Raw genomic sequence first — 72,089 nt, forward strand, 5'->3', positions numbered from 1 at the left:
CAATTTCATTGGTCCAAACAGTTTCTGTTCGGGCATAATTACTTCTCTATGGATCAAGTCCAGACCGAACTGCCCGAGTAAAAATGTTGTGGGCGGGGCTAAGTTCGGCTGGCATCCAGGCTAATAAAAATGGAAAGGGGGATCTAAAATGGTGAGTCTTCTAGGCAGGGTCGTTCCGTCCTGCGGACCCGCTTCGCTGCTTAGCAATCAGGTGAGTATCCAGGTATGAATTCCTCTTGAAGGACTGGCAGACACAGAGCTTGCAACGGGAGAAGTTCAGGCTGGGGGGCTTCACTGCAAAGCAGACAGGTGAATACACAGGTACGTAATCCTCTTCCTCAGCGATGACAGACAGAGAACGTACGACTGGAGGATTTTACTGCAAAGCAGTCGGTTAAGCATTCACCTACGTGTCCCTCTTCACAATGGGCAGTCAGATAGTACACTCAAATATCTGTGGAGTACATCAGTGTTAGCCTCTTCCTACGTCGTAGAACATGACAGAAAACTCAGGTAAGTAGTGGACATCCGGCGGGTTTAAGTTCACACTTCACACCACCCTGCAGTGCATCACATCACTTCATCACTGCAAGTCAACACTCAGTGGGAAATACGTATATAAATGGCCGTCGCCCATTTTCTGACCTGGCATTCACGTCAGGGAGTCCCATAGACAAGAGAGAGAGGATGGAGACCGATTGGACTACTCACAGTCTCTCACAAACGATCTTACTGTCCAACGATTTCCTCCTTCCGATTGAGTCGGCGTGCTCTTTCTCCCACTCTCACAATGCCGTGCCCGTTTTGCCAGCCCCACTTCCTCTTCTCCAAAGCTCATGCTTCCTCCGAGATTCACAGCCCCCAAAACCAGCCCCACTTCCTCTTCTCCAAAGCTCACATTTCCTCCGAGATTCACAGCCCCCAAAACCAGCGTGCCTCCTTTGGTGTCTCCTCTCTCCTTTTATCCTACCCTAATGGCAACGGATCCCAACGTGCACAGCTGCCAGCGATTTCCGCTGATCACCCCATTCTCTGGGATTTTTCGCTAGCCCGGAAGCAATATTTTTTTCCCCAGGATGGTAGGGGAAGGTACCGCCTTTTTCGTCTATGATTCCCTAGAAGGGCTCTCCTCCGATTGGTTATTTGATTTGGCCGTGAAACGTCATCTCACGTTCATGGCAGGCCAGGCTGTCGTGTGCGTGCCGTCAGATTTATATTCCACACACACAATTACTAGTATGTTTAACATGCACTGCACACAGCTGGGCAAAATAGTGCCGTTTTATTGTATTGCATACATCTTAAATCAAGGCAATGCATAGGTCTAAATATGCTTATGTCCTCTAACTGTTCAGTACTTGAGAGCCACGGCAAGTTTACGAAACGTAGGCTGGTCAGACTTGTACTCCCAAGTTCACACGTTCGTCACAAAATTACCCCAAACAGCTAAGACTAATCTAAACACGATCTAAACAGGCTATGAAATTGTGAACTTGAAATATAAATCTGAAGACACGCACATATAGCGCTTTTCTTAGTAGGCTATGTTGGATTGACTTCGTTTACTTCTGTTGTAAAGACGATCAAAACAGACTAGCTGACAGCCTGCCATGAACGTGAGCTATATAACCAATCGGAGGAGAGCCCTTCAAGCCAATCATAGACGAAAAAGGCGGTACCTTCCCCTACCATCCTGGGAAAAAAAATATCGCAGCCCGGAACTAGCCCGGTGTTCCGTTGTTATTGGTCCGGCGGGAGGCAATCGCAGCGAACATTAGTTCCGCCTTGAAAGTTCCACCTCGTGACATTTGCATATGAATTTTGAGGCTATAAACACTGAGGTTGCCAATGATATTACACTGAGAGGTACAAACTAAATAAATAAATAAAAAATAATGTTTGTTTTGATCAGAGACTCTGATGATGAAGGGCTTGTAGTTGGAAAGATCAAATTAGTTATTTTTCATCAGGGTTCTTCTGTACATTTTGTTACCCAGGAATATCCGGTTGTGCTGGTTCCTAACATGGGTGTTTACAGTATTACGCTAGCCGAGAGAACGTTCTGTGTAAAACACGAGAATCTGTTAGATTATTACCCATTGCCTGAGTACAGAGTGTGTGGCATGTCTAATTCTTCATCACTCTTTTCTCTTTCAATAGACCAATGTCTGACTGGAGTAATGAGGTAAAAGACATAGTTTTGCGGGCATTGCCTAACCTATCCTCGGATGTTCTGCAACAGATCCTTTGAAAACTTAAGAGCTCTGGGCAAGAAAGCAAAGATGATTTCCAGTATTTTCATCAAGATGACCTTCGAGATCTCTTGCCAGTTATTCATCTTTGAAAGCTTATTCAAGTCTTTAAATCAGTTAATGTAGCAAATACATTTTATGGTTATAAAGTTAATGAGCATTACCTGCCTATAAAAATGTAAATATGTTGTTACAGGCAGTAAGGATTAAAGTACTGTATATATTTCTCAATGTTGTGGTCTCTTAATTTTTTCCAGAGCTGTGTATATATATATATATCGTCGCTGTCCAATGAAAACCACGTATATGTCCATTTTGCCGATTTTGAGATTTTTCGACGGATTGAATGTCCAGGTTCATTTCCGTATACAGTATGCTTTACATATCTAAATGGCCAATGAAAAGTTGTGAAATCATGTCATCTGATTTTCACGTATATCCATTTGGTGTCAAAGCTGTCAACCACGCCGCGTATCTCCCCGCCCTGTGGAAGCATCTCGCCGGTCTCGTGAAGTTTCATCGAAGCTCAGCACTGGATAGCCGAAAGTACAACATTGAAGCTCTCCACAGTTTAGTTCTAATCTAATTCTTGACAGATTAGTTTGCTTGCTAGTATGTAAATAAACTCGGTCTCATTGATAAGATTCAAACTTTTTTTTTCTTAGTCAAACTGATCAAATTATAGCCTGTAATGCTACTGTCATGATTGTCACTAGAACATGCCTCACTCATACTGCCATCACCGCTTGCCAGAGGCTGAGAATGTCCAGCACGTATTCCTCTGTCAATATGAAATGCGTCTTGGCCATTCTAATTAATGATCGGAAGAACGCGTATCGACCACCGTTACTGTAAAATATGCACGTATGTCCATTTAAACTCAATTTTGGTCAAATGTGGATTATATCATTACACTGGCAAGAATATGGTTACATGTAAAGATGCCGTACCAAGTATGACAACGCTACATTCAACTGCTTTTGAAATACGGTGTTTTTTTCACTTCCTGAAAAGTAACCGTTTTGGACATACGTGAGTTTCATCGGGCAGCGACAATATATATATATATATATATATATATATATATATATATATATATATATATATATATATATATATTAGACAACATAGTGACACTGTGCATGGTATCATCATCATTAGAATTTGTAAGTAATGTTCATTCTTTGTACTTTTATCAGAAACTGAAATCATTACTCTGGTCTAGACCTACAGGCCATCTCCAGCCCATGTTCACAATACAATCAGTCAAGTTCATCCTCTCCTCTTTCAAGTCCAACACATCGCTCTCAGTGTCTTGCAGTCTGCCAAAATATTGTCAGACAGTACCCTAACAGCTTTGCAGACCTTGATCCAAACGGTGCTGTAACAGCAGGAGGGTACACATCACTCCTGCAAGTGAAGACACATGTGGAAAATCTTAATCGTGATAGCAGTTTTGCCCATCATAGAACCATGCCAAAGTCTGGACGTAAACGAGGACCCACTGACACTTATGGGTGTGTGAGATTTCAGCCGCAACTCCCACCAGAAGAAACCAAGGAATCCGTAGAGGCAAAACGTCAGCGACTAGAAGACATGTACAGCATGGAAGGAACTGCCGGATATGAGAAAGTAGAAGTACAAAATCTGATGGAAACAAAATTCTGTTTGCAGCGTCAGCTTTTAAATTCCAGACCATCTCCTTCTGTTGAGGAGATAAGGAGCCAGTGGCCTTACCTTTTTAACCAGAGGGCCATCTGTGCTCATTTTCACTTGCTCACTGAAATTGATATACTGCACACTTTAGAGATGTCCATGGAAAAATGTGGAAGGCTATTCTTGAGTACTTCAAAAGCAGACCAAAAGACAAAACCATGAAGGATGTCCTGTCCCAGTCCGACAACCTTGAGATTGCACAACTGGTTATCAAGCTTCTTCTGTCACATTTCAATGAGAGTGAAAGTGGCCTGATGTTACATGCAGATGTGAGTGTTTATTTAAATCTTTATTTCATTTTATCATTTCAGGAAGGGCAGAGACCATAGGTGCGTTCTTCGTACGTCACTAACTCAGTTAGCTGGATTTCATTGTTGACGATTTGGCATGATCTTGGATTGTTTGGTTCTTCGACGCTCATCCTGGAGTTGCTGTCAAGCCCTCCTGTTCTCCACTCATTACCTTTATTAACTGCACCTGTTTGAACTTGTTACTTATATAAAAGACACCTGTCCACACACTCAATCAAACAGACTCCAACCTCTCCACAATGGCCAAGATCAGAGAGCTGTGTAAGGACATCAGGGATAAAATTGTAGACCTGCACAAGGCTGGGATGGGCTACAGGACAATAGGCAAGCAGCTTGGTGAGAAGGCAACAACTGTTGGTGCAATTGTTAGAAAATGGAAGAAGTTCAAGATGACGCTCAATCTCCCTCGGTCTGGGGCACCATGCAAGATCTCACCTTGTGGGGCATCAATGATCATGAGGAAGGTGAGGGATCAGCCCAGAACTACACGGCAGGACCTGGTCAATGACCTGAAGAGAGCTGGGACCACAGTCTCAAAGAAAACCATTAGTAACACACTACGCTGTCATGGATTAAGCCAGCTCAAGCCAGCGCATGTCCAGGCCTGTCTGAAGTTTGCAAATGACCATCTGGATGATCCAGAGGAGGAATGGGAGAAGGTCATGTGGTCTGATGAGACAAAACTAGAGCTTTTTGGTCTAAACTCCACTCGCCGTGTTTGGAGGAAGAAGAAGGATGAGTACAACCCCAAGAACACCATCCCAACCGTGAAGCATGGAAGTGGAAACATCATTCTTTGGGGATGCTTTTCTGCAGAGGGGACAGGACGACTGCCCCGTATTGAGGGGAGGATGGATGGGTCCATGTTTCGCGAATCTTGGCCAACAACCTCCTTCCCTCAGTAAGAGCATTGAAGATGGGTCGTGGCTGGGTCTTCCAGCATGACAACGACCCGAAACACACAGCCGGGGCAACTAAAGAGTGGCTCTGTAAGAAGCATCTAAAGGTCCTGGAGTGGCCTAGCCAGTCTCCACACCTGAACCCAATAGAAAATCTTCGGAGGGAGCTGAAGGTCTGCATTGCCCAGCGACAGCCCTGAAACTTAATGGATCTGGAGAAGGTCTGTATGGAGGAGTGGGCCAAAATCCCTGCTGCAGTGTGTGCAAACCTGGTCAAGAACTACAGGAAACATATGATCGCTGTAATTGCAAACAAAGGTTTCTGTACCAAATATTAAGTTCTGCTTTTCTGAGGTATCAAATACTTATGTCATGCAATAAAATGCAAATTCATTAATTAAAAATCATATAATGTGATTTTCTGGATTTTTGTTTTAGATTCGGTCACTCACAGTCGAAGAGTACCTATGATAGATAGATGGATGGATGGATGGATGGATGGAAAGACCGCCCTAATCCGTCCAAAATGGGGGGGGGTGCATATTCAAGACAAGGGTTGAAGGACTGTCACAATTGAAGTGAAATGTGAAAATAAATTTAAAGTGTTGCAACATTTCAGTAACAGTCATACATGTTCACATGATTTTATAAACTTTTTTTTTCAGCGTTGAGTATTACAACCAATCTCGCACACATCTCTTTTGAGCTAATGATGCAATAACCAATCATATGTGTTGATCTGAAAATTCAGCTTTGTCCCCGTTATGATTGAATCACAGGACCTGATACCAGTTGCCTTGTCAAAAAACTCTTTATTGTCATATGTATCAGGCATAGGAGAGAAACTTGTTGTCTTCGTGCCAGCTGTATGTTTCTCTCTGGGGTTGTGCATTAACAGTGAGCATTATATACCACTGACTAGAGGATTTGCAATTCCTTACAAGGTAAAGAAACATGTTGGTTTGTTTAAAATAGAATGTATACTTCATGCTTACATCAGTTTATATTATAAGCTACTGTTAAATCATTGGAAACATGTGCTACATATACATTAAGGTCCTTCATACAGTCCTTCATATACACACATTCTTGTATGACCAAAATTATCTCCCTGTGTCCTTCTCCCTGCCATATGACAGTAATATGTCATGCAAACTTCAGCTCATGCAGTATATATAACTTCATGCACATGTATGTTCATGTGCACAATATCACATGCACTTAAACTTCACAAATACATTATAGATTCAATTATGAATATAAATAATATTAAAATAACACATTTCTGATCTACAATATGAGTTTAGATTAGCGGTGAAGAAAAAAAACTTGGGAGTTTTTGCCGCTTTCGCACATTGTCCATGCCATGTGCTCAACTCAATCAGTGTGTGATGCAGGACTTTCTGAGGGGGAAATTTCAGTCAGTGTGTGACCCACTCTGAATACTGCGCATGGGAATACGATGCAAGTAAGATATTAATTTATAATCCTTGTGTTTTTTTATGCTTCTACAATAACAATGTCTTTTTTTCTAATGCGTAAAAGGTAATTAACTGATTCATAAACGGTTCTTCTCTGTTCGGCATAGCCTACAAGAACTTTTCCACCCCACACAAAAACGCTTAATGTACTTTTTTATTCAACATTATTACAATATCACGAGTAAAAATGAATCATGTTTTTTTCAGTTACAAGGCAAAAAGTTGCTGTCATGCATGATTCAAGATGATGTATGCATAATCTTTTGTCAATTTCTTACATTTAATCAATAAATTAAATGAGTAACAAGACGAATTCAGTATCAAAATTCATCTTTGCAATGCTGAGGAAATAGATTCAGCATCTGAAATAACATTGTTTAATGCAGCTCACGTGGGATCTAACAATAATTTAATTATTGATTGATAAAATAAATTAATAATGCTTTGTTTTAAACTTAAAACGTTGACTATTTATTTTAAATTCAAAATTGAAACTATACTTGAAATGTGAAATTCAGACCGCCACTAGGTGGCAGCAAGTCACTTTTATTGAGTGAGTCATTAAGATTCAACAGACTCATTCGGCTTGTTCATTCAGGAACTAAGCATAATGTACAGCGAATTATTAAATCATTCATCAACCAATTTGTTCAAACCATGATTGACTCATTAGCGAAACACCGCCATGAGGTGCTCAGAACTGTTCTGTAGCTTTAACACTGCTGTAACACTGCACTACTTTTAGCGCAGACCCGCCACTTTAAACCGCTTTAATCTCACAGCTCGTCGCACTTCCCCGTACTTCTTCTAAGCACGGCTCTCTGGCGTGAAGGAACACTTTAGAGATTGTTCCTGCCTAAAAAAAAAAAACCTGCAGTCTCGCCGTGTTCCGACCACCTTAGTCACAACGAACTAATTGCTAAATCGCATTACGGATTAATCTCCCAAAAATTTGACTAAATGGTCTTTTGCACAAAAGATCCACTTTTACCCAGCTTCATTCAATATTTTGGAGGTCCACTGATCAGAATAACTCAAATAAATCACATCAAATTAAATTCCTTAAAATATAACTATGTCTGACACACATTTATTGGCAACACAACTGGTATTTCAAAATAACAGTTATTTTTAGCAGTTTCAGTCACTGTCTCAACAATATATCATAACTGTTCTGTAGCTTTGTTTGGAGCTATTTCCGCTGATGACATAGAGCAAAAACAGTATTGTGTGTCTAATGTAGGGATGGAACGATTACCGGTTTCACGATAAACCACGATAAAATGTACTGACGGTTAGTAATATCGTTTAAAAATTCATTATCATTAAAACCGCGCGTGATTATCACGATTTTGAAAACTTGCGGTAAATCCTGTCCAGTCAGCGAGCGCGCAACGTTGTTTTTTGAATGAGAAGAAATGTCAGAAGGCAGTGACAGCACTCGGGGGATTGTTCAGACTTCTAAAAGGACCAAATCTGAGGTGTGGTCATACTTTGGCTTTTACAAAAGTCCTGAGGGAAACTTAATCGAATGGTCACCCTGCCTGCAGAACATGCCAGAAGAAAGTCGCTGTAATCGGGGGAAACATGTCAAATCTGTGAACACAAGGCAAGTGGACTTTGACCTAAATACCAAAACTACGTCTGGTATTACTACCACTCACACTAGCCACTTTGGCGGTTGAACTTATTATAGTCTTCTCAAAAATCATCGGTTATAATCGTGTTGCGCATTATAACCAACCACACGATAATCAGAGGCGTTCAGATTAGCCAGAATTTTGTTCAGAGCGCGCTCTCACTGAAATCTGCACTCAAAACTTGCGATGTACGCAGGAGATTCATTCATCACACAGTAATTGACTGTTTTTGTTCTATTTCAGCAGCAAAAATAGTTTCAAACAAACACAGCAGAACCACAGCGCATCTGATATGACTGCCATAAAGTTGGCTTTACATTCGAGATCCGCAAATTTAGGGACTGTCTCTAAAGTTACATACAAGATTGGTACACACGATTCTAACTTCAATAGCATTTGAAGAGAATGACTTGCAGTCATAAAACCAGCTGTAAAGTGTTCATCTAAGTGTCAGTTATGATGCACACCTTTTGGATTTTTGATAATAAAATAAACTGTCAAATCATATGAAAATATGGATATGCATAACACTTTCATCTCATTTGAAGAAAACCGTGATAATATTGATAACCGTGATAATAATTTGGGTCACTATAATCGTGATGTGAAATTTCCATACCGTTTCATCCCTAGTCTAATGTAAGTCACTTAGTAATAAATAAATTGCTGTTTTGTAAGCACATTTGTAATCATGCTGGCTTTTGGAGGAAAAACGTCACTCTTCGTATGTTATTACTTAATAGGAATAGGTTGTTTTTCTTTACCGCTTGTAAAGTCATGACGTCAGGAACTCCATTTCTGGGTCCAAGCCGCGTCTCGTTTCACTTGAGAATACCATCGACGGCGTCTGTGAGCTCTATTTATTCATATTAAACATTTTTAAAAGTTAAACATTTAAAATACTTACAGTCTACACAACAGTCTCTGTGTTCACAGCGTCACAGACATTAATATTGTATCGATTTATAAAAGATAAATCGCTGTCTGGCCATCTAGGATTTTGGTATGGAGATAATGGTTATGATTATTTTTTTTTTTTAGTATTACACCTTATCGTGAGTGTGTGTGTATATTAGCACGGTTTGTTGTTTTCTTGTGGTATGTGATGGAGCGTTTGGACCCGGAAGCACTGCCGCGTGACATCAGACTTAACCGATCATCTGATAAAATCATAATAATGACTAATTAAACAGTAAAACGTATCCATGAAATTGCATGTTGTTGATGTGTGTTGGGGAAAAATTTAATCACAGAAGATTTAATCTTCCAGACCTGTTTTCTCTATTGTGTTTTAAATGAGTCAGATCAATGAGGCCCCACCTGTGGGAGCCCAGACATTGCCCCTTTTATCTTTTATGGCTCTTGGAATTGGAGTTCCTGGCTAGCATCTATGCGTTTGAATAGTTATGCTGATTAGGAGTAGGTGATACTCTGTCTGTTGTTACAGATGAAGGACCATTGTGTTTCTTGCTTTTAATTGCTCAAGGCGAAACCTTCAGTGGGTTTCGCCAGATGTATGGAAAATTACTGAGGGGGTTTGTTAAAACATTGAGGGTATAAAAGTTTGTGCTTTCCTTTGTTTTAGCAGTTCACACTCAAGGCAGCCTCGAATGGCTACACTGACCGTGGCTCTTTCTTGCAAGAAAAATACATCTTTATAAAGACAATTGGAGAATGGTTTGTCTCTTATTAGTGATGTCAATTAATTAATTTTTACCATAACAAATGGTGTCAGAAGTTTGGGATTCCTTGGATGTGCCTTCTGGACCCCGAGAGCAGACAGTGACCGATCATCCTGGACTTAGAGTCACAGCCTTACCGCGAAGGATTGAGGGAGAAGGGCTGACTGCTCTGGGGTGTCCGGAGGGTCCAGACACTGGAATCAGAGAAAACGAATCCGATGGCAACGGGGCGCTTCTGGTAAGAGACAAACTTTTTAAATTCAGGGGGAAATGTTTTATTTTTTATTTTATAGAATTTGGTTAAATTGAAAATTGAATTGATAGGGATAAACCATTAGGCGAGTCTGACTCTGTGGCAAATGCAGCGTGAATTTATGTTTTTTACGAGGTAGAAAAAAGAACTGAAATCACGTGGGCGATTAAATACCTAGATTGGAATAAATAAGACCTAGATTGGTCTGAGAATAAATAAGACCTAGATTGGTCTGGGGACCATAATACCTAGATTGGATTGGTTCCGCCCGCGGTCAGGTAACCAGGGCAAAAAAAAAAAAAAAAAAAAATTCGGGCACTATTGCGAGTGTCCGCCCGGCTGGTCTTGGGTGAAGAGATCAGATCTGTACGGAGACGTCCAACAGATTAATAGCGCGCGCGCGAAAAGCCACAGAATCAGACTGCCAATATGGGGAAATCCCAAAGCAAGCTAGCTGAATACGAGACACCGGTATTTTATCAAATGAGAAATTATATGGCCAGAAATGCATGCAACGTATACGAAGTTCATTAAGTGTCATGATTTGAGTGTCACCGCTGAGTGGCCAGACTGGGACTGTGAAAGAGTCAGTTGAAGGAAAAGGATAAATCGATGGGTTGTTGTGAGAAATGTGAGCAGACACTGAAATGCTGGGTGTGAGAGGCAATGACTGTGGAGAAATTAAACGAAGAAATTAAAATGTTGTCTCATCACGCAGAAGCCACAGCTGTTTAAAGATCGCCGGTGAGTATGAACTTTGACTAAATTTTAGCTAACAATTTGAGTGATATGATCAGTAATTTGATTAGACGGGATAAAGATTTTGAGAAGAAAGAGAGCAAATGCTGTAAGCAGCTCCGCTCTGAAGCCCTGACTTCAAAGAAATTTGCTGAACTGATGAAGGAAATGGGCAGAAATGTTTTTATTGTAATTAGAAAGTTGATCAGCAACTTGACTGGCTACAAACAAAAGAGAGAACAAGAAAATTCAAATTTCTAGATGTTTGTGCTTATTCATTAAATTATAAAATAGGTGAGGTATCATACTCAAAGGGAAAATCCCAGAAGTGACTGAGATATAAAATTGAGTAACTAAAAATGATGTTGGTGAAAAGAAGAGTAGAAAGAGTGGCAAATCAGGCCACCAGACTAAATTCTGTAAACGAAACTCAGTAAAAAGAATAAAACAGAGATTTACACTCTAAGAAAATGAGAAAATAATAAGCTTAATTAATAAAGTCTTTAGTAATTACTTTTGAAGGACTTGAGATAATTTTAATATGAGGTTAAAATTAAAGATAAAGATGATAAAACATGTTGCAAAAATATATAAATCCTGATTAACCGAGTTTTTAAATGAAAAAGATATAATAAATATGTTCTTGCTCTTCTCACCTTTGCAAAACTCTGATAATGATGATTTGACTGAATATTGGGTTGTTGAAATATCTATAGGTGTTAAAATGTTGAAAACCCTAGAAGCTGATGTTTTGTTTTCAAAAGATAAGCTTGTGCTGAGCTAATAAACAATTTGTTATCTCAATCCGGCCACCACGTGGCCTAACTTGAGTAACAGAGACTCAATCTGAGTGGAAATTTAGTTTCTAAATTCATTATGGGGGCGAAAGACAAATATAAAGTTATGATCATTTGAAAATTTGATTTCTGTCTAAAGATAGAGTTAAAAGGAAAATGTCTGATGTTTATTTGAAAACAAAGTCAGATCTTACACTGAGCTAGTGTGAAGAGTGAAACGTTTATGAAAATGCAGTGTACCAGCCCTGAAGGCCTCAGAGTCTCTCTCTCATCCCAGACCAGCTCAAAGCTGATATCTGAGCCTGTGCCACAGATGATAGAAGATATTGATGAGTAAAAGCACAGGGCATCATGTGAACATAATAGACAGTTATTTGTTAAGATATAAAAAAGGTGCCATCAAGAGGGCAATAAGACAGGTTTTAAAAAATACAGACTTTTAATGTACTGAAATTTTGATCAATGTATGATACGACCAGTAACTTCTGTCTACTCTTAGCCTTCACCATGTACAGAATTGATGGCCTTAGTCACAGATGTAGCATAACATTAAATGGAATGGAGAGTTGTTTTGGCTAAATTCACTGAGTGTAATCCACGCACTGTTAGGTTGCGTCTTTGAAGAAGTATGATGGATTTTAGTGATTAAGTTGTGTTATAATTAACCGGTCTCCATATTTTTAATAATTTGAAAGCAGACTAGATGGCTCTGGGTGACTCTTGAATGCACTTTCCAAAAGGCTCCAGAAAATATCTGATCCCGTTGAGGGTCAAAGATCTCAAACGATGACCAAATGAGCACGAGGTGGTTTCCCAAAGACGGGTAAGACTTCCTACGGCCTGACAGGTAGCAACCCAAGCCAGGGAAATCACTATAAGTCATCTGGGACCTGAAGTTTAAAGAGAAGGTCTAAATAACAAAGAAATCTAAACTAAAGAGACCTTGAAACAATAAGTTACACTATGAAATTTCTAAACTTTGTGAAGGATTAATGATTTAAGGGTTAATGAATTTAACATTATAGTTAAAGTCTTAAAAGATTATCTGGGTGAGAGAGAGAGAGAGAGAGAGAGAGAGAGAGAGAGGCTGGAAACAGGGATTGTACTCTATCTGTTATTGCTCAGTTAAAGCTGAGACTACACAAAAACAATGATATCAGAACAAAACAACCCAGCTGACTTTTCTAAAAATAAATAACTAATGAACAGACATATTTGAAACTGGTTAAGAGACCATGTAAAAGCACATTTTGAGAATGAGCAGTTCATATTTATGTGTCCTGATTGAGTGTAGTGTGTCAATAACCTCTGGAATTAGTGTCTTTATCATTACAGATGGGTTAAGTTAAACAAAAACAAAAAAACTTTAGAGGAAGTTGATTATTCTGAGTGAATCTGATGAAAAGATGATCAGAACATGGGACGAGCTTTAAGTGGATTGGACATCCAGCTCTGTCTGTCACTAGTAATTATGACCAAATTTGTCATGGATGAAGACTATTTTAATTTATCTTTGGATTAATTAAGAGACAAAGTGACAATTTAACTGAGCAATGTGCGTGAAGTAAACCATACCAAGAAAAAAAGCCAAAATATAGGAATAGTACAATTGTTACCTTAATAATTTTTTCATTTACTTATTATATTATTATAGCAGGCTCACACACACACATTTATACTGATGTACTTTATTACACAAATAATTAACAAAATAAAAGATTTAAAAATCACAAAAAACATGAACTAACAGAGTTGTTTTAAGCTGATAAATTAACCTAATAAATAAATAATATGAATTAATAATACAATTAAGTAATACCAATAAATAAACAAATGTAACCATAATATAACAATAATCTAACTATAAACTATAAATACATATGTAATGTGTGAATATTATTTAAACCATAAACTAACTCATTTTATTCTAACATTTTGTTGTTTGTAGGGTCAGTTATTTTTTCGATAGACCTCCGTCTATGCATTACAAACCAAATGAAGAGGGAGTTCACTGATGAGCTCCTCAACTGTCTTCTCAAGGAGATCGAGGGGTGCTGTAAATTCAACAGGATGGCCAGTTCCCCATTGGCTTCAGAGAGGCCAACTACCTTGATCTCCTCCACCACTGGTCCTTGCTCCATGACCTGAGTTGAAAAAAAAAAATAAACAAAAAATTTACATTTCGAGTAAGTAATATTGAACCTTTTCCTTTATTTTGTCATTAGAATTGCATTTTCGACTTGTCTGCTTGTCACTCATAGCACGCTGCTTTTAGCAAGGAAATGATAGTCTGTTTGTGATCGAGTGATGGTGCACGCTTGACGGTTGTTAATGCAACTGAAATTCATGTCGAAAGTGAAAGTATAATGAGGGTTATATCAAACATGTTTTCTATTCTTATCAATGGTGGTGCAACGGATCACAAAACTCACGGTTCGGATCGACTACGGATCATGATTCACGGATCGGATCATTTTTCGGATCAGAATAAAAGGGGGAGGAGACCATTTTTATTTGCTTTCCATTTATTACATGAAAACTTTTGGTGTTAACATAACCTATATGGTTTATAGGTTAACAAGGAACTTTTGGTGTTAACAAAAAAAATAAAAAAATAAATAACCATCAGAATAAATCAAATTTGGCTAAAAATAACCTGAGACCTGAAAATGGGCCTGAGCTTTTTTTTTTTTTTTTTTTTTTAAGATTAGGATGTCAACATTCTCAGGGAGAGTAGACCTCTCACACTTGTCAGCATTGCAATTCTCTTTGTAGGCCTATACACTGTTTTATAGATATCATGTTTAAACGCACTACACTTAAACAACGTTTTATTGAATTCATTACTTTATATTTATATGGCCTAGTACCTACTTTAGATGTAAATATTAAGTTGCTCATGCAAATTGCAAAACAGACAATAGACTATGTTAAAATAACAATCATTTTAAATTAAAACTTATGCTTTTCTTTCGTTTTTAAATCTTTTTACAAGAAATCCTGCAGGTCATAAAGAACTTTGTTTTTCCACCTCCAAGAAAGGACAGGTGCTCTCCCTTATTTCTCCTTGTTTACTTAAAGGCCGTTTTCCTTGCTTTACTCGAGGCAAAAAGCCATGTGTTGACTTTAAAACCGAGTAGACGTTACATTATATGCATCTGTGCTGGAATTACTAGATTTTCGCATCGGTATGTTTGTTTTAATGCGGATGCGCTGTCACTTTAATTCAGCGCCAGCACATCAAAAAATAGACTCTGTGCGGAAACGATCAGCACAGCTGTATGGTTACACGCTCCTGAACGCACTGACGGGCCGAAGCCGCGTGCAGTGTGAAAGCTGTATCCGTTAACAAGGGCACTGCAAACGGAGTATGTGTGAAACGGGCGTCAGCAGGTGCCATGCTCGATATATGCGCCACTTTCATACGGCTTTCTCGTCCCACAGTGCCTATACTGTTAAGAGTTTTGTCCACACCCTTCTTCCGTCATCATTATATTTTACGGGGAAGCCAAAATGCTCCCATACATGCGATTTGAATGATGCGGGAGGCTTTTCAAGTTCTTTTACTTCTCCGCTAGCCACTGATTAATGCCCTGTTCACGTGAACACGTGTTTCTCTGAAACTCAGCATCGAGTTTAAAGGAACGAGATAACTTAAAAAGCAATATCTTTTAGTCTGCGATCGCTAAACAATTCAGATTAATCCACAAGTTTAAAAAAAATGCGCAATAAATCCGCGGGTCACATGCGTGCCGTGGGTCGTGATCCGTACGGATCACGGATCAACTGCGATCCGTTACACCCTTACTTATCAATGAAGCCATACCATTGATAAATATCAATACTGTTTTATCTCCCAGGCTTAGTTTCTGTGCACAAAAATAACAATAAGACACACTTGAAAAAATCTAGACAAGGTATTTTGTTTTTCTTGAAACTTAAGAGCAGGTGTTTGATTTTTCAGCACAGAGGGCTTTGTATGTGACATACCTCAACGGTTGTGTAGGTTGTTGAGTTAAACTTAAAAGACTTGGTGTTCCCCTTCAGGTGTGTAATTTTTAGTTTATCATTGAGGTGGATCGTGCTCAGGGCCTGATCATGCATCAGGGACACGTTGAGGGGTTTAGGTCCAAGATGGGGACTTCCGTGCCCGTAATCGTGGTCATCCTCAGAACCTGCAGCTATAAAATAATGGTACATTAAAAGTCAATATGATAACTTACGAATGTTTACAAATAACTTGTAAATGCATTGTTGTTGTCGTTTTGTGTGTGTTTGATAGAGTTCTGACAAGGTAAAAATTACTCACATTTTCCACCATCCCTTCAAGTGTGAGGTATCCCCCCCGGGAAAAGAGGTCCTAGTCTAGTCCGGTGACTTCAAGGGATGGAGGAATGAGGGCCTCTCTTGCCAACCTCTCTTCCTCCTCCGTCAGTGAGAGGGGAGAGGTTCTGTAGATCGCTGTATTTTGCCCAATGTACAGACGATCTGGCCTGTATCGGGAGGACACGGTGTCATTTTTTATAAAGTATGTCACACCCTCTTCAAACACTGCAGTGCATGAAGAGGACTGACATGCATACACCGTTCCACCACTTGACAGGGCACTAAGGTGGGTGCTTTCTTTTGTGCCTGGACAAATTACATTATTGATTTATTTGTATTTATAGTAAAACCGTGCAGTGGCGTGCACAGACCTCCTCAGGGGCAGAAGGACCAAAAAGGGCACTAAAAAAAATAACAAGAATCAAATGCATTTATTTATGACATAAATCACCTGTATTTAAAGCAGTACGCTGTCTGTTGTGTTTTTAAATATTTTAACAAAAAAAAAGGGTGTGGGGGGGGGGTCAATTTTGTTCCCCACTGGCTTTCAATATATGGTTAAAACCATTCTTAAAAATATTCCATATTTCCTTGGCATTCTATGAAAAGACATTGATACAAATAGAATGCATAACACATCAAACAAAAACAGGGAAATTACGATAATATTACTAAATATATATATATAATTATTTACTTTTACTTTGCTAAACAAAACTGAGAATCAAGCAGGTATTTATGAGGAATTCATGTTCAGTTTTGTTGATGTTGATGTTGTAAACCTGTATTATAAGTATGAAAGTATTTGCTATAATGAAATAGGTAACATTTTACAATAAGATTTCATTAATTAACTACATTTGTTAACATTAACTAATAATAAACTGCCCTTCTACAGCATTTATTAATCTTAGTCGATATTCATTTCAGCATTTACCAATACATTATTAAAATCAAAAGTTGTATATGTTATATTAGTTAATGCACTGTGTCAAGTAACATGAACAAACAATGAACAGCTGTATTTGTATTAACTAACATTGACAAAGATTAAAATATTAATATACAATAACAAATGTATTGCTCATGGTTAGTTCATGTTGGTTAATACATTAACTTTACAAATGAGACCTTCATGCAAGTGTTACCATGATATCAAATATATAAATTCCATACAATTTAGAGTTTGACATGGACTTTTTCATTTCATTTCACTAGATTTATTTCCCCGAGCTAATAACACGAGGACGTGTTATGGTCTTGGATAAAAACAAATTGAATGACATTGTCAGACTCAGAATGCTGCTGCTGAACTCAAGACTCGAGTTATGCTTTTATTTTAATTAAGCATAACGTGCACGCTCCCGCAACCTTAACAGTAGCGTGGTGGTAGGATAAATATACATTTTCTGAATGAGCTTACCTGCTGATCGTGTAGTTTGAAAACTCGCGCGGCTAATTGCTGTGCTGTGTGCAGGCTGCGCTGAAAAGGTAACTCCGCCTACCGATCCACCTCCACGATCCAATAGGGCTCGGGCGCTGCGTTGCATTCTGGGACGTGGCGGCCATGTTGATGGCCTCGCGAATGTAAACATACAGCAAATCGAACGAGGAGAAGCAGAGTTGGGAGAAAGAAAAACTATGTTAAAATCCCGAAAAGGATGTGGAATTTACCGGGATACGTTAAATAGGGAAGCCAGGGACCGGTATATGGACAAAATTGGAACTATTAACGGTTTGGATTCATATGAAATTTGCAGTTCACAAATGGATGGGTTCAGGAGCTGCAGACCCTGAAGCCTATGTAACGTTAACCTTTTACCTTGAAGCATTCTGCACAGTTCTGTGTTCTCGGGTTGCACTACTTGCAAATAAACACTGAAAAATATCTGATTGTGTGACACTTCTTGCTTTTGCACATTATACGGTTATTGCGATTGTGTGACACTTCTTGCTTTTGCACATTATATTGATTTAAGTATATTTATTTTGAAGATTGTGGGTATGGATGCAACAGACACTTATGGCTGTATTTAATGCACATTTATTTTATTTCAACGCTAGGGCTCATGTTTGTCAGAGCACAACATACATACACAATCTTATAGAAGAATGTCATGTCTTCGTCCTTGCTTGGCAACACCATGTGAATCGGTACTTTATCTGACAAAATAGTGTACTTGTTGCGGACGGTTACAATCACCCTTTCCACGTGAATTCGGAGGTGGGCATTTTTTCTTGTGCTCCCCACATCTCTTGCATCAGCTGACAGCGTTCTTTTGTGAAAGCAGGGATCTTTACCTCGGCACACATAAGTCCCACACTGTCCTTTATGTCAAAGCCGCGATCAGCCAACACCATATCCCCAGGTAACAGTTTGTCTTACAAGCGCGATCCAAGCGAGCCGACGACTCAGTTAATCCATTTTCGAACTTTTTCCCATGGCGATTATGTGATCTAGTGTTACACCCCACAATGCAGCAACGGTTTACCATGGTTTCCAATAATAACGCCAAATTAAGACACACGACTGAGAGGGAGCACGTCTATAAACAGTGCGCAGTAGTCCGAGTAGCAGCAAATGAGGCCATCAACATGGCCGCCACGCAAAGTAATGACGTCATACGCCCGAGCCCTATTAAATAAAAAAATACTTTTTGTAATATTGTTAGTGGTAAAATGGTATATAAGCGAATTGTTATTTATTAAAATATTTATAATAATAGTAATAAATATTATTTACAATTACCAGGGAGGGGCACATTACATTTTGAGACAAAATGGGCAGGGGCTTGAGCCCCTTGTGCACGCCATTGAGTGAATACAATACGTTGTTGTACAATTTATTGTAAAAATTACATCAATTGCTAACAGTGTAGTTTACCATGATTCTAGCATGATTTACCATAGTTTACCATGATTCTAGAATGATTTACCATAGTTTACCATGATTCTAGAATGATTTACCATAGTTTTACCACAAGTTACCACGCTCTAGTAAGATTTACCATGATTCTAGCATGATTTACCATAGTTTACCGTGATAGATAGATAGATAGATAGATAGATAGATAGATAGATAGAGTGATAGATTAGATAGAATGGAAGTTTTAAGTGAGTCAAGCCAACTTAATTAACTATTTTATATTGTAGAATTATAGCAGGAACCATTGCTGCCAGTACTTTACTGTTAAATTACAGCACAGCCGTAAAATGGAAAACAGTATTGAAACTGTACAATTACGGTAAATGGCTGGAACCACAGCTGCCAGTACTTTACTGTAAAATTACGACACAGCTGTCAAATGGAAAAACATTGTTGAAACTGTAAAATTGTGGTAAATGGCTGGAACCACAGCTGCCAGTACTTTACTGTAAAATTACGACACAGCTGTAAAATGAAAAAACATTGTTGAAACTGTAAAATTGTGGTAAATGGCTGGAACCACAGCTGCCAGTATTTTACTGTAAATTTACGGGTTCATTTTTTCAGTGTACCTTGTCATCTTTTAACTTCTATGCCTTTTGTAAACCAGGTAATCTTTCAATTGCTTAGATATTTACAGTAACATACATTTTGACCAAACTTTTGCATGCCACTGAATATAGATTCACTGAATGGCTGGTTGTCTCAGGGTGCTTTCACACCAGCAGTTGTTCAAAACAGAGCATGGTTCACATGAACAATTGCTAATGTGAACAAAGGAGTGCACCCGGGTACTGAACCTGGGACTACTTGTAGGAGCTGATCTGAGATCAAATTAACTTTTAACAACAACCAAAATTTTATAGGGAAACATTTTAATGTTCTCCTCTTATTGAATGTACCATTGTTCTTCTATAGTATCATACTTAACTGACCGACAGCTTTATTAATTATAAAAGGAGCTCTCTTTACTTTATTTCTGTGTAAGTCTTCTCAATTTTAAGTTCTTGTTTTTCATGACACTTTGTGACCTTTTCATATTTCAGTACAAAAAAAGGTAAACTTTGACAAAAATGTATTTCCTGATGATTGTATGTTTTATAATAGGGATTTTATAATATCTTAATATAAATTTAAAAGCAAAACGTGGGGGGAAATTATATTAGGGAATGGAAATGGCTAATAAGCCAATAAGTGCTCTTCTGGCGCCATCTACTGGTTATACTGGTAATTTAATATATTTTTATTTTTAAATAAAAGCATTTTCCACATGTTAGTTTACCTACATCTTGAAACTTTTAGTTTTACAAATGGGGGCAATCTTTGATAGATGAACAAATAATGTTTTTGGTCATCACAATAAAAATAACATTTAAACTGGACAATATTTAGAGCTTTGAAGTGATGGAAAAAGTGCTTATAAGTCCTTGAAGTGTTTGATTTTCACTCTCAAATGTTGTATGAAACCTGAAATTAATAATATGAAAGCATTCAAAATTATTATGTGGTGAAGTAAATACTACGGAAAAACATGTAATTTCTACATGAAAAAGTTAGTTCAGGCAAGAATAAAAAAAACAGTCAATTCTATATTAGTACCCAAACTTATAGAAATTAAATCATAAATATCAACGTAATAAAATTAAGTAAAACTACTGTTCTGCTGTTTTCCAGCTGTATTTACACTCTACACTTTTTTGTTAGGTTTAGTAACTTGCCATTTTGAGACATTTACCCCCGGTTTCACAGACAAGACTTAAGCTAGCCCGGGACTAAAATGCATGTTTGAACTGTTTTAACTGAAAGAAACTTGCCCTGACATATCTTAAAATATGTCAGTGCCATTGTTTTGTCTTAAGATGCACACACCAGTAATGTTTTTCTCTAAGGCACATGTAAACTACTTAAGGTGTGAACTATGTAAGATTTTTGCAGTAAAATATCCAAAAACCACTAGGCCAGTGTTATATATTTTGTTCATTTGAGTGCTTACAATATCCCAAATGTTTCCAACTATTTGTAAATCGTGAGAAATTGCTATTTTAAACAAGGAACCGGGATGTGTGAGCTATGCGTTTGAGTGAGTCGCCTGTCGATTGCGTCATGTGTGCGTTATACTCCGTTTGCAGTGCGTATGCGGTGCGTATTTTTTTCCGTACCCATGTTAACGGATTACAGCTTTCACACTGCACGCGGATGCTGTCCGTCAGTCCGTTCCAGGTGCGGTGCGTCTGCAGCAGTCCGGCGATCGTTTCCGTACCGAGTCTATTTTTTGCTGTGCTGCACTGCGGAATTAAAGCGACAGCACATTGTTCGCTTTAAAATAAACATGTACTGACGCGAAAATCTAGTAATTTTAACACATATGCATATAATTTAAAATATACTCTGTTTCAAAGTCAACACATGGCTTTTTTTTCTCGGGTAAAGCAAGGAAACGACACCTTACCTGGCATTTTGGAAAAAAATTTTGAAATAATGGAGAGCACGTACGTTCCTGGAGGTGGAAAAACAAAGGTCTTTATGACCTGCTTTTAAAAGGATTTAAAAACGAAAGAAAAGACGAGAGTCGGCTGTTTTTGTATATAGCCTATTGTAAGTTTCTAATTTAAAATGTTTATAGGCTATAAGTTATATTTAAATGTTTTGCCACTTGTGTGAGCTAAATCTAAAATATAGGCTATATAAATATAAAGTAATGAATTGAATAAAACGTTGTTTAAATGTAGGCTACTACGTTAAAACGTGACATCTATGAAAGTGTAAACAAAGAGAATTGCAATTCTGACAAGCCATGTTCAGTAACAACTTTTGGATTTGAAATAAAAATAAAAAAATGAATAAATGCTGTGTTTGTGTTATACAACCGCGGATCAGTTGCGCGCTGCAAACGCAGCATATATGAAAGCACAACAGCGCGTGCTGCTCCTGCACCGCATACGCACCGCAACACGCACCGCAACACGCACCGCATACGCACTGCAGACGGAGTATGTGTGAAACGGGCGTTACCCTCGGTTTCCGGTTTTATTTAGCAGAAACGCTGTACTCTCACTGCAGTGTGAATAAGTGTCATAGCAGCCGCCGAGCGAACGTCATAAATTCCTTTTCAACACACTCAGATTTATCGAATACAATAAACAGAGTTGCGTTTCCTCATACTCATGACTGGAAAAGAGGAAGTGGCGCCGGTGACCATGTCATAATAAAAGTCCCGCCAGCGACTATGCCAGTCCCGCTCTTCAGTCGCTCCTGCAGCCTTGCTCAGCTCCACAATACTTTGCCCTGCTCTGCTTCATACTACAGTAATGTTAATAATCGCATCCATGAACATGATTTCTGCCCGAGTCCTATCCTGACTCTTTTCCACCGGCTGTGAGGTGAAGACCACATGTCCCAAGATTCTGCGTTCAAATGTGGCGTCACCAAACTACACCTTTGTTTTGAACAGGCGACCTCTAGTGGACGGAAAAGTTACATAGTGTAGCTTTAAATGTCCTAATTGAACTAAGGCCTAATCCTGACTTAATCTAAGCCATGTTTGTGAAACTGGGCCTTGGAGTTAATTTTCTAATCAAAATGACACATCCTTACTCAAATACGATCCACCGAATGTTACCGTCATTGTGTATTGAGGTCTCAGTGTTCAGATGTCGCGTTACTTCTATTATGTAGATATGGTGTCTACACAATATCTAATGCATTATTTACTTAGATGTTTCTAAGTGAAGCATACACTTAAAAGCAATTGAAAACTCATTCAATTAAATTATATTGAGTTATATTGTTTGAATAAAAAGTATTGCAAATTAAACTAAGAAGGGAATTAAGTAAGTAGAAGTTACTCAACCTTTTACTGGCCAAGTTAAAGTTACTTATTTTCTTTGTTACATCCAACATTCTTCCTAGCATTGTTCGGGAAGCAGACACACTCTTGTCAGTTTAAATCTAGACTAAAAACACATCTCTTTACTATGGCATACACATAGAACATTATCAATTTCTGTTAAATGATTGTTAGGCTGCATTAACTACGGCTGCCGGAACCGGGAACACTTCCTATAACACCTGATGTACTTGTTACATCATAAGTAGAATGGCATCTACGCTAATGTTAGTCTCTCTGTTTATCCCGATGTTTACTGTAGTATGCCGGATCCAGATCAGATGGTGGACCTGCACCAAGACATGACCACAACGCAGCCCTGAAGTGTTGGCAGAGACTGTGTCAACTAGACTCTCCCCTGTAAAGGCCTCCTTCCCTTCCCCTCTGTGCAGATAATAACACATATGCACACATACGTATTCAAACGTGCTTGCCTATAGGGTAAACACTAAATGCTTGCGTACATGCCATCACAGTTTTCACAGATTCACCTTTTTTGGGGTTTGCGTATGGTGGTGGTATAGTTTCAAAACTATTTCAAAACCTATTTTGCAATAACAGAAGTATCACATTTCTCGCAATTGATTATTCAGAGGCTCTGTGGTGAGCGTGGATGCATCACCAAAATCTGCAGCATTGATTCGTCAAGGAAACGCATGTGGGTTGTTCCCCTGAGCCAAACAGAAACGATTGTTGATCATTAGTCATACACCCCACCCCTAAAACTACCAAGTCTAACTTTCTAAAGGAAAAATCCGAACTTCATGAAGTTCTGTTTTGAGTTCACAGTAAAAACACAACATTTTTGCTGCCGTTTTTCTTAAAATTCTATTAATTTAATCCATTCTCAGACTAAATAAGTGTAAAAGTGGCAATGAGCTAGATGGAAACTCATGTTCTCCTGTGTAAAATGATATATGACACGATGCTAACTGCCAGAATGGGTGAGAAAAACAAAGAAAAGTAGAGGCAAGTCAGGCACCCCAAAAATGTTCTAGGTCTTTAAGGGTTAAGTGGCGCCCAATTAAATAACTAGTCAGTTTTTATAACAGAAATTAATCACTCAAAAACCTACTTTAGCTTTTTTTCTAAAGCAAAATTAATTTCCTATTATCACTGTAAAGCTGCTTTGAAGCAATCGGTGTTGTGAAAACCACTATATAAAAATAAGGGTGACTTGACTAATGCTAGAGCACAATCCAACATGAACAAACATTATCCCTTCAAACATTGAGGTATTGCACTGCCAGTTTATTGAAATAACATTTTGACCTCTTATAAGCTTCCTATATAGAACTTCAAATTAGCCTCTTTTTGGAGAAATTACACCATTTGATCTTAATTCGTACCATTTACCTGAAAATGAGCTTTGCTCTTTATGACTACTATTGACAGTGCTTCTTTTTATGAGCCAAAAGATAAATGGATGTGCTGAAATTCATCCCACATGAAGAGCAGTTGTATAGCTTCTCTCCAGCATGCACCCCTACTTGTGTTTGTGTTAAAGTCTCTGACACAGTGAAAAGTGGAACCGTGTCCATTTTTTTTCCAATAAGGATTTGTTGGTGTCGTTTCAAGAAGCTTGCTCTGGAACAGGTATACACACCGCTATGCATTTTCTGGTGCGATTTTAAATTGCCAAGCCATTTAAAACTCTTTCCACACAAAGAACACAAATAGGGTCTCTCATCAGCATGACTTTTCAGGTGTATCTCTAAGTGAGATGGCAAAAGGAATTTTTTACTACATTGATCACAATTAAACAGCCTTTCACCAGAGTGAAGGCGCAGATGATTTATGAAGTTGATCCTCTCTTCAAACCTCTTTCCACACTCAGAACATTGCAGTGTCTCACCGGAATGAATCTGCAAATGACTTTTCAGGTCTCTTTGATAAGTGAAACTCATTCCACACTGAGGGCATGTGTAAGGTCTCTCTCCAGTGTGAAGTCTTATGTGACCCTTAAGATTTCCTTTATGTGTGAAACCCTTTCCACACTGAGGGCAAATGAAAGGCCGCTCTCCAGTATGAAGCCTTACGTGAACCTTAAGGTTTACTTTGTGTGCGTAAGTCTTTCCACAGTATTGGCAGATGTAAGGCTTCTCTCCAGTGTGGATTTTCATGTGACTCTTAAGGTTTTTATTTAACCGGAACCTCCTTCCACACTGAGAGCAGTTGAAAGGCTTTTCTCCAGTGTGAGTTATCACGTGTCTGTTAAGGTGTTCCATGTCTGTGAAACTCATTCCACACTGATGACAAATGAAACGGTTCTCCCTTGTGTGTATTTTCATGTGGCCATTGAGGGTTACTTTTTGTGTGAAACTCTTTCCACACTGATTACATTTGAAAGGCTTCTCTCCAGTGTGAGTTCTCATGTGGTGCCTAATGTTTCCTTTTTGTGCGAAGCTCTTCCCACACAGTTTGCAGTAGAAAGGGCACTCGCCAGTGTGAATTCTCATATGGCTTTTAAGGTTTCCTTTTTGAGTGAACCTCTTTCCACACTGTTGGCAGGTGAAGGGACTCTCGCCAGTGTGAATTCTCATGTGGCTTTTGAGGTTTCCTTTTTGATTGAAACTCTTCCCACACTGTTGGCAAGGGAAAGGGCTCTCTCCAGTGTGAATTCTTAAGTGGCTATGAAGGTGTCCTTCACGCGTGAAACTCTTTCCACATTGATGGCAAGTGAAACAACTTTTCGATCCCGTTTTCTCAGCTCTTTTGTGAGAGGAACTCTTTTCAGTCTCTGTGCCACTAAAAGATTTTTCTCCACTTGTGAAATCATGGTGTTTTTCCTCCACTTCATTCAGTTCTTGACTTTCCTCTTTCAGCAGCTTCAGGTCTAAAATGAACATAATAAATGGTCAAAAATCAATTCAAGAAAGAAATATGAAACAAGAAATAGAGGTGATCACCGGTTTAATGGCACAAAGTTGCAGACATACTAGGGGCAGATTTACTAACAGCTTGCATCAGTGCAAATCCTCTTTGGAGTTAAAATCTACTGTCAGGATTTACTAAAGAAGCAGTGGCTACGTTTATATGCAATCAAAAAATTCATTAGTAATCGGATTGACAGCTCAATCGGACTGAAATGCCTTCATGTAAAACACCTTAATCGATCTGGTTGAGCGCAATCTGAATTAAATTTAAATCGGATTGAAAGGGGTGGCTTATTCCTCTTCTAATCCGATCGAGAGAACATGTAAACACTTATAGAAACTGAAAGGACTGTGCATGTGCAATGACGTAGAAATACCATAATGACATATGACAAGTGGAACGAGCTGTTTTTCCTGTTGAATAAAGTGTCATATAAATGAGCGTCCTGTCATTATAAAATTCTCCTTTCACTCTGCATCTGTGAAGGAGAGCAGGACAACTTTGTTTACAGCGTGATAAATATAAGCAGCATGGCACAATGGTTCATATTGTCTCCAAATTATGAAAAGAAATTGATAAATATTAAGTCTGCTGTTTAAAACAAATACAGAGCCAATGTAGGAGAATAGGTATTGTGCGTAAATGGTGGGAAACTCGGTTTGTGCAATGTGTGCGCACATGTCAACAAAAAAAAACAATTCCAATTTGAAGATTGTGACATATAAACGCGCACATTAACCCAATCACATCAAAATGATAAAACCCCCCAAAAAAACAAAACTGAAAAAGACAAATTTCCATATAGGTCGCAGAAGGGTTAAGTATGCCAATTAGTACTGTAAGACTTTGAATATTAAAGTGCAAATGCACACCTGACCACTCTTGTGGGTTTGCTACTGTTACAACTAAGAACCGTATAAGGGTAAAAACATGCCAGGCAGACATTGGTATGATGCAAGCAACACAGCTACAACTAGGGGTGTAACGATTCACCAATGCCACGGTTCAGTTCATGTCACAGTTTTGGAGCCATGGTTCGGTTCAGTTTGGTTCTGTTTACTGCGGAGTCATGGTTCATGGCAGGGCACCAGCAATAATAACACTAGATTCACTTTTAACTTAATAATAACAACAACAACAATTTAACTTATTAACTTTGTGGTTTTTCAGTTCGGTTTGAATATCGTTACACCCCTAACTACAACTAATACAATTGATTATGGGTGTGTTAGATTTATGGTGTGCGAATAATCAAGCATTGAAAATAGTGAATCATATTTGCACAGAGAGGCCCCCAAATAAAATTCTGCTTAGGGCCCTATAAAGGCTTGGGCCGGCCCTGATAGCAGGATTTACACATTCAGACAAGCACGGTCAAGTTCATGTGGGCATTTGCATCCTTTAAGTTGTAATATGACTTTTATGTTGTATATATCTGATTAATCTCATATAGAAAGTGTTTGGTTAAGTGTATTAACCTGCTAGCACAGTGCTTCAGTTTACCGCTGTTCATTCACTATTCAGCATCAGCTCAAATGGCAATGCCCGACATTATTGACTATGATTGGGTTATTTCAGACAATCATATTCCTTTAAGATGTTTCTTTTTCACAAACATCGATGATATTATTGATAATCCAGTAGTGTAATTTTAGTTAGTTAGTTAGTTAAACGTTGTCTGTTCAGGTTCCTCGACAGAAATTCATATTTGACGCTGGCAATACTAAACATCCACGCTTCCACATAGTAAAATCACATAAAACACATTAGTCCCTGTAAAATCACATAAAACACATTAGTCCCTGTAAAATCACATAAAACACATTAGTCCCTGTAAAAAAAACAAACATACACATAGACCAAGTAAATACCATAATAATATATATTAGGGGTGTAACGATATTCAAACCTAACCCGAAAAACACGATACCCATGGTTCGAACAGTGATATTCTGATGTCGAACCTACTTATTATACTCGAACCGTTACAAAATATTATTATAATAATATTATTTACTAAATATACACTAACTTTTGTCTTTCAAGTATATGTCACATGACTTGGGTGAACGTCAAGTTGCATGATGGAAGGACAAAGAAAACCAGTTCCCCAATTTAGCCAGGTAGGCAAAATGCTACCTTGGAGTCCCAGCAACATCGTCATTTTCATAGCTTGTTACGAAATAAAAAAATCTCTCACCTAAAAAAAAAAACGCTTTCCTGTCCTGTCAGCCATTATACTGCACTCGTAGCGCACACTCTTTATTAAATAAATGACGTATTGTGTATTCGCCATAGTAACTGTTGTTTCCATAATCCCAAAATGCCACTTTATTTTCACTTTGTTATTTTGTTTATTTTTAAATTAGTGTGGTGGCTACTTTATAGTATTAACAAAAAACTGCTATTTAATAGCTTTAACTAATAGGCCTATTTATTCATCAGTATTAGTCATATTCATACAATTGATGTGTTTGTTAAGTAGGCTAAAGTGGGACATTTACTTCTGTGTGTCGTCAATTTTTATTAAATAAATGCGCTTGTTTTTTGTTGTTTTTTTAAACATTATGGTAAATGGTACAATGAGTAGATTATTTATGACTAGTCTACAGTGGAGGCATTTATTTAATTTTAGTTTACTCGGGTATGCTAACTGCTCTAAAGAAAACGTAAAGCCAATGTATAAAATTAATAAATATAAAGTTAATAAGTTAAATTATTGCTGTTGTTATTATTTAGTTAAAAGTGAATCTAGTGTTATTATTGCTGGTGCCCTGTCATGAACCATGACTCCACAGCAAACAGAACCGAACCAAATCGAACCGTAGCTCCAAAACCATGACATGAACCGAACCGTGGCATGGGTGTATCGTCACACCCCTAATAAAAATAATAAATATATATGCATGTAATATTTATATATGAAAAAAAAAAAATATATATATATATATATATATATGCATGTAACCTCCTTGAACTGCCACCTTAACGTGGTGGAGGGGTTTGAGTACCTGAATGAACCTAGGAGCTATGTTGTCCGGGGCTATATGCCCCTGGTAGGGTCTCCCAAGGCAAACAGGTCCTAGGGGACGGGTCAGACTAAGAGCAGTTCAAAAACCCCTTATGACGACAAGGAAAACGAGGACCGTGACGTCGCCCGGTACGGCGCAGCCGGGGCCCCACCCTGGAGCCAGGCCTGGGGTTGGGGCTCGTATGCGAGCGCCTGGTGGCCGGGCCTTCCCCCACGGGGTCCGGCCGGGCTCAGCCCGAAGGAGCGACGTGGGGACACCTTCCCGTGGGCCCACCACTCACGGGAGGGACCGTAAGGGGCCGGTGCGGAGAAGATCGGGCAGCAGTCGAAGGCAGGAGCCTAGACAACCCGATCCCTGGACACGGAAACTGGCTCTTGGGACATGGAATGTCACCTCACTGGCGGGGAAGGAGCCTGAGATTGTGCGTGAGGTTGAGAGGTTCCGACTAGAGATAGTCGGAATCACCTCTACGCACGGCTTGGGCTCTGGAACCACACTCCTCGAGAGGGGATGGACTCTTCACCACTCTGGAGTTGCCCATGGTGAGAGGCGGCGGGCTGGTGTGGGTTTGCTTATAGCCCCCCAGCTCTGCCGCCATGTGTTGGAGTTTACCCCGGTGAACGAGAGGGTCGTTTCCCTGCGGCTTCGGCTCAGGGATAGGTCTCTCACTGTTGTTTGTGCCTACGGGCCGAACGGCAGTGCAGAGTACCCGGCCTTTTTGATGTCCCTGGGAGGGGTGCTGGAAAGTGCTCCGACTGGGGACTCCATCGTTCTACTGGGGGACTTCAACGCCCACGTGGGCAATGACAGTGACACCTGGAGGGGCGTGATTGGGAGGAACGGCCCCCCTGATCTGAACCCGAGTGGTGTTCAGTTATTGGACTTCTGTGCTAGTCACGGTTTGTACATAACAAACACCATGTTCAGGCATAAGAGTGTCCATCAGTGCACATGGCACCAGGACACTCTAGGTCGTAGGTCAATGATCGACTTTGTGGTCGTTTCATCTGACCTGCGGCCGTATGTCTTGGACACTCGGGTGAAGAGAGGGGCGGAGCTGTCAACTGATCACCACCTGGTGGTGAGTTGGATCCGATGGCGGGGGAGGAAGCTGGACAGACCCGGTAGACCCAAGCGTACTGTAAGGGTCTGCTGGGAACGTTTGGCCGAGCCCCCTGTCAGAGAGATCTTCAACTCCCACCTCCGGCAGAACTTCGACCGGATCCCGAGGGAGGCTGGAGATATTGAGTCCGAATGGACCATGTTCTCCACCTCCATTGTCAAAGCTGCCGCTCGGAGCTGTGGCCGTAAGGTCTCCGGTGCATGTCGAGGCGGCAATCCCCGAACTCGGTGGTGGACACCGGAAGTAAGGGATGCCGTCAAGCTGAAGAAGGAGTCCTATCGGGCCTGGTTGGCTTGTGGGACTCCTGAGGCAGCTGACATGTACCGGCAGGCTAAGCGGACTGCAGCCCGGGTGGTTGTGGAGGCAAAAACTCGGGCCTGGGAGGAGTTCGGTGAGGCCATGGAAAAGGACTATCGGCTGGCCTCGAAGAGATTCTGGCAAACCATCCGGCGCCTCAGGAGGGGGAAGCAGTGCCCTACCAACGCTGTTTACAGTGGCGATGGGCGGCTGTTGACCTCAACTGGGGATATCGTCGGACGGTGGAAGGAATACTTTGAGGATCTCCTCAATCCCGCCATCACGCCTTCCATTGAGGAAGCAGAGGCTGGGGGCTCAGAGGAGGACTCGTCCATCACCCGGGCTGAAGTCACCGAGGTGGTCAAGAAACTCCTCGGTGGCAAGGCACCGGGGGTGGATGAGATCCGCCCTGAGTACCTCAAGTCTCTGGATGTTGTGGGGCTGTCTTGGCTGACACGCCTCTGCAACATCGCGTGGCGGTCGGGGACAGTGCCTCTGGGATGGCAGACCGGGGTGGTGGTCCCTCTTTTTAAGAAGGGGGACCGGAGGGTGTGTTCCAACTACAGGGGGATCACACTTCTCAGCCTCCCCGGGAAAGTCTATGCCAGGGTACTGGAGAGGAGAATTCGGCCGATAGTAGAACCTCGGATTCAGGAGGAACAGTCTGGTTTTCATCCGGGCCGTGGTACACTGGACCAGCTCTATACCCTCTACAGGGTGCTGGAGGGTTCATGGGAGTTTGCCCAACCAGTCCACATGTGTTTTGTGGATTTGGAGAAGGCATTCGACTGTGTCCCTCGCGGCGTCCTGTGGAGGGTGCTCGGGGAGTATGGGGTCCGGGGTCCTTTGCTAAGGGCTGTCCGGTCCCTGTACGACCAAAGCAGGAGTTTGGTCCGCATTGCCGGCAGTAAGTCAGACTTGTTCCCGGTGCATGTTGGACTCCGGCAGGGCTGCCCTTTGTCGCCGGTTCTGTTCATAATTTTTATGGACAGAATTTCTAGGCGCAGCCAGGGGCCGGAGGGTGTCAGGTTTGGGGACCACGCGGTTTCGTCTCTGCTCTTTGCGGATGACGTTGTCGTGTTGGCCCCTTCTAACCAGGACCTTCAGCATGCACTGGGACGGTTTGCAGCCGAGTGTGAAGCGGCTGGGATGAGGATCAGCACCTCCAAATCCGAGGCCATGGTCCTCAGTCGGAAAAGGGTGGTTTGCCCTCTTCAGGTTGGTGGAGAGTTCCTGCCTCAAGTGGAGGAGTTCAAGTATCTAGGGGTCTTGTTCACGAGTGAGGGGAGGATGGAACGGGAGATTGACAAACGGATCGGTGCAGCTTCTGCAGTAATGCGGTCGATGTACCGGTCTGTTGTGGTGAAGAAAGAGCTAAGCCGTAAGGCGAAGCTCTCGATTTACCGGTCAATCTACGTTCCTACTCTCACCTATGGTCATGAGCTTTGGGTCATGACCGAAAGGACAAGATCCCGGATACAGGCGGCCGAAATGAGTTTTCTCCGCAGGGTGGCTGGGCGCTCCCTTAGAGATAGGGTGAGGAGCTCAGTCACTCGGGAGGAACTCGGAGTAGAGCCGCTGCTCCTCCACATCGAGAGGGGTCAGTTGAGGTGGCTCGGGCATCTGTTCCGGATGCCTCCTGAGCGCCTTCCCGGGAAGGTGTTTCGGGCATGTCCAACCGGGAGGAGGCCCCGGGGAAGACCTAGGACACGCTGGAGGGACTATGTCTTCCGGCTGGCCTGGGAACGCCTCGGTGTCCCCCCGGAAGAGCTAGAGGAAGTGTCTAGGGAGAGGGAAGTCTGGGCATCTCTGCTTAGACTGCTGCCCCCGCGACCCGGCCCTGGATAAAGCGGAAGAAGATGGATGGATGGAATATGCATGTAACATGCATTCTCTCATATGTGTACAAGCACCTACTCATATAAATATGCCTTTAAATATTGCCGTTTTCCCATAAAATGTGAGAACAGCTCTTGTATTGTACTTTGTTTTTGCTTGCTTCATTAATTACTCGTGTCAATTTATTTTTCTGCCTTATCGTTAAATTTCCATACCATGAAATTATGTTATGTTAAAATACTTTAAATAATTGATCTATAAACAATAGTTAAAATCCTTCTATCACTATTACAATTCCTTAGTTTCCTAAGTAAACCTAAACGCTGTCTTCCTTTTTTATGTATATGGTCCACATTTTCCTGGAATTAAAGTATATCATCAATAATGGTACCTAAATGTTTAAACTTTGAAACTTGCTCTACCTTTTCACCCTTTATAGTAATTTGTTCATATGAAATACCAGCCGTACTGATCCTATTTTGTTTCCCACAGCATAATTCCTTAGTTTTCTCAATATTCAATTATAAATTACTTATCATCTGATATTGTTTTTTCTCGTCATATTTTTTTCAGCAGTAGGCTTATTAAAATCGCTTCTCGTCATAGCTTTGAAAATGTGCAGGATGTCTTTAATAACTTGATAGAGTAGATAAAAATACAGTGCATGATGTGCAGCGCCAATCTGCCATATACATAATATTGTAATGAGAATGTTACAGAATGTTGTGAATTCTTTGTGCTTTAGTTACCGTGTTTGTTGTTACGGGAAGAGTGAGGGCATTCCACAACGGGAGTAATGCCTGCTACAGATCATTACAAATCACAATGTGCGACATGGACCTAATAAACTTGGGTACAACATGTATGTAGACTATACGATGATGACACCTATATAGAATCTTAGGCTACAATGCAAGCTAGTATAGGAGGAGAAAATTAGGGCTGCAACTAACGATTATTTTAATAATCGATTAATCTGTCGATTAATTCTTCGATTAATCGATGCATCGGATAAAAAACCCCCCCATTAATTTCCAATCCTTTATTCAAAAACAGAACTGAGAGTGCAAATTCACAGTGCAAAAAATCTTCAGAAAGTGCACAGGTTGCTACAATAAATCTTTTTTTTTTTTATATATAAAGAAAAATACAAATCAGAAAACTTAACAGGATGTTAGAACTTCTTCTCTACACTACACTCAGATGCACACACTCACAAACAAAATTAATGGGTTTAGTTAAATTGCAATGCATTAAGAATTTCTCTAAAATGTCCAAACCCATCATATACTCCTGGAGAAAACATCTACTGTTTTAACCTATTAATATGAATGATATTAAATCCAGACACAGATTTAACTGCTGTGACATATTAAAAAATATTATGTAACAATTAAATAAAACTACTCCTAAAGAAGAACACAATGTCTTATTTTCGATGAATGATATGCATTCTTTATAACAACTTGCAGACAACATTCCTTACAGATTAAATATGGATTCAATAATTAATGTATAATAAATATAATGAATCCTTATTAAAAAAGAGGTGATTTTCTCTGTCTTGTGTTGTTTGATTAATATTAAGAGCACAAATGGAGCAGGTTAATGGACTGCTATCACTTTAAGACCGAATGCTGACCGAAAATGACAATAGATATTAGTCAGTTTTTGTCATTCAAAGCTGGTTTTGATTTTCGTCTCGTTTTTGTCTGTGAAAAATGTTGTTGATTAAAATACTGACAAATTATTTGTCAACGAAATTAACATAGCAACAGATTGAAAAATGAATGGGCCAAAAAAGGCAAGTGAATAAAAACGTGTCTTTAGTCTTGCAAACTATCCCACCCCTGCTTTACTACTGTTATTAAAAAGCTAACGCTAACTTGTCATGCTTGTCAAGCTGGATAACGAGTAAACAAGCACCAGAAGAGCTACTGGAGGGACGGCACGCTCCTCACTTCCAAACGGAACAAAAGTGGGATTTTGTAGTGACTAAAGCTGCCTTCACGTGCTATCGGAAATTTGATGATTCCGACTTCTGAAGTCATGATTACGAGTGCATTGCATTCAAGTTTCAAAATGTGAGGGCGTTCATCATGTGCAATGTTTACCAAGGAAACTCGTATTTACGATAATTCCGAGAGCACGTGAAGGCAGTCACTGGACTCCAAGATGTTTTCGTTTTAGGTGCTGAATCACCACAGTGGAGCTCCCATGCCATGTCGCGTCGCTTTTACTGCAATTAACACACTTTTTCGATTTATTAATGGCGCTTTTCGACTGGTAGGGCTTGGCTCGGTTTGCTTTTCCGCTGCGTGGTATGACGGGTACAGCACGGCTCGCCCGCTTCCACTCTGCTTTGCGCTCAACCGTGCTTTTTTTATACATCTCCGCGTCTTATTGACGGGTATAATAGTCGCGCGACACAACGAATCGATAATGAAATTCGTTGCCAACTCTTTTAATAATCGATTTTTATTGATTCGTTGTTGCAGCCCTAGAGAAAATATCATCAGCATGCACTAGTGATGAACAAATAGAGCAAGATGAATCACGCTTTAGCAATTGTGTGCGCTTAAAAAAAAGAGGAGGAAGCAGACGAAGGTCGTAGCACCAAACATACTATGAGATCATCATGTTAAAACTTCTGAAACTGTCAGAAAATTGTTGTAGGCTATCTTTGGTCTCAAGACCGTAACAATGGTCCTCTTTGAACCCCTCTCACTGTACGACATAGGACTACCGTTTAGGAGCCATGACAGAAATCACAACGATTGGTCAACTTTCGTCTAGGGATGAAACGATTACCGGTTTCACGATAAACCACAATAAAATTTTGTGACAGTTAGTAGGGGTGTAACGATTCATCTACTACATCGATGTATCGATTTATTTTCTTATGATCTAACTACATCGATCTGTGCTCGGCAAGTTGGCCTTCCGGACGACATATATCGATCTAACATCGTTTTAAAAGGTAATCAATCGATTGTATCGATCATAGAAAATAACGCATTGGATTTAAGCACGTCAGACTTTATATGGATGTTTTTTCTTAGCACTTTTAATGATAAAGGCGTTAAACGTTACTCGATTCAGTCTGCCTATCTGTGACATCATCGCAACGCACCAGCAGCAGCGCTCATTGAAATGAATGGGATTGTGTCGCTTTGTCGCTGCGTGTTGCTGGCGGTGTGAACGGGGCTTGAGAAAACAAAACATAGCATGGCGCATGGCAGAGGAGAAGCCAACGAGCGAGAAATTATCAAGCCACCAAGAGAAAGAGCTACCTGTACTGTACCTGTAACTTGCTTGTTACCTGTGCATAGTGAATTCCTGACACTAGTGCGCCAGCAGAGCGAGTTTTTAGTACTGCTGGCGACATAGTGAACGCACAGAGAAGTGTTCTGCGGTCAGATCATGTTGATATTGTTGAAAAAGAAATCTGTAGAGTCATTGAAGAGTAGTTGGTACATTTTATCTTTTGTTAAATATTGTTTGTTTATTAAACTGAGAGTAGTAGCAGGTTCAGCCAGTTTATTCAACCTGAAGAAATGTTGGTTGCACTTTATTTTTGATATTAATATTGTATTTGTATTATTTTAATGTTGAAAAACAACAGCAAAAGTTGCAGGTAAACCTACTATTAATTAAATCTGAAGAGAAGTTAGTTGCACTTTATTTTTTATATTAATATTGTATTTGTATTATTTTAATGTTGAAAAACAACAGCAAAAGTTGCAGGTAAACCTACTATTAATTAAACCTGAAGAGAAGTTAGTTGCACTTTATTTTTGATATTAATATTGTAATATTATTATGTTGGATAACAAAAGCAGAAGTAGCAGGTTAACCTACTGTTGAAATGTTGGTTGCACTTACTGTGCTTTTATTGAAAATGTATTGAATATTGAAAATGAGAGCAGAAAAGGTTAACTTCCTGTTAATTCAACCTAAACTGTTGGTTGCACTTTATTCAAATAAAATTTGAATGCATTTGCCATTAATTGTTGTTTACTTGTTTGTTTATATCCATAATTAATTGATATACCGGATTCCCTTACAAGAAACAACAGGAATCTAGGAAACTTCACCTGCACTGACCAGTATCCAGATATTTATTTCAGTCACACAATTTTTGACTAAAAAGTTACTGAATCGATTTCAAGTCACTGAATCGTTTCGGATCGTATCGTTCTAAATGAACCAATATCGTCCTTGAATCGTATCGACAACCTCAAATCGTGATATGAATCGTATCGTTGTTAAAACGAATCGTTACACCCCTAACAGTAAGTAATATCGTTTAAAATTTAATTATCATTAAAACCTTGTGTGATTATCACGATTTTGAAAATTTGCGGTAAATCTTGTCCAGTCAGTCTGACGCAGGCACAGCACACCGCTGTATTTTGAATGAGAAGAAATGGCAGATGGCAGTGACAGCGCCGGGATATTTTTCAGATTTCTAAAAGGACCACATCTGAGGTGTGGTCATATTTTGGCTTTTACAAAAGTCCTGAGGGAAACTTAATCGAAGATGGTCAGACTGTCTGCAGAACATGCCAGAAGAAAGTCGCTGTGAACACTTCAAAACTACGAACGCAAGGCAAGTGGACTTTGACCTCAAAACCAAAACTACGTCTGGGAAATAATAACGTGAAGCGAACGAACAAATTCAGTCAAGACTAGGGTGACATTTAAGGGATAATAATCAGGGCTTGACATTAACAACCGCCATTTGCGGGTGTAACGTTATTTCGGCTGCACACGACACTAGCCACTTCGGCGGTTTAACTTATTATAGTCTTCTCAAAAGCCATCTGTTATAATCGCGTTGCGCATTATAACCACTCACACGGGTTTCTATTAAGTTTATGAATGCAATGTCTCATAATCAGAGGTGTTCAGATTAGCCGGAGTTATGTTCAGAGCGCGCGGCGCTCTCACTCGCTGAAATCTACACTCAAAGCAGAGATAAACGTGCAATGTACGCAGGAGATTCATTCATCATACAGTGGTTGACTGTTTTCGTTCTATTTCAGCAGCGAAAATAATTTCAAACAAACACAGCAGAACCACAGCGCATCTGACATGACTGGCACAAGGCTGACAAATTTAGGGACCGTCTCTAAAGTTACATACAACATTGGTAAGGTTATACACGTTTCAAACTTCAATAGCATTTGAAGGGAATGACAGTCATAAAACTGACTGTAAAGTGTTCATCTAGGTGTCAGGTATGATACACATTTTGATATTTAATAAAATAAACTGTCAAATCATATGGAAATATGGATATGCATTATTTCACTAGGATACTGTTTGAGCTTGTACACAAAATATGCTAGATTTAAATGCATAATTGCTGAACACTGATGAGAATATTGCTTGAGAATATATTTACAGAGATAATATTAGAGATTATATTTACACCAAATTATTATTATTTATGCGTTGCTGTTGACGACGGCCATTATAAGGAAGGAAATCCCACAGAATCTAGCTTAAAAAACTGCAGAGCTGCTTGATTTATTTGTTGTTTGTTGATTTTCAAATATAAAAGTTGTTTAAATGTTTTAAGTGTGTGCATCTGTTCTTTTTGAACACTTTCATCTCATTTGAACAAAACCGTGATAATATTGATAACCGTGATAATTTGGGTCACTATAATCGTAATGTGAAATTTCCATCCCGTTTCATCCATACTTTCGTCTGGGACTAGAGCTGCTAGATTTTTTTGTGTATAATGGAGACCGCATTGTCCCATGATTCTGAAGAAGAAGAAAAACATCAGACAACTAAACAAAACAAACTAATGGTTCTGAAAAAATGGTCATTGCTTTAGCCTATTTAAAAGATATATTAATTTGAACAAAATTAAAAATAATTTGAATGGAGTCAATGTCTCATTCATTGCGACTTCATTATTGGATGCATCTGCATTTGTGAATAAATCTTTTAATTGAATGAACACTTTTTTTGTTAATCACTCACTTGTCGCCACCTTCTGGCGTAAAGATAATCAATACAATACATAGCCTCCAAGTGTTAACATACTTTTTTAAAAGATGATTTAATCTTATTTTGATCAATACCGTGTTTATACCCAAACTACACAATTTTATCCCGTAATTTAAATGTTTGTAACACATAATAAATAACGATAATGTGTGGTTGAAAAGACTTTTGTTTGTTTGGTAAGCTGCTTCATACATGACAGCCACTCTCTACTACGTGAACGCAGGTTTGAGTGTTGCAGTGTAATGATCATACTTTCAAAGGTTAACCAAAGTCTTCATTTTAAACAGTTTCACATCGCAAGCTTTAATGGAGCGCGAGCAGCACGTGTTTTGTCATTGCCCATATCAAGTGTGGCGGCCGAGCCTCTCACGGTGCGTGTCACGATGGCGCGGAAAAGAGAGAGTGTTTTCAATTAATTCCTATGGAAGTTCATATGAATGTATTGGAAATGCTTGCTTCGTGCCAGTGGACACCCGTCATTCAATGGGCAGCGGCAAAACATGCAGTTCACGCTACACTGATGCTTGCGATGTGAAACAGGCATAAAAGACATAGCAGAATCGTACTCATTTAGGAATAAGATTGCGTGAGTGTTTGAATCGAGATTGCAATCTTTTAACGATTAATCGTGCAGCTCTATCTGGCACAGCCCAAAATAGTATAATGGGTTACATTTATGTTGTGTATCAAGGATATCTGATTAATCTCAAATAGGATGCATCATATATTTTTGTAACGGTTAAATATTTTCCTTATCGCCATGACAGACATGCCTGCACTGTGAGAACTTGAATACCTGTTTTTTGAGCGCTATCAGTACTCAAAATAAAAAATGTACAAAAATGCCCATCCCTTAAGATCAGTAGCGGCTGGTCAATACTTAGCCAGAGAAGAAGGCTACTTCAACATGTTAAACATAATTTAATTATTGCTAAATAATTACAAAATAGCATTATTTAGTCATACTATTTGACCGGTAGTCACACAGAGAGCGTGGTGCGATTTATCATGTATCATGGAGCTTGGACGGAGCTGGCTTGCTGGATGTGATGCAAGACATGCCTTTTATTGTTTTCCCTTTTTGCTATTTCAAAGTCCTGTCACTGAAGCGTTGTGGGCAACGATACAGAAGGTCAATGAAACAATCCTGTTGAACTTGAAATGATCAGCGGGGTCCAAGCACAATGGCTCGTGTAGATTATATAATATACATCGGACAAGAGTCTAAGTGTCTATTTATGGAAATATTATCATATGTACTGTATTAAAATAGACAAATAATATAGCGTCTCTTCTTAAAATGGACAGTCATGTCTGCAACTTTACAAATATGTTGTCAATATCATTAAAATTTTAATAAAAAACCTTATTTCATGCTTTAACAGTTGAATTTTCAAATTCCATTTTTAGCTAAGCAGTAAAGATACATTATTAAATAACTTGTTAAATGATTTAACAATTACATTCAGTCCTGCATTAACGGTGTGATTCAGTTTGTTTATCATCTTAAAACATTTTGAATATTTTATTATTCATTTCTTTAAAGGAAAAAGTGGAAACCAACCTATTTGGTCCTCAGTAACTTCATCTTTCACTCTGCACGGTTCTGGAATTCTTATGTCTTCACTCTCTTCTTTAACAAACTCCATGCTTAATGTCACGCAGATCTTCAGTTGTTTCGCCTGAACCTGTTTTCGCGCTATGTCATGTTTAAAACGATGAGAATAATTAATGTTAACTGAAGAAACTGCAACTCGTGCAGATGTGCTTTAAACATCATTTATACACTCAATGTTACACCATTCATGTATCGTTACTGTTTCTAAATTACGTTATTACGATGTTGCAATACTTCGTAAAGGAAAAAACAGCTCTGAATCGTTTTAAACACCCCAAATTCGAATGGTTTCAATCCACAAACCTCTCAGCAGAATCTCTCAGCTAACTCTGGTGCAGAATTATGACGCCACAACACAGATCAAAATAAAAGTCGCGAAAGTATTTAGTGAAATTGATGATGTCGTCCAATGAGGTGAAAATATAATACACTCCACCCCAAACGAGGCTCCACTCTGATTGTCATTACACTATAATGCGTTTTGTGGTATTGACATTAAAAATGTTTTCATTGACATCATTGTTATTAGTACTAGTATTATGCAAATTGCGTTTCTGCTTTATGCCGTGAATATGTATGGTTCACTCCAGTGAATAGATTTAATATTAATTTATATTACATTTTTATAAATGCAATATTAAATATCGTTAGCCTCATAGCATAATTGCCTAAGTCATATTTCAATGTTTTTGGTAAACAAGAAAAAAAACATTTTTAGGTATTTTTTCACAGTAAAGTTAGGCAGATATCTCAATTGGGCCAACAAATGACTTAGGCAATTATGCTATGAGGCTAACGATATGCATTTCACCAAATTAAAAAGATCCTGTAACGTATTTAAAGAAGACTTTTATTTTGATCTGTGTTGTGGCGTTATAATGCTGCACCAGACTAGTGTGTCTGTCTAACTTACTCGGCTGAGGAGAGGTCTGCGGTTTTGTATCCTTCAGTAAATAAATGGTTAGTTCACCCAAAAACGATAATTATCCCATAATTTTCTCATCATCAAGCTATCTTAGGAGTATATGACTTTCTTCTTTCAGCCAAACACAATCGGAGTTATATTAGAATATATCCTGGCTCTTCCAATCTTTATAATGGGAGTGAATGGGACCCTAGATTTTCAAGCCCCAAAAACGTTGGACGTAGGCGTAGCGTAAGCTCCGGTGAAAACAACGTCAAGAAGCGAGTTGTTTTAGCTAAGCTATACTGTAGATTTCTATTAGTCTTTAAAATGGTGAGTTCGTGCGTCTATCCAGGATGCTTTAGAAAACATAAAGTCTTAAGATTACGCGAGCTGTCATCAACGGGAGATGGAAAATTAACGTTTCATCGATTCCCTGTGAATGATCCTGAGCGACTGAAGCGGTGGCTGCTCGCTATTCGCTGGGATGTAAATACACCCATGGAAAAAATCGAGAAATCCAGGCTGTGCAGCGAACATTTCACCTCCGAGGATTACGAGCCAGAGAAGGGAAAGCCAAGAAGACTTCTGAAATCATCAGCTGTGCCTGTGCTGTTTCAGCCAAATGAGGTATTGAACTATACTGTAATATGTGTTGTAATAAAGGCATAATATGTAAGATTTTTGGGATTAAAATATCCCCAAAACGCTAGAACAGTGTTATATATTTTGTTGACTTGTGTTTTCTCTAATTCAATTTAACACCTCAAACTATATGATGGATGTTATAGTGATAGTTACAAATAGTACTTAACAAGACAGTATGTATGTGACATATTTAAATATAGAAGATATTGCACTTAATTATATGGAATTCAAAATAAACATGAAACGTGCATTTCTCTATATGAAAACGAATAGGACATTTAATTATGTATAGCTAAAGTTATAATTTAAATAAATGTATAAACAGCTCAAATTTTAAAAACAAATATGTACCATGGCATTTATGCAGAAAGACCTCAGTCTTCACTGAAAACCAAATTAATATGATTAATATTAATAATATCTTTACTATGACAAACGAAAAAATATGAGCACTCATAATGTATACTTTAATAATAAACACAAAGAATACAGTAACTTCACCTTAAAGCCCATTTGCAACACCCAACCCGTAAAGCAACTGACCACAGGGAAAAATATTATATAAAATAAAATGATTCAGTATTTTTTAGCAGATAAACACTTATACAATATACAAATTATCTCACCACATCATGTCAGAAATATTACAGACAACTCTCCATATTCTCCTTCAGTGCTTGTTCTGTTGTCAAATGTCTTATTGGTTTTCATTTACAGGCTTTGTAAATGTATAGGCTATATGCTTCAGCTTTCATTTTATATTTTTTAAATTCGATCTATAAATTAAACTAGAATAAGACACTATATGGCTGTTACCAATTAAATTAAATAATGTTATTTGATTGTTTGTTAGTGTGTGTAGGCTATTTCTAATTTATTGCATAATAACGTGAGTTAGTCGGTTAGCCAGAGACCTACACAATATAAAACGTACAACTACACAGTAGAAAATATATACATCAGTAATTAATCATACTTACTGTGCATCCGGAAAGTATTCACAGCACTTCACTTTTTCCACATTTTATGTTACAGCCTTGTTCCAAAATGGATTAAATTCATAATTTATTTTCTCAATTCTACAAACAATACCCCATAATTGACAACGTGAAAGAAGTTTGTTTTAAATCTTTTTTTAAATTTATTAAAAATAAAAAAATCACGATTCTTTCTTTTGGGAGACAACAACTTTATTTATCGTGCACTTTCGACTTTACACATTTGCAGAACGTTTACATTCACAGACAGCAATATTACACACTGCAAGAAAGGGAATATTCAAAAAACCATAACAGGGGCACTTTAAGAGATCTGTGAGGTAGGCCAGTCCGGGTCCATGTAAGGATTTGCACACCAATTACAAAAGTTTAAAATCAATTCTATAATAGACTGGAAGCCAATGCAGGGAAACCAGGGTAGGGGTAATGAGTTTTGAACTTTTTTGCAAATGAAAAATAGATGACTGACTAATTCCCTTATATATAACGCATTGCAATAGTCAAGTCTTGATGTTATCAAAGTAGGGGTGTCGAAATTGATCGTTTATTTGATGCAGACGAGGACGATTTGGTATCGGTTCAGTAATAGACCATAACGAATTATAACGTACTGACGCTTTTCTGCCGTCATTTGTCACGTATGTGCGTTGTCGCGGTAGCAGACAAAGGCAGAGGGAGGCGAGATGTGAGTGCGAGTAATTAAAAATGCTCCAACTACTTCTGGGCACATTGCAGCTTTTATGAACAACCTGGTAAGCACGACCTGGAGAAGACACACGCTGTGTGTAAATCATGTGTAATGCATGGAGTAATAATACCACTAACTTGAGAAACCATGTCAGCCGTTTTTCATCGTGAGCTGTTAACGCCTGTCAGTGTCAAGGTGGACCCAGCTCAGCCAAAAATGGATCAAATTATATCAACGTTAGAGTTCTTAAAGGGCCTGTTTACACCTGGTCACTTCATGCTTTTACAGATCAGATATCTATCTGATTTATCAAAACGATTTCATTTACATTTGGTCACATAAATGTATCTCTGCAAAACGGATATAAATCCAATCTCCAATTCCCGCACTATATGCAGATTTAATGGAGTTAACATCACCGAAAACAACAGATATGAGCTGCATTTTATTAATCATCAGCTAATTTCAAAATCAAAGACCGTAATAGGAGAGAGCGCGGCAACAGCACTGGTAAGATCATTCTGTTTCTTTACTTTTAATGAATATGATTGTATGTTGAGCATCTGCGACTTGCTTTCAGTTTTATTTGCGGTAGTTTGTGCGCTGGCTTAATGAAGAGATACGCAGCTGCTCGTCTGCGGCAATGTGTGCTTCAGTAGCGCTGTCATATCTGGCTATAACATGTCATATAACCCATAACACTCTCACACGTTTATTTCTTAGCATTGTTGGGAGGAGTAAAATTTTTCAACAACTAGATGCATTTAGACTTTAGTTTTGACTGTAATGCGGCCCAGACCACCTCCTGATGTGGCTTTTAGTACATTGTGTATTTGTTCTAAACGCTCCTGTTGTCTTATGTCTTTTGTTTGATGTTTGATACATTCAAGAAACGTGTTTTCTTTGAGCTGGTAAAATTAAAGGTTCAGTTCATATAACTGACTGACAAAATGATATACACAAGGATGCAGTGCATCGTCAATGCATTGTGATGCATCGTGTCACTGAACCGAATCGATGGCATGATAATCGTAATCGAACCGAACCGTGAGACCAGTGTAGGTTCACACCCTTATATCAAAGCGTGGATCGCAGTTTCAAGGCCTTTAAACATCAAACATGATTTCATATTAGCTAAATTACGCAGGTTAAAGAAACTTGACTTTACAACAATTCATCTGTTTGTCCAGTTTTAGAGAGCTGCCAAAAAACAAACCTAAATTTCGAACACGTTTTGACGTGAGGTGACAAAGAGCCAAAATCTAATTGTGTTGTACCCCTGGCTCCACTAGGCCCGCAAACTATAATCTAAGGCTTGTTTTCGTTTGGATGTAAAAAAGCAGAAGCCAACCATGTTTTGAGATCTACAGTGAGGAAAATAAGTATTTGAACACCCTGCTATTTTGCAAGTTCTCCCAATTAGAAATAATGGAGGGGTCTGAAATTGTCATCGTAGGTGCATGTCCACTGTGAGAGACATAATCTAAATTAAAAAAATCCAGAAATCACAATGTATGATTTTTTAACTATTTATTTGTATGATACAGCTGCAAATAAGTATTTGAACACCTGTCTATCAGCTAGAATTCTGACCCTCAAAGACCTGTTAGTCTGCCTTTAAAATGTCCACGTCCACTAGGGATGGGCGATATCTTATCGTTTGCGATATACCGGTAAAAATTCTCCCCACGATAAGAATTTGACTTCCCGCGATAACAACGATAAAGCCTAGTTGATAGCGCGACCCATCAGCACTGTGCCACCGCTGGCCGTCTCTTGATGCTTAAAGCGTTTACTTTATGATGGCCGCGGTGGCTGCGTTCGTCAAATTGTATATAGAATTTTCTTGTGGTGCCCCCCGCAGCACTCGGTGCCCTAAGCGCGGCGGCACTGAATCCGCATCTCACGTGCAGAGCGAAAACAACTATGGCGGAAGCGTTCATAGCTAAACTAGGCGCTACCTGTGGGCGATCTGAACCTGTACATACAGATGTATTTTCACTCGCTGAGCACTTGGACTGAGCGCTTCAGAGATTCGCTCTGTCTTAATCGATTGGTAAAGCACACTATTTCAGTTCATCTCAATGAATGCGCAGTGTATTTGACGCACATTAAACACTAGTGTGAGGCGCGCGACTGAGAGCGCTCAGTGTTTCACACACACTCAAAGAGAGAGCGAGAGAGTCTTATACCACACAGAATTGACGTGCTACATGTAAACAATATCCTTTGTTGTATTTTCCTGTAAAATAATGGCGTTTATTTGGAATTATTCAGCCTTTCATGAACAGGAAGAAACGAATGCACAAACGGGAATCTCATTGGCTGGCGTGCACCTATTACTGTGCCTGTTTTGATTTCAGCAAATCAGTTAGAATGAGCGCTGACAACGTGATTAATATTCATGAACCCAGAAGCTCATTATTCCTTAGTGCAGTTTATTTTTATTAGTAGAAGAATTTGTGGTATTATCTTATCAACTCAAATTACTGAAGTTCTATCATTAAATCATTATTTTCAACTTTTTTGTAATCTGAAGACATTTTTGGGATAATTACTTTTGCTGTTTCTGCTATTTTTACCACTGTTTGCACTGTGTATGAATAAATACAGAATCGGTTTACATGTAAAACTTGTCATTGATTTCAAAATTATTATTGTTTGTATTGTGTGATGTTTTTTAGCACAGTTGCACTATTTAAACATTACCTGCACCTTTACAGAAGACAATTATATCTGCAACTTTTCCATTTCTGAAAAGGCTGGTGTGGAATTTTACATTAAAAAAAAATTAATTATTTTTTTTTATATATATATATATATATATATATAAAATTATTTTTATTTATTTATTTTTATGTATTACGTATAGGAGCCTATTTGATGACATGTACGTTTTGCTTTAGATCATTGTTTGTTTTTCTGAAACTCGCAAGAATGCATGCAGCTTCCACTTGTATCCAAAAACATGGGGAATGATACTACATTTATCGTCACTGATATCGTTATCGCAATAAATACTAGAAAATATCGGGATAAATTTTTAAGTCCATATCACCCATCCCTAACGTCCACTCCATTTATTATCCTAAATTAGATGCACCTGTTTGAGGTCGTTAGCTGCATAAAGACACCTGTCCACCCCATACAATCAGTAAGAATCCAACTACTAACATGGCCAAGACCAAAGAGCTGTCCAAAGTAGGGATGTTAACCGATGACCGTTTGACCGATGGTTGACCGTATCAACGTTAACCGATCAAAGTTGTTTGTTGTCGGTTAAAAAAAAAAGTGATCTCTAAATTAGGCTATTATAGACAGTGGACTAAACGCTACTACAGTTAGCCATCTCATTCCAAAATCTTTTTGTGTGAAGTGAACAAATCCCTCACACTCAATTCTAGAGATGCTCCGATCAGCATTTTTGGGGCCGATCACCGATTACCGATCACCAAGATCATGATCTGCCGATTGCCGATCACTGCCGATCACAGAATGGCAGGGGAATGGCAATCTTTTATCTATAATCTTGCAGAGTTTGCACCATTTGTAGAAATGAAACTAACTCTAAAATAACTGAGTCAAGATCTTGAAGAACCACCAAGTGTTTATTTTAGAAAATGAGATAACTTAAGGCTACTGTAGGCCATCTTTCCCAAATAAATGTATATAATAAATGTATATAATTATATCACCTAAATATTTGATCATGCAGTGCATTTTTGTTTTTTTTTTAAAAATGTCAGGTAGGTCTAACATTAGTACTGAGGTAAGAAATACTAAAGACATTTAGAAATCAAATGTAAATTAATATTGGTCTTCCCTGAATAAATTAAATTAGATTAATCCTTACACTTAAGGTTGCAAAAGTTGAGTGTCATAAAGGTTCATCAAACAACACAAGACAAAGAGAAACTCAGAGACAGCAGCAGTTTATTCGACAGCTGTCACTTTAAGAGCGAACACGGATACGGTTACATGCAGTTGCACAAAAGTTCACTCGCGAGTCACGACGGGGGTTTACGTGCACACACGTCAAGATGGTAATTTAGTACATACATTTGTGTGTATCTGACCATTTCAGCGCAATTTGTACTCGCAAGCTTTTTGTGAGATGGCCTGTGTGTGTGTGTCTCTCCAGACCGTGCGCGCGAGTGCGGTTTGAACACTGGCAAGACTTAAAAATAAATGCAAATGATAAACTTTAGTGACGATGCGACACTGCCTCGATTGTGCAAAGTGGCAAATCCTGTGTCAACTGTGCAGCTCGATTTTAGTGCACATGCGATGCGCTGATGTGAAGCCATTTGATCATTTTGAAAGGGAGAGAGAGAGCGTGCACGTGGTGATTCACGCGCGCTGTTTGTGAACTTACGTCCCACAGAACGTTTTCAAATGACTGCGTAAGTTATTTAATATAGAAATATGAATACCTCACCTTCAGCATTATAATTATTTTACCCGCGCTGGAAAGAGAATGAGACTGTGTCGCTGCATATCATGCCCTAGCTCTCACGGCAGGCGCGGGGTTTATGTGTCGTCAGCATGCGATCAGTTCATGAGATCGGCCTTTTTGGAGACCGCCGATCAATCATCCCAAAGCGATTATCGACCGATCGAGATCGGTTGCCGATCGATCGGAGCACCCCTACTCAATTCTTCATAACTCCACTGTTTGTACTTAATAAACCAATAAAAACATTTGGCGCGAGGTCACAGCGTTTGGGTTTGCGCGCTCACAAGGTTTGCTGTTAGAGCCAGGGCAGACGACAGTATGAAGCGTGCAAAGAAAAGTAGTGTGTGGGACCATTTCACCAAAAAGAACGACACAGATGTAAGTTGCAACTTGTGTGATACAGTGCTTAATTAGAAGGCACACAGTGAGTTAGACCTGCCTTGGCCGGTGCGTCTTTTACGCATTCTGAAGGTGCCTGTTTTATCCATTGGTTTTATCGTGTTGCAGTCTATTAGACAACATTCCACATTAGATGGGCTTACATTTGGAAATATATTACATCTACATTTCAGTGGTAACACATAAGGTGTTGATCATCATCTTTCTTTATTATTGTTAGCACTACCTCGAACTAAAGCGCCGTCTCTTCGGAGCTGTCATTTTCTTAAATGAGCCGCGGCAATGTTTCAAATGAGCTTCTACCGCTAGACAAATGCCTTTATTTTCAACGCGATCACCTTGTACCCAAACCATTTCGAAACCAAGGAGCCATTTGTCCTCCGATTACAAACAAGCTCCTCGGCGCCGCGTTTGCGGGACTCATGTTTCGCGCTGTAGGGGATTTTGAAAAAGTGACGTGAGTGGAAGGCAGGTGGCGGCGCCGGGATAGTGTGTGTGTGAGAGCGCGAGGCAGAGTGGCAGAGAGATGCGACAGAGTTGCGAAATTGCAGGCGCGGCTGTTATTTCAAATAGCTCAGCATATTTTAAACTAATCAGTTAACCGGCTAATGAGGCTCGGTGGTCGGTCAAGAAAATGTTTAGTTTTCGCCATCCCTTGTCCAAAGACACTAGAGACAAAATTGTACACCTCCACAAGGCTGGAAAGGGCTACGGGGAAATTGCTTAGCAGCTTGGTGAAAAAAGGTCCACTTTTGGAGCAATCATTAGAAAATGGAAGAAGCTAAACATGACTGTCAATCTCCCTCGGACTGGGGTTCCATGCAAGATCTCACCTCGTGGGGTCTCAATGATCCTAAGAAAGGTGAGAAATCAGCCCAGAACTACACAGGAGGAGCTGGTTAATGACCTGAAAAGAGCTGAGACCACCGTTTCCAAGGTTACTGTTGGTAATATACTAAGACGTCATGGTTTGAAATCATGCATGGCATGGAAGGTTCCCCTGCTTAAACCAGCACATGTCCAGGCCCGTCTTTAAGTTTGCCAATGACCATTTGGATGATCCAGAGGAGTCATGGGAGAAAGTCATGTGGTCAGATGAGACCAAAATAGAACTTTTTTGTCATAATTCCACTAAACGTGTTTGGAGGAAGAAGAATGATGAGTACCATCCCAAGAACACCATCCCTACTGTGAAGCATGGGGGTGGTAGCATCATGCTTTGGGGGTGTTTTTCTGCACATGGGACAGGGCGACTGCACTGTATTAAGGAGAGGATGACTGGGGCCATGTATTGCGAGATTTTGGGGAACAACCTCCTTCCCTCAGTTAGAGCATTGAAGATGGGTCGAGGCTGGGTCTTCCAACATGACAATGACCCGAAGCACACAGCCAGGATAACCAAGGAGTGGCTCTGTAAGAAGCATATCAAGGTTCTGGCGTGGCCTAGCCAGTCTCCAGACCTAAACCCAATAGAGAATCTTTGGAGGGAGCTCAAAATCTGTGTTTCTCAGCGACAGGCCAGAAACCTGACTGATCTAGAGAAGATCTGTGTGGAGGAGTGGGCCAAAATCCCTCCTGTAGTGTACGCAAACCTGGTGAAAAACTACAGGAAACGTTTGACCTCTGTAATTGCAAACAAAGGCTACTGTACTAAATATTAACATTGATTTTCTCAGGTGTTCAAATACTTATTTGCAGCAGTATCATACAAATAAATAGTAAAAAAATCATACATTGTGATTTCTGGAATGTTTTTTTTTTTTTGATTATGTCTCTCACAGGGGACATGCACCTACGATGACAATTTCAGACCCCTCCATGATTTCTAAGTGGGAGAACTTGTAAAATAGCAGGGTGTTCAAATACTTATTTTCCTCACTGCAAAAGACAGGCCACAAGAGATTCTAACCCAATTTCATGTGATGGTGGCAAATAGACGTGTACATCATCAGCATAGCAATGGAAAGCAATATTATATTTCTTGAAAATATTTCCCAAAGGAATCATATAGAGAGAGAATAAAATAGGAGAAAGGATGGAAGCCTTGAGGCACTCCACAAATGACCGGTGCTGCTGCTCTAGAGAAACAGGCCCCAATATTAACTACCATGCTTCTAACAGTCATATAGAATTTAAACCATTTCAGGACATTCCCCTTAACCCCCACATACTCCGTGAGAGCATAACTAAATGATCAATAGCGTCAAAAGCAGACGTTAAATCTAACAAAACTATGACAGAGTTTCCAGCATCCACAGTCAGCAACAAATCATTAAAAACTTTTACAAGGGCTGTCCCAGTTGAGTGGTGTTTCCTAAATCTGAACATATAGACTTTGTCTAAAATGTTATATAATTGATAATAAACAACCTTTTCTAAAAGTTTAAATACAAATGAAAGAGGAGATACCGGTCTGAAGTTAGCCAGGGCAGTCGGGTCAAAATTTGGTTTCTTCAACAAAGGCTGCACAAATGCCTCTTTCAACATGTCAGGAAATACTTTTATTTATGATTTGCAGAATACAAGGCCTAATCACCTCAAAAATAGCTTTAAAAAGGCATGGAGGGACCATATTCCCGACCAAGCCAGTAGGCTTTAATTTGCTTACCACTTCTTGTAACCACTGAAATGTAATCAATTCAAGTTGATTAAAAACTGCAGTATGCCGAGCAGAACTTGAGGGTTTATAAGTCATTGGTGAAAAATCCACTCTAATTGCCTCAATCTTAGATATAAAGTAGTCAAGAAAATTCTCACATAAAGTTGGGGACAATACTAAATTTACCTTAGTGGAATAATTTACTACAATAATATTAAAAAGTGTTTTTAGATTATTCGATTTTTTTCTCTATAGGTTCTGCGAAATATTTCGATTTAGCCAATCTTACAGTTCTCAGAAATTTAGTTAAAGTTTCCTTAAAGATGTCATAAGAGATTTGAAGTTTATCCTTTTTCCATTTTCTTTCCGCCTGTCTGCAAGGTCTACAGCGCCTGATCTCATCATTCAACCAGGGATCAGACCTTTTTTTGTATTTTTTTTTTTTTTTACTGCATTTCGTTTTTAGAGAAGCCACTGCATCTAATACTGCTTCTGCTTCTGTTTCATGAAGGAACTCACAAATATTCTCATCATCCAACAGGTAGAAAGGCCAGGAATAACTTCTGTTGAAACATCAAATTCTTCATGGAGCAATACTGAAAAGATGGAGTTTATTAGAGAAGAGAATGAAGACAGGAGCGATCCACAACCATGCAAAATAAAAAATGAAGATACTGAGGAACAAAGAGGTTGGTGTACATTTGTGATTCTTCATTAAATACTTATGTTGAACAAAAAAGTAATAAAGCTTCATGCCTCAATTGTTCAATCTGTGCTGGAATTGCTTTTCATCTCTTGGTTATGCATTAGACATACTTCCTGGTGAAGTTTGTTCCATACACCTTTAGGTTTGGGCTGCTTAAAAACAAGAAAAAGAGAAAGTTCTGATGATGTTTTTGACTCATGTTTACAGGCTTGTATTGATAGACCCTTATTTATGGGTATTTTATATACCCTTATTTGTATTTATAAAGACAATAATGTATAAAGAAATAATAAATACATAAATGGCACTTTCAGAGAAAACGCTGTGCATCAAAACAATAAATGCAAACAGTGAACTCAGTGAAAACCTACAATGATTACATTACTTTCCCCAGAAGTTATCTTTATAAAACAATTAATAAATACTGATTTACATCTTTGAAGTTGTCTGATTTCTGCAAAAAATAATTTATTTATTTATTGATGCAGCTAAAGTAAAATTATTTTTTCACTAAAAGTATTAATTTAGCCAAAAGGTGAAAATAAAGTTTCCTTAAAGCTGCAGTCTTTAAGTTGCCTCTGTGTCGCCATCTCTGTTTGAAACCATCAATTGCAGTTATTTGCGGAGTTATCATCTGTACGCGAGTTGTGCATCGGTGGCACCTCAGCGCGGATTAATCTAATGTTTTGAGGAGTATGTGTGGCCGAGTATGAGGTATTACTGCACCGGTGTGGATACTTCAGAATCACAGATTCTACGTCTTGGAGTATAGCCTAAATAAGAATTATGCAACCATTCAAATTATTATTGTTGTTATACTTTGTTCTCAAATTGTTAATGTTAACAACCTTAGCATTGCGTGACTACGTGTATTTAGTGTGTATTAGCGTTACCTGTAGATTACGTAGAGTCTATTCTTTTGCTTTTGACCACAGGTCTCCAGTTGCCACTGATGATGTCATTTGGGCCTTTCTGGATTAAAATCCACCATCAAAATGATACGTTTAATTACTCCAGCTGCTGTAAGAAAAGGCTATAAATGATCCGCTGCAGAACATGTGATCCGCTCCTCACATGCGATAACCTACTAGCCAATCTCCTTCTTATACAGACATGATATAATGACGCAAAGACATGCTTGAATTTCCTGAGGAAATCCACCATACCACTCTAATTATAGCACATTATTACAAGTTGAGAAATGGATGTGTGCAGTTTGCATCAGTTTTAAGGTTTACAAACAGTTCTATATGTATTTGGATGGATCATTGTGGTCTCTCTTTGCGTCACCCACTACTGCTGCATCTGGAGGTCCTGAGTAATTTTTATGACAGTCCCAGACCAAGACTTTAGGGATTAGTCTCTAGATGGGTGAAGGGCAGAAACTGCTTATGGACCAATGAGAAGTCCTGTCATTCCCGGGCTTGGTACCAAAGGTCTTCTTCTTGCCCTGTCTGGCTGTTGCCCTAGCATCTTTATCTGATGGCGTTGGACAGTCTGTGGTTTGCGTTAGTCCACCAAGATCCAATCAAAATGTTGCAAACTTTTTTTCCACTGTTATGGAGAGAGAAGGGGCCCTGCCGTAAAGTGGGCCCACATTAGGGTTAGAGCTAAAATCTACAGGACAGTGGACCTCAAGGGCTAGAGTTGAGAACACCTGCTGTACCATTTCAAAAGATTTTGTAACAGCACCCCTCCTACCGCATAACCATGAAAACACAGATTGTCTGAAAATCTCATCAGTGGCGGGGAAAGAGTGTGTCATTGTTTGAATGTTGTGATAAAATGTACCTAATTTAAAAACGGAGAATCTGTTTCATATCAAAAGTAACAAGCACAAAGCTTATTGCAATTATTGGATGGGAGGTGTAATACAAATAATGTTTGGGTAAGTTTTGTTCATGCATCAGCTGAAAGCAGTGATGCACTGATATGAACATTTTGAAAATTTGTATATAATTTTTTGATTACAAAAAACAAAAATCTTACCATTTAAAAGCCATGTCCCAAGCACACAAATATAATCATTATAATTTTATGTAGCCTATAGGACAGACCTGGGTTGCACATGTTGCACTAAACTGTATTTTCCTTTTTGAAGTGATTTTAATCATATTTCAAGCAATTCAAAACCATCATGGCGAACAGTGCGCATCTGAAGTGTCTCAGCTGAAGGAAATAATCCATTATTTACCATCTTTAATATATCAGACAAATGTTCTTATTGGGTCGATAACATTAAAAATTAGTATATATATGTTGTGCCTCACTAACTAAAAGATTGATCTTGGAATTAAAAAATCAGTATTGTTTCATCAAAATCAATAAAAATTTGGAAATTGATTTTGTCAACCCAGCCCTAGCATCCACACAGCTGACATGTTTACCTGTTGTTGCTTATCCACATTGTGTGCATGAAATATACCCTAACACAATGCAAACGTGCCATTAGGTAAGCACTAATCAATTCAAATTGATCAATTCATCATCAAGAAAAAAGGCTCTACTGACAGCTAAAATCGCACTGTGTATGAACTGTTGTATAATTGTTTTTGTACCTTTTGATTAATATATGACAATTACATGTTCATTTCAGAGGTGATGGAAGTGAAAGTGGAAAGTCAAGAACTGAATGAAGTTGAGGATAAACATCAGCATCACAGAACTCATAGTTTCAAAACTGGACAAGATTCGTTTAATGGGTCACAGACGGGAAAGAATTTGTCACAAAAGAGGTCTACAAATTATTTTACCTGCCCTCAATGTGAAAAGAGTTTCACACAAAAAAGTCACCTTTTGGCTCACATAAGAATTCACACTGGAGAGAAGCCGTTTACCTGCCAGCATTGTGGAAAGAGTTTCACACAAAAAGGAAACCTTAAGGATCACGTACGAATTCACACCGGAGAGAAGCCTTTCACGTGCCATCAGTGTGGAATGAGTTTTACACATAAAAGAAGCCTTAATGATCACATAGGAATTCACACAGGAGAAAGTCCTTTCACATGCTCTCAGTGTGGAAATAGTTTCACACATAAAGGTGACCTTATAAGACACAGAAGAATTCATACTGGAGAGAGGCCTTTCAGTTGTCACCAGTGTCAAAAGAGTTTCACTCGTAAAGAACATCTTAAAACTCACACAAGGATTCACACAGAAGAGAACCCTTACATATGCACTGAGTGTGGAAAGAGTTACAAACACCTAAGTAACATAAGAAGGCATATGACAAGTCATTCAGAAATTGAATTACACTAATCACAGTGAACTGTAACAACAGACTGTTTTAAAGCTATTATGCTATTTTAAAGGTCCCTAATTTAGTTTTGGAGGTCTTCAACAAAAGGTTTACATGCATCAAAGGTCAAAAAAATTCTCATTTTCTCATACATTGCGCATCACCACAGTGTTCTATGATTCGATTTTACACCAATCCCAGCGCAAGTCCGAATCGATGATGAAACATTGGAAGAACTAGTTTTTCAACCCCAACCTTGAGCAGGACATTTCTCAGTGATGCTACTCAGTTTGAGGTACAATATGAGATGTTTCAAATGTAATTCCTCACCATCAGCATTAACAAGTGTGCGTCCATTAACAAACCTGTGTGTGTGTGTGTTTCTAATTTATTGCGGTGCACATGCGGGAACTGTATCAATAACAGCACATATGTTTGCCGAGCACTAACGTGAATGACTGATGTAAGATTCAAGTTTGCTAAACAAATCTTGCTCCGTCCTTTATCTTTACTCAAAGTAGTAAGAATGACAGACAATCTGCATTAATAGACACAGTTTTAGGTAATACTGCAGCTCAGAGCTAATTTACAGTAGTATTTCAGTAAGACCATAATAATGTGAGTTAGCCGGTTAGCCAGAGACCTACAAAATATGAAACACAATACACAGATTGTAGAGCACAGATCACATCTCGACATGATGCTATTCAGTATCCACAGGAATCAGCTGCAGTGTTTGAGGTGGTTCAAGTTTTCCCTGGTGTCTGTGCACGCAATAAGTGGACGGACAATATACTAATGTTTCGTCTTGATGTCACAGCGAAACGACTTGGGATTCGTTTAAAAAAAATTAGCTTAAAGTCGACTCTTTTAAGAGACAATAACTTTATCTACAGTGCACTTTCAGATAAACTTTGCAGGATGTTTTCATTCACTTAGAACTATGTTACACACTACATGAAAGGTAATTAAAAAAAATATCCATAATAGGGGAACTGCAAAAAGAGCATGTTTTATTGTTCTGCTATTTGACTCAACCTTTTTTTTTCCTTTGTCCACAGATAATTATTTTGTCACCTAGGTATTTTTATATGTGGTTAAACTGACGCCATAACAAGTAAGGCTACCTTTTCTAGGCTCTATTTTTAAACATTCCAAATTAAACTGTTTAATGCCCTGGTACAGTTTGCATATTGTGTATTATTTTATGGTAAATAGTATGTATATTATGTTTTCTTTTTATACTGTGCCTAGTATTCTGTGTATTGTGTATATTGTATTCAACATTGCACTGCATGTCGCACTTAAGATTTTTGTACTCTTTAGCACTTGTGTATATATTTACAATAAATTGATCAGATTGTACTATAAATCTGCCTGTTTTCTGTAAGAAACATATTTTAAACAGACAAATATTGTAATATTAGCACCTACCTCGGTCATACCCCTCACTTGCCACATGAGGGAGCCTCACCAAAATACTGAACACTCCAACATCTACTCCAACTCATAGCTACCTGAACCGCATTAGCCCTCATCAGCCACCATATATAAACACCTGGGGTGCTTCTCAATTCATCGGCCCTGTCCCAAATGGCACACTTCATGTGTGGTCTTGTGGACAATAGGCCTTTATCACAGAGGAATTGAATACCGGAAGTGCGCCTCGAAGCAGTGTGCTGATTCTTCCGGTTATGCATGTTTTCAATGTGCTGTGAACACCTAGCTGAACAAACGACAATTAAAATAAGCTTCTGGAGGATGATTTAAAAATCCGGACATTTTCCGAGACAGGAGAAGAGATGAACTGATCATTACTGTGTACAGGATTTTCCAAACTCTGTTGAACTTGTAGTTTTTTAATCCGACATAAGCCGAGGGTCGTAAACATACGTGATTATTTCACCACACGGTGTCAGTGCACGTCTAAATAGTGTCCGCGATTAAGTGTGTGTGAGACCTGACGAATAAGATCTGAATGAACATATTGATTTGTATTAATATTTTAATAATAATAATAATAATACATTTTATTTGTACTGCACTTTACATTTGGAACAAATCTCAAAGTGCTACAGTTAAGATCATTTAAGAAGGATAAAATACTAATAGATTGAATGGTTAAAAGTCATAAGTTCTCCTAAAAAGAAATGTTTTTAGTCCTTTTTTAAAAGTCTCAGTAGTTTGAGGTGCCCTCAGATGGTCGGGGAGGGCATTCCAAATCCGAGGAGCGGCAGAACAGAAAGCCCGATCACCCATAGTGCTGAGCTTTGTCTTGGGGAGAAGGAGGCGGTTTGAGTTTGTTGATCGAGTTGTAGTTGAAGGTGTGAGTAGTTCTTTCAGATAGGGGGGGGCATTTCCATAGATGCACTGGTGGGTTAGAAGGGAGACCTTATAGTCAATCCTGGCGGTAACAGGAAGCCAGTGAAGTGAATGGAGAATGGGTGTGATGTGATCGTATTTTCGAACTCTCATCAGGATCCTAGCAGCACTATTCTGAACGTACTGCAGTCTCTGCAAGCTTTTGTTAGGTATCCCGGTGAGAAGTGCGTTACAGTAATCCAGTCTAGAGGAGACAAAGGCGTGGACCAGTTTTTCAGCATCTGCTAAGGATAGCGTTGGACGGAGTTTTGCAATGTTTCTGAGATGGTAGAAAGATGTTTTGCAGAGGTTTTTGATATGGGCTTCAAAGCTGAGTTGTGGATCAAATCTTACACCAAGATTGGTGACAGTTGTGGAGAGGGGAACGTCATGACCAGAGAGTGTTATACCAGTTATGGAGGAAGACTGGGTTTGATGTGGAGTGCCAACAAGAATTGCCTCAGTTTTAGAGCTGTTTAACTGGAGGAAGTTGTGCTTCATCCACATCCTTATCTCCTCCAGACAGGCGGTGAGTGTTGAAGACGGAGATGTTGTTGTTGAAATGGAGTTGTGTGTTTCTGATTTCATGTACAGTTGTGTGTCATCAGCATAGCAGTGAGATGAGACTCCATAGCGGCTAATGACATGGCCGAGGGGGAGGATGTAAATGATGAAGAGAATGGGGCCAAGGACTGACCCCTGAGGAACCCCGCAGGTAACTGTGTGTTGCCGGGACCTTGCACTTCCAAGTGAAATGTACTCTGTTCTGCTAGTGAGGTACGATTTAAACCAGTTAAGAGCAGTGCCAGTGAGTCCAGTGGTTTGATGCAACCGGTTAAGGAGTATACCATGATCCACTGTATCGAATGCAGCAGACAGATCGAGGAGAATGAGGAGGGATGGTGAACCTGCATCAGCTGTCATCCGTAGGTCATTTGTGACTCTAACCAGGGCCGTTTCCGTACTGTGTGCAGAGCGGAAGCCAGACTGAAATTTTTCGAAAAGATTGTTGTATTTGAGATGATCCTGGAGGTGGGAAGCTACAACTTTTTCCAGTACTTTGAAGAGGAATGGGAGATTGGAAATGGGCCTATAATTTGCAAGCACATCTGGGTCAAGGGTGGGTTTTTTGAGAAGTTTGATTATGATTAACTGATTATGGCAGTTTTTAGGGCAGATGGAACATTGCCAGACTGGAGGGAGTTGTTTATTATTGTGGTAATCAGAGGACTTAGGACAGAGGTGTTTACTTTCACTAGAGCTGAAGGAAAAGGGTCGAGGGCACAGGTGGTAGGTTTCATCTTTTTAATTATCGTCTCAACCTCTTGCTGTGAGATTTCTGGAAAGCGATGTAGGGGCTCCGAAATTACAGGCTGTGAGTGCATAGTCAGGGTGGATAGTGGTGAGGATCCAGGAAAGGTAGAGTGAATTGAGTCTATTTTTGTTTTGAAAAAGTCCAGGAAATTATTACAGTGCTCTTCTGTAGTTTCTGTAAGTGAGGGGGTTTGTGGTTTGAGTAGATGGTTTATGGTGGAGAACAGCTGTTTGGAGTTTCCGGGACTATTTCTGATGAGGTTTGAGTAGTAAGTTGACCGTGCCTCCATAAGTGACTTTGAATAGTCCTTTCGGTGTTCCCGAAAAGCAAGCTTGTGCACAGTGAGACCTGTGGTTTTGAATCTCCTCTCAATGGCACGCCCAGCTGTCTTCATTTTTCGTAGTTCACCGGTAAACCAGGGTGCTGATCAGGTGAAAGTGACTGTTCTGGTTTTTACCGGGGCATGAAGATCCAGAATGCTTCTGAGGGTGTTATTGTAATAGTCCACTGAATCCATGAGTGGTAGACAGTTTACAGAAAGGAGATGCTGGAGATCGGATGCCATAGTCTCTAGGTTGATGTTTTTCAGATTTCTGAAGCAGATTTGGCGTTTGGGCTTGATGAGGCTGGATAGTGAAGACATCTTCATGGAGATGACCTTATGATCAGAAACTCCCAGATCATTCACCAGAAGATTGCTGAGAGAAACAGAGTTTGTAATGACTAGATCGAGAGTGTGACCCCTGTTATGAGTGGGGGCATCGACAAGTTGTGTCAGATTAAAACAGTCGAGTAATTGGAGAAATTCTGCTGCAAAACGGCAGGTTGAAGAGTTGACATGAATATTCATATCTCCAAGTATGATGATATTAGCAGACATTATACAGAAAGTTGAAAGAAGATTGGACATCTCTGGGATGAATGATGGGTTTGGTTTTGGTGGCCGGTAAATAAGAAGTATCGTAGTGGAAAGAGGGTGCTTACATTTAAATGCAAGGCATTCAAACGAAGACAGCTCAGGCAGGGTTATAGGGGACAAGATCAGATCACTTCGGTGGATGACAGCCAGACCACCACCACGCCCTGTGCTGCGGGCTTTCTGTAAATAGCAGTAACCAGAGGGACAGGTCTCATTTAAAACAGAATAAACATCTGGTTGATGCCAGGTTTCTGTAAGGCACATCATATCTAAACACTTTTCTAGAATATGATCATGTATGAGGCAAGATTTGTTTGTGATGGATTGTGCATTAAAAAGTTCAATCTTGATATTCGTTGCAACAGTGTGTCTCTGTATTGGCCGAAGTAAACTGAGATCCACTCCATGTTTTCTCCGGTTTCCATCCAAGTCAGTGCGTTGCGTTGTCACGGAAACTCCAGCGCTACTAGTCCTAGGAGTGACGGCGCCCTGATGACGTGTTCGAGAAGCGACGGTGCGCACGCCGGACCAGATGGATGAGATGTTGTGATCAGACCGGGAGAAAACAAACTTTCGACGGCAACTTCTGTGAATGTAACGGGGCCGGCGAAGGAGTCCAAGTTGTTTAATGACTGATGTACACGATGGAGTGGTATAGTTGTTGAATTTCTGAAGTTGAATGGCTGAGTAGTTCAGCATTATGCCAGTCGTGGAGAGTGGTCTGCTAGCCGCAAGCCACGCCCGTGGTGCACATAGGAAAGCCAACAGACACAGCAAGCAAACAACCGTGACAATGGGTGAACACCTCACGATCATCGGCAGCGACCCTTGGCGAAAGCCCCACGGCAACGGGTAGCGACGAACAGTCACGGGAATCCCCAAGCGATAGCAACTGGTAGGCAAACAGCCGCTTGAGTCGGTGGAATCCGTACAGAACATACAAATCCACAATGTTTACTAGTGAGCAGCAACACTAGTAAGACTTACTGAACGTATTACTGGTCGATAAACGTTATGCTTATACCATAATAACAACTGTTGCATGGTAGAGGGTTTTCAGTTAGAGAAAACGGAGAAGGGGCGAGTGTCTGATCTGAACTCCAGCTGAAATGTGTAGTTTGGTAGGTGAGTAAATGTCCTTCAGATTAGAAGCAAGCCGTAACAATCCATAAAAATAAAAATAAAAAAGTTTTTAGACGTAACAACGGGCGTCCTCTCCTGTCATGAGTAAATCCATTCAAACTGCCAACGACCAACTGTAAACAGCCGAGTGGAGTCATCTGAGACGATAAGATCCAAAAAAAAAAAAAAAACGGTCCCAATATTAGCACTGACTGATTTTACTAGTTATGATAACAAAAAAATAAATAAAATCTAAATCTAACATTACAATTTAAACCAAAGTCGGGTGGAAAAGCGGCGAACAGACAACGCCAGCGTCCTCTCCCCCTCGTTGCTAGGCAACCAACCTTTTAAGCCTTTTTAACCTTTTACTAAAACCAAATTTTAGTCATTGTTCTGTCACTTTTCAGTGACAATCATTTCACTGTAGCCTACAGTATATTTAATTCACACGTTTATGCCAAAATTCAGTCATGCTGTTAACGTATTACTGTTTAAGATTAATTAAATGCTTAACATTGTTTACTTTCTTTAAGGCAGTTACCGCGCATTCATTCATCTATTTATTACATGAAAATGAACCATGGTTTTTATTACAAATAAAATAAAACATGGTTATTGTAGTTTATCATGGTATTTGTAGTAAAACTAATACAAATAGTAGTCAATCCACGAAAAAAACAAACATGGTTACTACATTCTTACTATAATAAAACCATGGTTAACTTTCGTAAGGGTGTTTATCAGTCAAATTAATTTAAAAATGTAACAACAGGTATGAAATATGATTAGTAAGAGAAACACTGTTAATGAGAAGACAATCACTGGACTGCGGCAGGTTAGAAATGTATTTATTATTCAGAATGCACATTTGGATGGGAACATTTCAGCAGGCTGACGATATGAGACACGTAAACATCCGCAGTTTGGAAATGCATACAACACACAAACATACAACTTCATCCCACCATATCAGTCTCACCCATGCTCTCCTCTATTCTTTTAGTGTCAGGAAATGGTCAAATCTGAGGTAAGGATGTCATTATTTAGTATTAGAGCACGGGATCGCTGCAGTTACACCCGCATTTTGATTGAGTCGCGATGGGACCGGAAGTAGAGGTGCACTGCTTCACTTACCGGAAATAGGAAGTGTGATAAAGGCCTATGGCCGCTGCATGCGCGTGTCCGTTAAGTTTATGAGACCACATGGTGGCCCATTTGTCATTTTAGGTCACAGAAGGGTGCTCGCGAGCGCGCCCTTTGAGGTCGATATGCACCCTCGATAAGCACACTGGTGCGGGTTACGCAGCGGACTTCTTCCCGGCAGTCAAAGCGGCATTACGTCGTGAAAATGCAGACTCAGAGGAAGACCTGAGGGTTTAGGGTGCCATTTGGGACAGGGCCTTATTATTGCATCCTCGTTTCCTTTCCTAGCTTCCTTTCCTCGTGTCTTAGCTCCACCCCTTCAGGATGCAAGGGAAGGACGTAAGGAAAAGACACGAGGACAGAGGAATTGAATCAAGTGAAATTATATATCCTCTCTCCCTTTAGCGTCACTTCAAAGCGCCGTCAATTAATGATGTCAGGATTCTTGAACATTAGAGATAATCATTATTATAGTAATAGTTAAAACCTCTACATTATCCTCCACAACTTCCAATATCACATTTATACCAATATACCATTTTTATGAACAATGAATTATTACCAGTTATTAACTGCTTTTTATTTGTTGTATAGTATTATAGTTTGCTTTGATATAATTCTGCAACTGTCCAACTACAGTTGTTGTAATTTGACATACATTTGTGTCTTGAACATGTAAACAATAATGATAATTATAATAATAATAGTTATAAATATTGTTAACAAATTATCTAGACCAATATTTTAATATCCTTTTAGATTCTGTTTTTTTTTTTTTTTTTTTTTGGTCTGTTAATTTTTAAGGCCCTATATGGTTAATTCCCAGAGATATGGGGGTCTCAATGCAGCTCCAAATTGTTGAACTTTATCCATCCAAAGTGCAGCTTCTTCGAAGGACTTCGTTCACGGAACCTGACTCCACAACAACTTTGTGTTTTTATCATGAAAAGGTATTTCTTGGAAAGTTCTCCTTTCTACAGAAGGTCTGTTGTGACCATTTCAGTCTCCATCTAGAAAGCTTAAAAAGAAAAAAAACTATGAATCATTGTGTACGAATAGCTATTTCAGCACCATCACAGGGAAAACAATCCTTTCAAGTTTTGTGTCACGTGTGAGTAAAAAACATTAGTAGGAGAGATTTAGTAGGCTATGTGAAATCACACCTCACTCATTCATAGACCCTGTTACCCCCCTAGAAATAAACTAGTGAACACAGAACCAGCTAGGGGTCTCAAATTTCACAAATCAGTTTGTTCACTTTGTAGGTTTATTCAGTTTGCCCAGAACGATGGGACAGAACGATGTTACAGTAATTTATAAAGACATTTATTAGCATGTGTGACTTATATGTCGCTCTGTGGCATTAATAGGGGGCACAAAATACCACAAATGATCAAATGTCACGTCTGCAGTTGGATTAGCAAATACAGCTATATTAGACTAATGTTATGTAGGTTTTTTTTTTTACAACAGGAACATAATAATGTGTAATATGGTCAATACCTTGACATATCTATTGGACAATGCAAGATGAAGGCCATCATGCTTGCGTCTATCCAAATTGCATGTACAATCAGCATGTCATTGCCAGCTTTTGTGAAAACATATTCAATGTTACAGGGAAGCCTATTCAAATTTAATTAAAATTCAAATAAAGCTTTGTCTTCTGTATTTGCATATAAATAATGACCAAAGGAATGAAAGACTACTGAAAGAACAACACATGTAATAAAGCAGGATCACATACCAGATTTGGTCATGTACTTGGTTGTGAGGGCACAACGAGAGAAGAAACTGTTCACCATTTCCACCTCTTCCCCTGCAGTTGCGCCAGCACCCTCCTGACTCCTACCATGTAGTGTGTAGTGTGCACCTTGCATTACCCTTTAGAGTGTCGAAATCTGTACAGTTTTCTGTTGCCATCTGCAGAAACCACATGCATGTTGGGTGTACATGCTGGGTATGATGAATACATGATTTTGTAGGGTCACAGGTGCACAGTCGGTCAGGTCTCACTGTAGGCAACAGCCGAACTAAAAATAAATGACACAATTTTGAAAAAAGAGCTTAAAGATGGACTCTCTGATTGAAGTTAAGTAAATTCTACATAGACACACACACACAAACTATTTGACCAAAATAATCAGAGCAGTACCTTGATTTTTCAGTGTATATTTGTTATTCATTCTTAGAAAGCCTGTTTGATTTAGTTTCCCCATACATGTTAATTAATGCATTAATTATCAAACATGTACTAACATGTATTAATGCTGCTGTTATTCATGCATGAATCCTTATGACTCCTGTCTTAGTTCATGATAGCTCCTCATTTGTTCATGATTAGTTCATATCTTCACTAATCATGAGTTCATGTTGAATTAACTATTAATTCATGTATTAATACATGATTATTCATGTACTGTTATTGTTAAGTGTTACCAAAAAATTAATTGCGCATGTGCAACCTGCGTGGTTACAAAAATCCGGCAGTACTCTTTTGATAACGAAATCACGTCACACCTGTAGCTGAAGAACGCTTACGCATTTTTCCGCTTCTGCTCTTTCTTTTCAGCAGTGGACACCCTTCACACTCCACTGAAATTTACTCTTGCGGTTAGAGAATGTTCTTTTCTCATCTTGCTTGTCCTTGCATGACAACCAACATAACAGCAGTGTGTTTTCTCCCATTTTTACTCACTGTATGAATCCCATTTATTTGCAAAATGAGCAGACTGCTGTATAACTAAAGATACTCAGTTTCATTTGAGCCCAAAGCAGGTCTGCATAGAGCATAACATCCTCTGCTGCACTGATGTCCTGCTCAGCCATCTCAATAGCTAATTGCTAAAACTCTATTGGAAAAATAAGACATTGACTGAGTGACCAATGAACAACATAAAAAGATTAAACAAGGCAAATGGCAATAGCTCTTATATAATTACATTGTTGAACAGATTGTTGTCATGTCTTACCCGCTTGATTAAGTCTGAAGAATAGGACTTGGCTGCAAGCGGGAGTTTTTAATGTCATCATTAACGGGTATTAACAGGTTTTTTTCCCAGGAATCTCCACAGCTGGAAAAACATGCAAGTTTCACATTTGAGGGTATTAAACCTGTAAAGTAGTTATTGAGTGTTTTTCTTTTCTTCTTTAAATTAAACTTTAGCAAATTATGGTGACGTCACGTGATGACTTGCATCCGGGTATTTTGGGTGTTTTTCTTTCTGTCATGTAGTTCTCACGTTTGGAGAGGGTATGCACTATTAATGTATTCTACCCAACATTGCAACATTTTACTTCTTTGAATTAAAAGTATAATATTACAAATGCAGTGAACACATACTAATGTCTCCTAATCTGTAAGCACTAAGATACTAACCACTGGCACTGAAGTTACTGGAGTTGTTTCTCGTAGTTGCTAAGCAACGGAACTAGGTTGAGTAATTAAAATGTTATGGTTAACATGGTTTAACATCGATTTAATACATTGTTTTAGCGTCATTAAAACGTGACAATTTTTTTTGGCGTGGATCAAGGCAAATGAATAGTTTTCACCTTGAAAATAATAATACAAAAATGTGTAGGCCATATGTCACGTTTGTCTCGTTTCTTAAAGGTCCCATGGCATGAAATTTTCATTTTATGAGGTTTTTCAACATTAATATGAGTTCCCCTAGCCTGAATATTGTCCCCAAGTGGATAGAAATGTTGCTCGGTGTAAAACCGAGTTATGGTTGTCTTTCTCTGCCTTTGAGAACATGACAGGCCAGACGAGCCAATCCTGAAGTCTCCTGGTTTGACGTCCAAGCAGGAACGGTTTCCTCCCTTTCCTCCGCCCAGAGAATCTGGCACACCCATGCAAACGCTCGAGAGATCATGGCTTGTGAACGAGTGAATGCTGGCAGTTTCTCAGTGTTTGGATGTACAAATGAAAACAGAAGTCTTTTTTCAGTTCCTTCTAATCTGTGATCAGTGATTTCTGATGTGTAGCTAATTATTTATTTTCCGTGCACACACTGCGGCTTCTCTCTCTCCCGACAGAACGGTGTTTTCGTGTTTTCTATCTTGTGAGTCAGTGTTTTTGTACGTCCTCGTCGCGTCTATCGGTTCTAAAATGTGCATACAGTCATGAGTTTCTGCTCAACATCTTTAGAGATAAACCTCACACACGCTGAAGCTCGGCCTTCAACATCCCCGACCCCCAGTACTGCATCTGGCCCACAGCGGAGGCACCAAACGCGGCGTGAGATTAAGCAGAAGGGGGGTAAGCGTGAGCATATCCGGGCTAGCCAGCCTAGCCCCACAATAAACTGGATTACATTCGATTACTGCTGTTGTGTCTTTGTTTGCGCTGTGTACTCAACGCGCATCACTGACGCTTTTATTTTATTTTAAAAATAATGCTATTATCAACACTTACTTTTAACTCGTTCATCTCGACAGCTGTAATGGTACTTTGCATGTGTTACAAAGTTGGTAATAACGATGAAGACGGACTCGGTGTGACTGGGACTCGTGTTTATTCAGAACTCTCAGATACAAACACAATAAACTCGCGCTGACTGACAGCGCTCTCATAACTCAGTAGTTACTATAAATAACTTTGTTAGCAATCGCTGAGCTCCATCTCTGGTCCATTAGTGATGTCCGGTTCGCGAACGATCTTTCTTTTGAACCGGTTCTTTTTAGTGAAACGAATCAGTTCACCAAATCGGACTGAATCGTTCTAAACGGTTCGCGTCTCCAGTCAGCGCTGATCCATAATTTACTAAAGTTACTAACTTTCTGACATGAGTGACAGTCCCTCCGACTAGAAATAGACTAATAACCTGAAGTATATGCTGTAACTACAACAGTTCAGACATGCTGAGAACTGATGTGAAGTGAACTCAGGTCCATCCGTCTCTCTGGCAGCAGCTCGTGCCTCGTAGACCTGGTTAAACCACGCCCCCTCCGCTCATTTAAAATGCAAAGATGTCAGCCAATCACAACAGTGGGCGTTTTTACTGAAGTCTCACAGCAGACACGCCTCTTGAAGCAGGGCATTCAGCCACAGGGCAAACAGCAGTATAGACAAAATGCCTTTTATTTCTAAATTATGACATTTTATGATGTAAAAGTCATACTAACAATATAAGTACACCTCAGGAAACATTATAAAATAATAGAAAAATGCCATGCCATGGGACCTTTAATTTGGACTTGTATGCTCAGTGATCGTCAATACAGCAATATTCAATTTGTATTGGTCTAATGAAAACCAAAATTGGTCGTTATGGCAGAGGCTTTTATGATTTTTACAGCTATTGCGTGTAGCGTAGGTCAACATCTGGGTATTTCTCCACTAGACATGTTAACGCAAATGTGTAAGTTTCACATTTGAGGGGGTTAAACTGTGACATCTACACGTTTTCCAAAGTGGACCAACATGATTATTTCACGTCTTGCCGTGATACCAGGTTGATTGCACAAGCGGCAACCTATCACGGTACCATGCTTGAATGAGCTCCTGAGAGCGAGCCCTTTTTTCACAAATGTTTGTAGAAGCAGTTTGCATGCCAGTGTAGTGAATGGAGTTTTTCATGGTAACTGTTCCAGCAAACTTTTATTTGTTCAATAATTAAATCGGTTATATAAGTCAAAACAAATACTTTAAACATTCTCAATGCAATTTTTATTTTGCTCTGCAATAGGGAAAATGTGTATTTTTATTTATAATTAACATTTTGAGTTTGTTCCGTGGGTGACGTCATTGATAATGGACCGGTCGCGCCTGCTCTCTCAGAACAGCCTGTGACTGGAGAGAGTCAGGTATGTCCGTACGGTGCTCTTCAATTAAGAGTAAAATATACTGTATAAAGTGATGTTTGAAGTCAATGTTTATCATAGAAATGTCATGAAACCGAAACAAGTTGATATATTCACTTTTCTGAGTACAGTTTGATGCATTTTCGGAGTTTTATGAACGCACGTGTTTGTTTGATGTTGCCGCCCGCGCGCCAAACTAGAGTGCGGATTTTTCCCTGTAAAAACGTTTCTTGAAATATAATTTCGGTGGATTGAGTCTGTAGAAATGTTGTTTTGTACATTGAATGTCTGTAACTTCGTTTGGATGCTAGAATGTATGTTTATAGCCATGTGTGTGACCTGTATTAGATGAATTGCAGTTTCTGTAATGGAGGACAGTACTTGATGTGTCTTTTTTTCATACATCCTTCAGCTGAAAGAGAGAGTGAACCTGAAGGCGTGTGTGTTAATTGTCTGTCCTCTTTACCATTAGAAAAGGGGGAATAATTATTGAATTCATAATTTATTTCTCAAAGTTTGGCCATGGCTGCATTAGCTTATAGTTTATTTTTTTATTCCAAAACTACTAAATGTGTTGAAAAATGTAGCATGTAACGTTTTAATTAGATTCTGCTGAAATGAATGAAATGACTTGAAAAAAGATTTGTTAATTTTGCTGAACGAGATTCAAAGACCCGAGTCAGTAAAATGATCCGAACTTCCCACTACTAGTAGCCGTTATTTCAAAAGTGAGGGGGGCAGAAATGTCAAGGTTAATACCAGTTCTGACCTTTTGTTTTTGTTTTATTTCTTGATTTAATTTGGCTTAACATGTTATTTTTAAAGCAATACAATGTTTTAAAGAAAGAAAGACAATGGAATGCAGGTTTTGTAATGTATACTGCAAGTTGTTTTGTATAATGCACTGTATTATTCACAACATATTGCACATTGTGTTTAGTATGCATTGTATTGTGTACATAACCTACATAGCACACGGTAATGTATACTTGCATTCACACATTATTCTATTGTAAGACCACTAAATTCGTTCCAATGATGGTAACGATAGCGGTTTGAAGGTCGCTGCGCGTTCTGTGTTTTCATCTGAGTAGAAGGGATTATTTCTAATTCATCTTTATCTGACTCTATTTTATCATAAACTTGAATTTAGGTTAAAATGCCAATTGGTTGTTTGGTCATTTATATTTAATAATTAGTCACACATTTGAGTCAGAATAGATCAAAATGTAAAAATGTAATGACTATCTGGTAGTGGTTACACTTAAAATAGTTTCAAAATGGATGTATGAGATGATAACCTTATACCATTAATCATACACAGCATGAATACAATGTTACCTGAGGGATAGAAAGAGAGAGGGAGAGAGAGAAAGAAACAGACAAAGAGAAGAAGAGGAGAGCCAAAGAGAAGGCCCTAAGAAAAGAAAGCCAGAGCATTAAAAGAGAAAGAGCTACCGTTGTGATCTTTTATCCTTTTCCCTAATGTGACCAAACTTAAACATGACCCATTCAAACTAACCAATCAGACCAAAACGTGAGATGTTCAAACTAACCAATCAGACCAAGCTTTCCCCACTGTAAAGGTGTAATCTCTTCCAAATGGCCCTTCTGATGAGGTTAAGATGGGGGTTGACAACAGTAAAGCAAATGTCTTTGTTCATTTCAAATATGAAATATCTTTGATTATTTTCAACCTTACACTATTCTATTCTATTCTATTGTCCTTGCATCACCTTGCATCAAGCCAGCATATAACATGTATTAATAACAACAAGGATAACCCTTGCACGGAAATAATAGCAATATGTACACTAACATACAATCTAGCGAGTTATAGCCACGCATACATATACATCGTTACCTCACATGCATATTAAGTTGTTTACAGGAACGAATACAGTTCTCATCGTCTATATAATTAAATATTGCACACTTACTTCTGTAGTGGTTTCTTTTAGTAACCTTTTATAACGTGCGTCGTGGCGAGTGGAAGGATGACACTAGGTAAGTCGTTTGCATCTACAACCCCCATCCCTCCGCCTCTAAGCGGGCACTATTTTAACCTTAGTATATATGTGCGGCACTATATACTACATCCTCCTTTCTTATAATAAACAGAAAACAAAAGTTTATCTTTAGCAGATAAAGTGTAGCTTAGCTGAAACAATATTTCAATGTGTATCAATCAGGGATACATTAAACTTAAACTGAACATGCAATTGCATATCTACTGTTTCCCTTTTTTTTTTTTTATAAACACAGAATAAGCGCAATATTGTATGCACTTATTGGCTTAACACATAGTCTCTGAATCTAACTGGAGGCCTAATAACTCGGCCGCTTCTGGTTTGACCCGCTGGTGGAGGAGGAGAAGGCTCCACACATGCAGTCTCATCAGCCCTGGTAGAAGCATCTGGAGTGCTGTCTTGCTCATCATCGAGACTGTCCGGTTCATACACCTGAATGTTGCTGGGTGTCTTCCTCAGGTGTCTCCTGTTGCGCCTGTACTGCCGTCCAGATGATGTCATTATGTCATAGGACCATGGTTCAGCACGTGTCGCCATGACAACAGCAGGACGCCATCCTTGTTCAGTTTTCATATGAACAGTCCCACCAGGCGGCAGCACCGGAAGTTTCTTTGTGCCTCTGTTGTAATAAGCACGCTGTCTTCGCTGGAGATCCTGAAGAGTAGAAAGTGCATTAGTTGGTACTGCAGGTTGCAGCACTGTGCTTGAGCTGGGTAAAGTGCTTCTCAGGACCCTGCCCATAAGCAGTTGTGCTGGAGAATAGCCCATACCTGTGACAGGTGTGTTCCTGAGAGTTAGAAGTGCCAGAAATGGGTCAATGTTGGTTTGTTTGGCCTTCTTTAACAGGTACTTAACAGTCTTCACTGTTCTCTCGGCCTGGCCATTTGACTGCGCATAGCCTGGGCTGGAGTGAGTGAGCTTAATTCCCCATGCTGTGGCAAACTTTCTCATTTCTTGGCTTGCAAAAGGCACATGGTCGCACACAATTTCTTTAGGTATTCCCACTCTGGCAAAGACCGATTTAATCTTGTTAATAACTGTGTGTGTGTTGTCTTGTCTCTTATGTTTAGTACTTCCGGGTGTTTGGAGAAATAATCTACAACCAGAAGAAATGACTGACCACTGATTTCAAATATGTCAGCTCCTACTTTCAGCCAAGGAAGCTCTGGTATTTCATGAGAGATCATCGGCTCCCTCTGGTGGCGAGGTTGGAACTGCTGGCAAGTTGCACTTCCTCAATAATTTTTTCAATGTCTCTTGTCATACCTGGCCAATACCAGTGTACTCTGGCCAGAGCTTTGGTGCGCTGCATACCTTGGTGTGCCACATGCAGCCTCTGTAACATGTCTGACCTCATTTTACTCGGTAGAATAATTCTGTCTCCTGCAAACATTATTCCTTCTCTAACTGACACTGAGTGCCTAATAGGCCAGTATTGCATCACCTTTTTGTCGACTTGTTTTCTGTGATGTGGCCAGCCCTGCTTGTGAATGTCCAGTAATGTTTGCAGTATGAAATCGTTTTGTGTCTCAAACTTTAACTGTGCCAGAGTCTCTGGGCTTAGGGCCTCTGTTGGCTCAAGAGCATAGATCACTTTTTCTTCAAAAATGTCACACTGACTCGGTTGCTCATGTGTAGTTGCTCGTGAGAGTGTGTCTGCGATCAGTAACTCTTTACCTGGCGTGTATATTACATTCAGGTCATAGCGTTGCAGCTGAAGTAGCATCCGCTGTAGTCTGGACGGAGCTGTTCCCAGTGGCTTTCTCAGGATCGTTTCCAAAGGTTTGTGATCCGACTGCACATTAACCTTGACTCCATAGGCGTACTGGTGAAAGCGTTTCACTGAAAACACGATAGCCAGAAGCTCCTTCTCTATCTGTGCATAGTTTTTCTCTGTGTCCGTTAGAGCTCTGGATGCATAGGCGATAGGATGTCCATCTTGCATTAGACATGCACCTAAACTGTCCTTGGATGCATCTGCTTGTATCACGACAGCTTTCTTTGGGTCAAAGAATTTGAGAACAGGGGCTGTTACAAGCGCATTTTTTAGACTATTTACAGCTTCCTCATGTTCGTGTTGCCATTGCCAAGCACTGTCTTTTCTCAGCAGCTGTCTCAGTGGCGCTGTGGCTGTCGCTTCTCCAGGTATGTACTGTGAGAGATACTTGATCATCCCAAGCATGCGTTGCAGAGCCGGTCTGTCTGTGGGTGATGGCATGTCAACTATTGCCCTAACTTTTGCTTTGTCTACTTTAACACCCTCTGAGGTCACAACATGACCCATGTATTTGACACTGTTCACCTTATATTGGATCTTCTCTTTGTTGAATTTGACATTAGCCTCCTTAGCTCTAGTCATCACCTTTTGCAGTATTTAGTCATGTTCCTTTTCTGTGGATGCAGCGATAATCATGTCATCAGCAATTATGTGAACACCTGTGATGTCCCCAAATGTCTCGCAGTTGCGTTGCTGAAAAACTTCACTCGCCGACTTGATTCCAAATGGCAGGCGCTTAAACCTATAGCGGCCCCATGGCGTGTTGAAAGTGCACAGTAGCGACGACTCCTTGTCCAGCTTTATTTGCCAATAGCCGTCTTTCTCATCCAGTACTGTGAAGATTTTCTTACCAGCTAGTTTACACAACACCTCATCTGCTGTGGGAATTGAATAATGCTGTCTCAAAATAGCTTTATTTAAGTCAGTAGGGTCTAGGCAAACCCTCAGCTTGTTCTTGTCTTTCTTTTCTGTGACTACCAGACTATTGACCCATGTCGTTGGCTCAGTCACTTGTTCAACAACGTCTGCTTTTATCAGGTCATCAAGCGTGTCTCTCAGTCTGTCCATAACTGACAGTGGTATTTTCCTGCAGCCATGTATGACAGGAGTGACTGTAGGGTCAATGTGGATGTGATGTTCACCTGAGAACTCACCAAGTCCTTCAAAGACACTTGCATGTTGCTTTAGCAGCTCCTCTTTTGTAGTTGGGAACTTGACTGCAAGCGTGTCAATGTCCATCCTCTTTATCAGACCT

General features: G+C 39.4%; 2 protein-coding genes across 2 annotated transcripts; one reads left to right on the forward strand and one right to left on the reverse strand.

Annotated features, from left to right (window-relative positions):
• Positions 1 to 24,145: 24,145 nt before the first annotated feature.
• Positions 24,146 to 40,072, reverse strand: LOC307127442 (uncharacterized protein). The gene is made up of 3 exons (XM_079818658.1): positions 40,024 to 40,072; positions 39,667 to 39,801; positions 24,146 to 25,743 (listed from the first exon to the last, which is right to left on the reverse strand). Exons 2-3 carry the CDS (start codon positions 39,749 to 39,751, stop codon positions 24,293 to 24,295), a joined length of 1,536 nt encoding a protein of 511 aa, XP_079674784.1. The 5' UTR covers positions 39,752 to 39,801; positions 40,024 to 40,072; the 3' UTR covers positions 24,146 to 24,292.
• A 512-nt stretch (positions 40,073 to 40,584) lies between these two features.
• On the forward strand, positions 40,585 to 55,725 carry LOC307127272 (uncharacterized protein). Its single transcript, XM_079818403.1, has 3 exons — positions 40,585 to 41,254; positions 50,954 to 51,101; positions 53,715 to 55,725. The coding sequence occupies exons 1-3, from the start codon at positions 40,955 to 40,957 to the stop codon at positions 54,374 to 54,376; spliced, it is 1,110 nt and encodes a 369-aa protein (XP_079674529.1). The 5' UTR covers positions 40,585 to 40,954; the 3' UTR covers positions 54,377 to 55,725.
• Positions 55,726 to 72,089: the final 16,364 nt, after the last annotated feature.

This window comes from Gobio gobio, assembly GCF_949357685.1.
Source record: "Gobio gobio genome assembly, chromosome: 6".
NCBI lineage: Eukaryota > Metazoa > Chordata > Actinopteri > Cypriniformes > Gobionidae > Gobio > Gobio gobio.

Excerpts from the sequence above, each read along its gene's own strand:
- LOC307127442 (XM_079818658.1), bottom strand. The coding sequence starts at position 39,751 with ATGGAGTTTGTTAAAGAAGAGAGTGAAGACATAAGAATTCCAGAACCG. Across the intron at positions 25,744-39,666 it reads AGTTACTGAGGACCAAATAG|ACCTGAAGCTGCTGAAAGAG; the intron begins GTTGGTTTCCAC and ends TGTTCATTTTAG.
- LOC307127272 (XM_079818403.1), top strand. The coding sequence starts at position 40,955 with ATGGTGAGTTCGTGCGTCTATCCAGGATGCTTTAGAAAACATAAAGTC. Across the intron at positions 41,255-50,953 it reads TGCTGTTTCAGCCAAATGAG|GTAGAAAGGCCAGGAATAAC; the intron begins GTATTGAACTAT and ends ATCATCCAACAG. Across the intron at positions 51,102-53,714 it reads AGATACTGAGGAACAAAGAG|AGGTGATGGAAGTGAAAGTG; the intron begins GTTGGTGTACAT and ends TGTTCATTTCAG.